Source organism: Bidens hawaiensis, unplaced genomic scaffold (genome assembly GCF_021521415.1).
Source record: "Bidens hawaiensis isolate Kalapana, Puna unplaced genomic scaffold, B.hawaiensis_p1.1 tig00002343_1, whole genome shotgun sequence".
Lineage (NCBI taxonomy): Eukaryota > Viridiplantae > Streptophyta > Magnoliopsida > Asterales > Asteraceae > Bidens > Bidens hawaiensis.
This window is the reverse complement of record NW_027491127.1, coordinates 2,721,736-2,793,824: the sequence shown is the minus strand read 5'-3', so window position 1 is coordinate 2,793,824 and position 72,089 is coordinate 2,721,736. Positions and strand designations below refer to the sequence as shown.

The 72,089-nt window shown below is 36.8% G+C and overlaps 4 protein-coding genes across 4 annotated transcripts; 3 read left to right on the top strand and 1 right to left on the bottom strand.

Moving 5' to 3' along the window:
- Positions 1 to 2,315: 2,315 nt before the first annotated feature.
- Positions 2,316 to 5,165, bottom strand: LOC143618963 (phenylalanine ammonia-lyase-like). The gene is made up of 2 exons (XM_077091020.1): positions 4,692 to 5,165; positions 2,316 to 4,149 (listed from the first exon to the last, which is right to left on the bottom strand). The coding sequence occupies exons 1-2, from the start codon at positions 5,078 to 5,080 to the stop codon at positions 2,400 to 2,402; spliced, it is 2,139 nt and encodes a 712-aa protein (XP_076947135.1). The 5' UTR covers positions 5,081 to 5,165; the 3' UTR covers positions 2,316 to 2,399.
- Positions 5,166 to 30,901: 25,736 nt separating this feature from the next.
- LOC143618962 (phenylalanine ammonia-lyase-like) lies at positions 30,902 to 33,679 on the top strand. The gene is made up of 2 exons (XM_077091019.1): positions 30,902 to 31,296; positions 31,839 to 33,679. The coding sequence occupies exons 1-2, from the start codon at positions 30,911 to 30,913 to the stop codon at positions 33,586 to 33,588; spliced, it is 2,136 nt and encodes a 711-aa protein (XP_076947134.1). The 5' UTR covers positions 30,902 to 30,910; the 3' UTR covers positions 33,589 to 33,679.
- Positions 33,680 to 52,211: 18,532 nt separating this feature from the next.
- On the top strand, positions 52,212 to 55,050 carry LOC143618961 (phenylalanine ammonia-lyase-like). The gene is made up of 2 exons (XM_077091018.1): positions 52,212 to 52,683; positions 53,214 to 55,050. The coding sequence occupies exons 1-2, from the start codon at positions 52,295 to 52,297 to the stop codon at positions 54,961 to 54,963; spliced, it is 2,139 nt and encodes a 712-aa protein (XP_076947133.1). The 5' UTR covers positions 52,212 to 52,294; the 3' UTR covers positions 54,964 to 55,050.
- A 9,539-nt stretch (positions 55,051 to 64,589) lies between these two features.
- On the top strand, positions 64,590 to 67,440 carry LOC143618960 (phenylalanine ammonia-lyase-like). Its single transcript, XM_077091017.1, has 2 exons — positions 64,590 to 65,062; positions 65,586 to 67,440. The coding sequence occupies exons 1-2, from the start codon at positions 64,674 to 64,676 to the stop codon at positions 67,333 to 67,335; spliced, it is 2,139 nt and encodes a 712-aa protein (XP_076947132.1). The 5' UTR covers positions 64,590 to 64,673; the 3' UTR covers positions 67,336 to 67,440.
- The last annotated feature ends 4,649 nt before the right edge of the window (positions 67,441 to 72,089 follow it).

The window sequence follows — 72,089 nt, the reverse complement described above, 5'->3', positions numbered from 1 at the left end:
ACTACACACACCATTTTTAATATATCAAATGGAGGGTTCTAAGAAACGTGGGTCGGGTTCAAAGAAAACCCAAACCCGACCAAAGGTTCGATAAAATCTTGGCGAACCGACGAGATTTCACTTACAAGACGAACCCGACACAAACCAACCTTCCCAACAACAACCTTATTATCCACAACCTTTTCAACCGTCCGAAAACTATCAACAACCTTCCCAACAACAACGTTATTATCAACCGTCCCAAAAACCAATCGTATCAAAACCAACCTTTTATTCCACCTTTTTCTACCCAAAATTATCCACATAATGCTTTTCAAATGTTTGGATCTCAACCGTCTCAACCGTCTCAAATGTCCGCCGATCCTCTAGACGATAACGAGGTTATACATCAATTTGCAAGTGCTTTTCGTCACGAAGTGCAAACTTTGGATGAAGATGAATCCGCGGATGAGGAGCCGCATCAAAGAGGTAATCGGCGTTGGTTGGCCGATGAGGAGGTCGCCTTGACCAAGGCTTATTTACATTGCTTCGAATCAAAAAAACACTCAAACCAACAAAGAAAAGAAGTATTATGGAAACGTATTAAAGACCATTTCTCGCAACTTCCCGGCGCAACCGAACAAAACAGGGATCAAATGATTGGCAAGTGGGGAGATTTTAATCGAAAAATGTCAAAATTTAATGCTTGTTACATCCAAGAGGTAACTATTTTAGTTTATTTATTTTATAATCTAGTACTTTATTTTTACAATTTGATATATATATATTTTCTAAATGTTTTGTAGTCCCGAACTCCACAAAGCAAATCAAGAGAGGCGACTATCATAAAAAACGCTTTGCGCGAATATGTCCTAGTTTACAAATGTAAGGATTTTCCCCACTTGGATGCATGGGAGATTGCGAGACGTCACGCGAAGTGGGTACCGATTCCGTTGGTCGATTTGAACGGACCAACGGCTCCAAGGAAGAAAGGATCTTGTTCAAAAAGATCAAAAACTTCCGAGTTCGGGGACTACACGACGTCTACCGGCGGCTTGTCATGCAACATGTCGAACATGAACTTGAACGAGGAACCCGAAGACAATCCCGCCGAAGACATACCCACACCCACACGGCCGAATCACAAGAAAAGTGGGGAACCGTCAAGACTTGGAAAGGAAGTGGTGGCCGAAAACTTCATCGAATACAAGTCGGCTAAGATAGCGGAAATGGTCGAGACGAATGAGCGAAAGAAACAGGCTCGTATTTTAAAAATGAAACGTGAGGAGACGTACATCACCCATTTGAATGAAAACCAAAAAAACGCCGATCTAACTTTCATCCTACAACCGCACGATCATCTTGAGGAACCCCTTAAATCGATCCAAATTCAACGCAAATGCGAGATATGCGACAAGTGGGGATGGGAAGGGCCATAGGTTTTTTTTTGTCGTTTAATTTAGTTGTTTTTATTTAATGTATTCTCGTTTTATTTTTTATTCAATGTAATATTGTTTTATTTTTATTTTTATTTTTTATTTATTAAAAAAAATCCCATCAAAGCACACCACCACCCCTAGTAAAAAAAAACCATCACATGTGATAGATTTAGGGTTGGTGATGTGGCACCATTTGATTTGGTGGGGTGTGATGAGAAACTTCATCACATCCACCACCCCTCCCCCCTTATCACGAGACGAGTGGGCTACTCGTTTTTCAATTTCGGGAAAACCCTCACTAAAGGGTTGGCACGTGAATACTCGCCCAAAGGTACGACAGTACGGTGAGGTAAGATCCGTTCAGTTCAAGAATCCAATTAATGAACGTCACATTCTCGCCTAGTATCCAATCATCACCTGGTGCCGCCAAAACTAAATGATGAGAACTAAAATCAAACATGAGTCGTATGAAATACCAAATCTTTTCTTTATCAGTACACCAGCAGCTGGCTATTGATATGTATGTAATGACCACTATATTCTATATTATGCCTATTGTAGTTATATACTTATTAATTGTTTATCAATCAAACTTCTTAAAAATTCATATATTACACGAGCTGAATAATAAAACATTAAAATTTTTATATAAAATGATATTTTAAGATAGAATATGATTGAAATTACATGTAAGCGATACCTATATTCATATTAAACTTTTTAAAAGATATGGGCTGTAGCACTTTGTAACAGGATTCTAACATTCTAGCATTTTAGATGTATTGATAAACTCTATAGTCAAAGTCAACACATAGAAATCTCTATTCTTTCTTGTGCAAATATATTTATTTAAACTTTAACAAGCTTAAGAAGAGTTCTATTAAAAGGTTTTGTTTTAAATAAACTTCATTGAAATGTCGCCAGTTACACATTGTTACAAATTTAAATCTTAATAAAAAAAACAAATCACAAATCAAACACTTAACAAATTGGCAATGGGGATCCATTCCAGCCTTGAACACATTCCAACAATGGATCAATAATCTGACCCTTTGATATGGCTGTGAACACCTTCTCGAACTCCTCGCCCGGCGAACTCACCTTCTCGCCCGTCAAGTACACCCCCGCGAGCCCTTCCCTCACAAACCTATACAACGGGTACGACCTACACGCCTTTATCCTGTTCGGTATAGCCAATGTACCATTATCAAACGCAGCCCGCACACTTTCCACTTCTTTAGGCAAAATGGCCTTCAACTCGTCTTCAAAAGCCGCAATCTTTTGGAAGATCGACGTGTTTAGGTTCTTCTCGGTTTCACCATTGCTTAAAGCGTGATCAACGAGCACTTGGCGGAGTTTTTGCATCAACGGGTACGTGGCGAGGCACGGGTCGTCAATGTAGGCGAAAACATACTCGCGGTCAACCACACGAAGCAAGTCCTTTTCGCAGAATCTTGACGGGTGGAGCTCGCCGTTGACCCCCATGGTTAGGACCTTTTTCGCCACTTGGCTCACGGTGTTCTTGACCGTTGACTTCATGTTCTCTTCCAAATGCCTCAAGTCGATCGATTGGCATAACGCGACCAAGTATGTCGATGACATGAGCTTCAACATCTCGACCGCTTCCGCGGTCTTTCGCGCCGAAATCAAACCCAAAGAGTTCACATCCTGGTTGTGTTGCTCCGCGCTTTGAACATGGTTCGTGACCGGGTTAGCTAAAAACTGAAGCTCGGAGCAGTACGAAGCCATCGCGATCTCTCCGCCTTTAAACCCGTAATCCAAACTCGGGTTACGCCCACCCGAAAGATTCGAAGGCAACCCGTTGTTGTAGAAATCATTCACAAGCTCGGAAAACTGCGCAAACATGAGTTTCCCAATCGCCGCAATCGCCAAACGCGTGTTATCCATCGAAACACCAATCGGGGTTCCTTGAAAGTTACCACCGTGCAAGGCTTTGTTCCTCGAAACATCGATCAACGGGTTGTCGTTAACCGAGTTAATCTCCCTTTCGATCATTTTCGTGGCGGAGCGAATGACTTCGATTTGCGGACCGAGCCATTGTGGCGAGGTTCGGAGCGCGTATCGGTCCTGTTTTGGTTTTTGCAACGGGTCCATCTCGTGAACCTTTTGCGCGGCTTTAACGTAATCGCTTCCGTCAAGAATGTATTCCATGATGGCCGCAGCCTCGATTTGACCCGGGTGATGCTTCAGTTTATGCGTCAAGTGGTCGGTGAACTCGGGCTTCCCCTGCATAACTTCCGCGAAAATAGCGGACAACACTTCGGACAACAACGCGAGAACATTCGCTTCGAACAAAACCATGGAAGCCATTCCCGAGCCAACCGCTGTCCCGTTAACAAGCGCTAACCCTTCTTTAGGCTGTAACTGAAAGAACCCGCCTTCCACACCCGCATGAGCAAACGCTTGTTCCGCATTGAGGGTTTCTCCATTGGGGCCGACCGCTTTGGAGTTGGGGCGACCCGTGAGGAGGCCCGCGATGTAGGATAATGGGACCAGGTCGCCCGAAGCGGTGATGGTCCCACGAAGGGGTAAACAAGGGGTGATGTTGGTGTTGAGGAACTTGGTGATGGCTTCGAGGATTTCAAAGCGGATGCCAGAGTAACCCTGGAGGAGGGTGTTGATCCGCACCAGCATTGCGGCCCTTGTGGCCGAGTGCGGGAGTATGTGGCTTGATTCCAAACCGTTGCCGAATATTCCAGCGTTCAAGAATCTGTAATCCAATAACATTTTGTTAGTTAGATTTGGTATTAACACCATTTTTCATTAAAATTAATTGATATTAATTTAGAATATAATTTATAATATACTTTTGATTTTTTTAACTTTATATAAAAGTTACATCAGATTAAGTATATAATTTTAATAGCAAAAGTCACTTTAACGGCAAAACTGATTTTGTACTTAAAACAACTATATTAAATATATAAAAAAAATTATATTTGTAGTTTACTGGTCAAAATTTTGTAACAAAATATGATACATGTTTTGATTTACAATTGACCAATAAAATATGCAACATATTTCTAACAGAAATTCAAATTTAACGTGCTTCACGCTAACTAGATTTAAAATTTGATTTGTTAGGTACATAATTTAAAAAAGTTAAATCATTTTTACTGTATAATTGTTTTTTTCATCAAATAAATTAGTCAACTAGTGATTAGCATTTTATAAAAATATTCAATTTAATATTATAAATTAATAAAAAACTTCAAAATATTATTCAATGAAGAAAAAGTAAAAAATGATTACCTAATGAGTTCCTTTTGTAGAGCACCACCTTCCTTAGTCCTACGATGAGACGTGGCACCAAACCCGGTCGTGACACCATAACTATCCGTCCCTTTATTCATACTCTCCATCACCCAATCACTACTCGCCTTTACTCCAGCTCTCGCGGCTTCTGACAGCTCCACTTTCACAATGGAGCTGTTATTAGAACCCGCGATCCCAGCCACCTGGGACACAGTTAGTGTCTCTCCACCAAGCTTCACCACCGGTTTCCTAAACTCCGCCACCATTTTTTTAACTTCATCTAAATGACTCCCAGTCAATGCCTCGGCCGCCACTCCCCAGTTCAACGGGTCCTTCTTGATGCAAAACTCGTTGTTAATATTAATATTAATATTACCGTTCTCCATTGTGGTAATTAATTAAATTAAATTATATCAACAATCAAGCAGATTAAGACACAAAGAAAGAAACCAAAGACACAAACAAAAGACAATCTAGTGGATGCAAACTCTAAATGTGTGAAATTGCTGAATGGGTTGGGTGGTATAGGGTGTGTTATATATAGGAAGAGGTAGTTATGTGTGAATAATAATATTATTGGAAGGGGTAGGTGTGGGAATGTGACAAGGAACAAGGATGGAAGGTGGTAGGTTGGTTTTTTTTTTAAGATTTTATTTCAGTCGTTTGATTATATGAACATATCAACGGTGGATATTTTGTCACAGCCGTCTGCTTGACCATCTTAATTTAATCATTTTTTGTTAGTGTTTTTTAACTTTTATATATACACAGCCACATAGTTATACATACAACAAATAGTACTTTGGAATACATGGTGTCATGGTCAATCTAGTATTGCATGATTTAAGAATTTTGGCCTTGTTTTTGTGCGGGTCAATTTTATATATACCTTTACAAATATTGAATATATATCTTTATAATATAATATATGTACTATTCATTGTTAATGGTGTAATAAATAACCATTTTATCGTTATTTTTTTATAAAACCTTATTTAAAATGGGTATTGATTCGGTCAAACTTGCTCCATCGCTCCCGTTCTTTGCAATTGCTTGCATCTGTTTGTTCTTGATACAAAGTTTGGATAGATTGGTGCTTTGTTTGGGTTGTTTTTGGATCCATCTCTAGAAATAAAAACCTGTACCTGAGAATCCTATCCGGTCTTGAATTCGGTCACAATAATGCGCAATCAAAAAGAAGACTTTGTCATAGTTCTTGAATTTTTCACATATCCATTTCCAATTTTGTCTTATTTGTTTAAAAGTATCTAATTGATTTGATTAAAATTGTGAATATTGAGTTGGCAAATTATGAAGAAATTTTAGGTATTTGTCATCGAGATTCTTGATCTTCCCATATACCCATTCCAGTTTTGAATTTTCACTCAATTGTTGTCAATCTTAAATTTGCTATGAATTGTAGTTATATAAAAGATCGATCTGGTGTAGATGTGACCCTTGCATTCAACAAACAATCAGATCATAACTGTCTCCGAGAATTTAAATACCTCGTTCAAGCCGAAATAAAAAGGCCTGTATACTTTAACGAATAACAAATTATATAAGCTAATTTTTACAAATGACGATTAATGTTATAACAATAAATATAACAAAAATATAATATGAATGTAATACCCAAATTTTCGAAAACCTAAAACTTAATGCTTTTACGAGTTATTAATACAAAATTTATTAAAATTAATATATTTATTTTAATATAAACTCAATTTTTAAAAATTGTTTAAATGAAGATCCAAGTAAAGTCATATGCATAAAACAAAATAATTATTAAATAATATGCGTATCACAAAGAATCATCAGCAATGTATAATATGAAGTTAAGTATGTAATTATATAAAAAAATCAGCAATTATTGGCTTATTGCACAAAGACTTGTGAAAAGATACTTAAAAAAAGTTTATTCTAAACCTCATTTCCATTGCATGTACTGTAATTGTATAACTAATTAAATAAAGATCAAATTATAGTATATAAAATGGCCAGGTTATCTTACACTGTTTCTTAAATTTAAAAATGGTACAAATAAATAATGAATCGTAAAATATAACATAATGTTAAACAAAATAACACAATGATTAATAATATAACATAATTATGAGAGAGAGAAAAAAAAGATACGGTAACGAAAATAAACAAAAATACACAATGATTTTAACAAAATTTCAAAAATCTACAAGCTAAAGGTCGGAAAGCTAAAACTTATAATATAATATCGTAGAGTTCGACGGGACGGTTCCAATACCGCATGTTTGAGTATAATCAGAGTATGTTCGATACATTTCATACGAGTTCCTATTTTTAAAAGACTTTATTTTTAACCCATCCCATATAGAATTTGATCAAATTATGGTAAGTGGAGAAATGTATCACTTGTTAGATTCATCGCACTTCTATGAATCATACATACTTGATTAAATACATAACCTATTTAAAACTGAACTAACAATTACGTCAAACGTACAGGAATTTATACGTTGAAGATAATATCATATAGTGGGATGCATAGAAAGATATATATATATAAAAAAAAAATAGTCCGGTATGACCTGTTTACATCTATAGATGTAACTAGCTATGCCATTAACACCTTCTTTACGTAAAATTGGTAATATATTTAAGTTTGTTGCGAATCAAATACAAAGCGTTATTTACCTAACAAGTGTAGCAACATTGAAGGTCTTTAAGCAAAATAATTTAATGGATAATATTAACTTGTATAACTTATTAATGGGATGAACAAAATAGGGAATTTGTCATTGTGCTAATTTTCTATATTAAATTCTTTAACTATGAAATTGAGATTTTTATTATATTATTATTTAGGGTTATTATTTAATATGATTATAATAATATCACTATATGTAAGATGAAAAAACTTAATGTTTTTTCCCTTTCTAAAATATGCTATTTATTAAATATCCGAGTTTCAAATATTAGTCAGAATCATCATATTTATGGAAATAAACATAGTGTATTTTACTTGAGCCGATCGCAAATTAACTAGATTTAGAAATAAACAAAGTTTATGAACCTTCTTTTAGCTTTGTGTTCAATTTATAATTTATTTTTCCTGCTGATGTTATATAAATAATTTTTTTATCGTAAACTATACCAAATCTAAATTTTGCTATAGCAAAGTTTGGTACTATAATTAAAAATCGCATACGTGTATGATGAAACCATCAACTTCATAACTACTAAAACATGCAACATTAACGAAAACTTTAGCACTTATAACCAACAGTAGTGTGGCTCTATTTCACACCTGCTTCGAAGCACGACTTCCGGTTACCAAATATATGAACACACCTTTACCATCCTTCTAAGAAATTAACCACTCTTAAACTCATATTAATTATAATAACTCATCAATTTATATTCGTATTCAATAAATGAAACCCAATCTCCATCAAGTCACCAATTAACACTTATCGTTGTGTGCATTCAATGACAATTTGATTTTCACCAAGAATATTGAATTTTAATAATCCTAACTTTTACCATATTGGCATCTATCAAGTTTTTTTCCTAACAGACACTAACTCAGTTAGTTTTGGAGCAAAATGTGACTTTTCTCCAAGTTGATGGAGTAAAATAAAGTTTTTGTTGTTATTAGGGATGGCAAAAAAGCATGTGCCCGACGGGTATACCCGAAATAAATGGGACGGGTATACTCGAAACCTGATGGGTATGGGCTGGGTATGGGATTAGGATTTAAAATTTTTCACGGGTACGGCCCGGGTATGGGATTAGATGATACTCGGCCCGATTACCCGAAAACACATACCCGTTTACCCGAACCATATACCCAAAAAATTCTTTGTATTTCATAGGTTGTGAAGCATATATATAAAAAATTATATACAAATTATAATGATATTATTTATTTATTGTCATGCTTATATATATGGAGTGAATTATATTTAAATTTGTAATAATTGTTGTATGAATAAGATGTATAAAATAATTATAATGAGTAAAAAAATGTACTTGAAAGTCCCAACGGGTATACCCGATACCCGTGGGTATGTCCGATACCCGACGGGTAATTACCCGACAAATACCCGACGGGTAATCGGCCGGGTATAGGACACGGTTTTACAAACGGGTATGGGCATGGGATTACCGATACCCGGCCCGTTGCCATCCCTAGTTATTATTAATATTATTGTTGTTGTTATTATTATTATTATTATTATAAACCAAAAATATTTTTAATAATGGTGTTGTGGTGGCTCCTCTCCTGTTGGACGCAAATAAAAGATATAAAAAAAATTAATCACATCTCCACCACCATTACCAACATCCAGCTGACCACCACTGTCCACCGCAAAATCACCAAAATCCAATGTTTAATCATGGTGGTATGGTGGTGGTGCTAATGTGCTATGGAGGTAGAGTGGGGAGATCTGTGGTGGTGTTGTTCCAGTTGGGTGGGGAGACGATGGTGGTGTGATGGTGAGGGGATGAAGATGAGTTCTTAAGTTTAGTTGCTTTATTCATTGTTCCCCTCAACTTGGAGAAATAACATGTTTTGTCACACTTTACTGTTTTTACAATTCGTTGACTGACAACTTTATGGCTTTAATTTGAGCATTTCTTTCATCTTCTGATTAAATTTCAACTCTAACTACTTACCAATTAACACACATTCAATCCTTGATGTTGATTAAAAATCACAAAACTCATAAACCTACTTTATTAACAAATATTTCATACACACGATGTATCCAATATATATGTATACAAAACATCCAACAAACAACATGCACATGATGTAATAATCCTGCATTGATAACTCATTACACACCACACCAAACACGACAAACCAATATGAGGGGTGATTTACGCGACCCGCAGCAACACACGAGCACTTCTGCTAGTATAACTAATACTTTAAAGTAAAAGTATACATCAAAATCAAATTCAAACCAAACATGTAGACCACACACAAACTCATGGTGGACATGTACATTTGATTTCATACCTAATTATTTCTAAATCTAATTTGATATGGTTTTTGGTATGATTACACAAAACGGTCATCAATTTACGATGCTAATCATTAGATCCTAGTAAGAGCATTTTCTCAAACAAACAAAATACCGCCCGAAAAGTAAGAAAAAAATAGGAATCAACGAAACTAACAAACCAAAACAATATATAAAATCAAGAATGTGAAAAACATCTCACATCAATAGAGAACAGATTAATCAACAAATAATTATATAACTAATACATTAATGTAAACACATACATCAAAATCAAATTCAAACCGAACATGCACACCACACACAAACACATAGTAGACATGTACATTTGATTTCAAACCTAATTCTTTAGAAATTCAAAATTGATATGGTTTTTGCTACGATACACAATACAATCATCAATTTACGATGCTAATTATAAGATCCTGGTAACTGCATTTTCTCAAACAAACAAAATCCAACATGAAAAGTAAAAAAAAAAATAGGAATCTACGAAACTAACAAAAACCAAAACAATATATAAAATCTAGAATGTAGAGAAATCTCACATCAATATGGAACATATTAATCAAAGGATAAAAGATCATCGATCAACTCTAATAAAGCCCTAGAACCATAGGGTGCTGGCGGCAACATGATAAACACAAAGGAAGAAACAAACTTGGTCGGAGTATAACCGGTCGAAGAACAAAATGCGGGTTAGGATCCGGGTCATCCGCATGCTTTATATATGGGTTAATGGGTTTTAGGTGAAAAAAAATCATGAGAAGGGCTAGAAATTAACATGTCATGTGAACAAATAAGAGAGAGATTCCATTTATGAAAAGTGCATATTGTTGGGTCACATTTTACATCAAGACAAGAGCTACGGAACGATTGAAATGTGACTAAAGAAATATTAATAAAGTATTTCAGTCATTAAATACACGACTCGAATTGACGAACACTTAATATCAATATTAGTATAAATCTAGTGTTTTATCTGATGCAAAGGTCGGTATAACCCAAACTTCTAAATTATACTAATTAAATAATGTCCAATAAAATTACCGTTTTAATGTTATAAGGTAATGTTAATAATGCTTTTCAGATTTGGACCAAGTCTTATTGTGATTATATCTATAATGTATGTAAAATAGACAAATTTAATACCAATAGTATTGTAAAATACCAAACCTAACCCCAATCTTCATCTTAGACCCAGAACTCATATCAACCAGAAGTAGCAATTCTCAACTGCACCCTACAAAGTAAAAGTATACATCACAATCAAATTCAAACCGAACATACACCACAAACAAACACATGGTGGACAATTGATATGGTTTTTGGTACGATTACACAAAACAATCATTAGTTTACGATGCAAATTATATAATCCTGGTCATTGCATTTTCTCAAACAAACAAAGTAGGAATCTACGAAACTAACAAACCAAAATAATATATAAAACATGAATGTAGAGCACATCTCGCATCAAAAGATAATTCTATAACTAATACATTAAAGTAAATGCATACATCAAAATCAAATTCAAACCAAACATGTAGACCACACACAAACACATGGTGGACATGTACATTTGATTTCAAACCTAATTCTTCGAAGTTTAATTTTGATATGGTTTTTGGTACGATTACACAAAACAATCATCAATTTGCGATACTAATTATAAGATCAAGGTAATTGTATTTCTCAAACAAACTAATCCAACCCAAAAAGTAAAATAAAATAAAAATTGGAATCTACGAAACTAACAACTCAAAACAATATAAAAAATCAAGAATGTAGAGAACATCTCACATCAATAGAGAACATATTAATCAAAGGATAAAAGATCATCGATCAACTATAATAAAGCCCTAGAACCATAGGGTGGGCGGCAACATGAGAAACACAAAGGAAGAAACAAACTTGGTCGGAGTATAACTGGTCGAAGAACACAATGCGGGTTAGGATCCGGGTTATCCGCATGCTTTATATATGGGTTGATGGGTTTTAGGGGGAAAAAACATGAGAATGGTTAGAAATTAACAAGTAACGTGACAAAATAATTTACCACTTAACCAACAGATAATAGATAGATTCCTTCGTTTTATGAAAAGTACATATTGTTGGGTCACGTTTTACATCAAGACAAGAGTTACGGAACGATGAAAATGTGACTAAAATAATATTAATAAATTATATGTTGGCTTCTTACATGTCATAAATATTCTAAAAAATGCATTTATATTTTGCCACATGACAAACATGTTTACTTCATATTTTTATATCAATTTACATCAAAATACATAAATGGCAATAATGCGATACCCGGTAGGAAGGTACCCACAAATTATTGATATGTTTGTTTTTCTGTGTTTGTTTTTTTAGGATAAATAAATCATTCAAATAAGATACTAGTTAAATTTAGAGGACCCGGAGCACCGCGTGATGGAGCACCCATCACGCGTGATGGGTTTATCAATACCGCCGCCACTCCCTTATCAAGCTTGATGGAGGAGCTTTTCGTGATGGCCATCACGCGTGCGATGGGGTGAAAACCAAGAATCTAGCCGTTGGGAGATGACCGTTTGGATGAGGAGGACTTGGGAAATAATTAATAAAAACCATATTTTACCTATATAAATATGTTGAAAAATTACTTTACCGAGTTATGAACCTAATCAGTTTGATACAACGTTATCAAAACTAATTAAAGAAAGGTAGAAGAAGACTGTCCCGTTTTCTCACGTATTAAACGACAAGTAAAATTAAAACCAACCTGGTGATCTTGAAACTTCAAAGACGATTTGAACTGCACGGATGACTCCTGTCCTTAAAGGATTTTACGCGCTTGTATTGCTGTAAGCGACAGCGTAAACTCCCAGGATTTAATGCAGAACTGATCTGGTATTCTAACAGCAATAGAAACCAGAAAACGCGAAGCTGGAAAGAAGAACGAATTGAAGGCAGAAAGCAGAGAGAATTCGTATGTGTTGGTGTGTGTTGAATGAGAAACAGAAACCTATATTTATAGCCTTTGATTCAAGATTTAAAACGAGATAAACTGATATAGAGATATTCCTCTAATTCGAACTGAAACTGATCTTGTTATCTGTAACGAGTTTGAATGAGAAGATAACAGATAATCTGATAACCCCCACCAGTTTCGAATTCAGACTCACATTTATCTCATTTGATCTTTATCTGATACACAAGTTTAACACACTTGACCAGACCCTGGCTAAAAAGAAAAGCTCCTTAGCTCCTAGCGACGATGCGTACGTGCGAAGTGCAAAGTGCGCCTCAAACGCGCCCATTCGCGCCTCAAACGCGCCCATTCGCGAGCTCGCGGCTCGGCTCGGCGCGCGTGTGGACTTAGCCCATTTCTCAACTCACACAACACTTTGTGAACCCATGAAGGTTAATTCCTTATAAACCACTCAACTTTCTTTTACACCACCAATGTGGGACAATGAAAACATACCAACTTGTATGTTAACACTTCAAATTTTCCAACAATCCCCCACCAAGTTGGAATGTTTTCTTTCACTCGGACAGAAGATGTTACTAGGTATCACGGAGATTAAACCCAGTTTAAGTTGATAAACAAGAAGAGACAGATTAGATGGTGTCCTATGGAATTAAACCATTAACCTGATGACCCCCTTCGGTTTACCCCCACACATCACCCGCCAACTTTGCGTTCTCACTGAGCGCGAATATGGCCGTGCGCTATAAATCCTTTTCATGACCCTCTAGAAGATAAACCACTAATCTTCATTTGAAGCGGCACCACCCTTAGATCATATAGGCAAAGTTTTACATCATCCACGTTGCTTGGATGCCTCTAATACTTTGTTAAGAGCTTTAGCTCACCCTAGTTCTCGGCAACGTCGTACTATCATACCTCACATGGATCTATCAAAATCGATAGTACCTTCTATCGTTAAATGATTTCGTTATTACCCATTAAACTTGAGAAATAGGAGCACTAAGTTCAAGTTGGGTTTCCATCACTAACGATTCTATTGTGGTTTTAGACCCATGTTTCTCGCGGTATTCACAACCAAATCTCTCGTCAGAGGTTTGGTGAACGGATCAGCCAAGTTCCTACTTGTCTTGACATAGACAACCTTGATGGTACCATTTTCAATCAGTTGTCTCACATAATTGTGCCGAAGACCTATGTGTCTTGACTTCCCATTATACACTGCGTTGTATACTTTAGATAGTGTGGCCTCACTATCACAATACATGGGAATAGACGGCATTGGAACATCCCACAGATGGATGTCACTAAGCAGATCAATAATCCATTCTGCTTCCTTACCAGCAGCAGCTAGAGCTATGAACTCAGCTTCCATAGTTGAGTGAGCAATACACGTTTGTTTCTTGCTTCCCCAAGAAATTGCTCCTCCTGCTAGAGTATAAATCCACCCACTTGTAGATTTAGAATCATCGGTTTGATCAATCCAGCTAGCATCAGAATAACCTTCGAGTATTCTGGAAGAAACAGAGTATGTTAGTTCTAAGTTACTGGTCCTTTTAAGGTATCCAAGTACTCTAACTACTGCCTTCCAGTGTTCTGTTCCTGGATTGTGGGTATACTGACTTAGTTTGCTTACAGCATAAGCAATGTCAGGTCGAGTGCAATGCGTTGCATACATCATACTTCCAATGGCACTCGCATACTCTAATTGAGCCATTGCTCTCCCAGAGTTTACCTTAAGTTTCACACTTGGATCAAAAGGGGTGTTAGACTCTTTGATGTTCAAGTGTTGAAACTTAGTCAGAATTTTCTCTATGTAATGAGATTGACTTAGAGAAATCTGACCTTCAGTTCTCTTCACCTTGATCCCAAGAATAGTATCAACTTCTCCTAGATCTTTCATCTTAAAGTTCGAGGATAAATATTTCTTAGTTTCAGTGATACCTTCAAGGTGAGTGCTAATGATCAACATATCATCAACATAAAGACAAATCACGATTGTATAACAGGATTCACATTTAGTGTAAATGCATCTATCAGCACTATTATGTCGAAACCCGAAAGTCGTCACAGTGGTATCAAATCTCTCATGCCACTGTTTAGGAGCCTGTTTCAAACCATACAAAGATTTAATAAGTCTACAAACTTTGTTCTCTTGTCCAGGAATCACAAATCCCTCTGGTTGCTCCAAATAAATTTCCTCATTTAGATACCCATTTAGAAATGCTGTCTTCACATCCATTTGATGGATGTACAGTCCTTTCAAAGCAGACACCGCTATTAGAGTTCTAATAGAACTGATTCTAGCCACAGGTGCATAGGTATCAAAATAATCGATTCCTTCTCTCTGCCTATACCCTTTAGCGACTAATCTCGCTTTATAGGCAGAGATGGATCCATCTGGATGATATTTCCTCTTGAAAATCCATTTGGATCCAATAGGTTTCTTTCCCTTGGGTAAATCAGCTAACTCCCAAGTTCCATTCCCCATTATGGAATCCATTTCATCATTAACAGCTTCCTTCCACAAAGGAGCATCTCTTGATGACATTGCTTCGCTGAAAGTTTTAGGATCATCATTCAAATTTACAGTGAAAATGACCTCTCTAGTCACTTTCTTTTGAGTTCCCTCAACCAGGTAAGAAAAGAAATCATCTCCATAACTTTTCTCTTTTCTAGCTCTAGTACTTCTTCTAGGTTCTTCAACTATCGGTGAAGGTTGAACGATTTTTCTAGAAGTACTAGAAGCTGTGGTGGGGTTAGAGTTTTCATCATCTCTAGAAAACTTGTCCTCAAAAAATTCCACATCTCTAGATTCTACAGCAGTACCTGATTCGTCATCCAAAAGTCGGTATGACTTGCTATGCGGAGCATATCCAATGAATATACTCTTGAAAGCTCGCTCTCCTAGTTTCATTGTCTTAGGATCAGGTACGCGATAATACGCCAAACACCCCCAAACCCTCAGATGCTCTAGGTTAGGTTTTCTTCCTTTCCACAACTCATATGGACTAGTGGGTATCACACGACTAGTGATCCTATTGTGAACATAACATGCGGTTAACAAAGCTTCCCCCCACATATTTAGTGGTAGACCCGATTGATTTAACATACAGTTAACCATTTCTACCAAGGTTCGGTTCTTTCTCTCAGCCAAACCATTCTGTTGGGGGGTATATGGTGCAGTTCTCTCATGTATGATGCCTTCCTCTTCACAGAATGCATCGAATTTTCGGTTAAAGTATTCTCCGCCTCTGTCCGAGCGAAGAATTTTAATGCGTTTCTCTCGTTGGTTTTCAACCTCGGCTTTATATATTTTAAATGCATCAAAAGCTTCGTCTTTTGTATGCAATAAATAAACATATAAGTATCGGCTATAGTCATCGCAGAAAGTGATAAAGTATCTCTTACCCCCACGGGTAAGAACTCCATTCAGTTCACAAATATCTGAATGAATTAGTTCTAGTAGTGATGTATTGCGTTTATGGACACTTGGAAAAGGTTTCTTTGTAAATTTTGATTTCACACAAGTTTCGCATTTTTCAAAATCTTTATCTTTTAATTTGAGTAAACCTTTAGTTTGCATTTTTCCAATGTTTTTAACATTTGTATGAGCTAAGCGTTTATGCCATAAAGAAATTGAACAAGCGATATAATCAGAAGACATAATTTCATTCAATTCAAAACCAATTACATTGCATTGACCAACACTAGTACTATCACTACCATAGTCACTACTGTCACTATTTCCACTATCACTATCAATTTCATTCCCAAAGCCATCAATCGCAGAAATGTCACTTTCATCCGAATCTTCTTCAGTAATTCCATCTCCAGTTAGGTCAAGACGATACATTCCACTCGTGTTCCTTGCTTGACCCACATAGATGTTATTCAGAGAAAAATTCACACGAAGATTTTGGAGAACCAGCTTGTAACCATTTCGATCAAACTTATCAGCAGAAACAAGACCTTTGGTAACACCCGGAACATGCAACACGTCCTGAAGAGTAACCGATTGACCATCTCTAAAGTTTAGTCGCACCGTGCCTCTACCAAGAACCTTCACATGATGACCATCAGCACACACCACCACTGTTCCTTCAGGAACAGGACCATACGTGAGAAACGAGTGTCGATTCCCACAAACATGAACAGTGGCTCCAGAATCCAGAAACCACCCTCTACATGCAATCACGCGAGTACGTCGAGAAAGCATGTTAACGTTTCCAATACCCACATTGGCTATTAGATTGGTGATTTTCTCAACCTCAACATTGCTTGTAGAACCAATCGTCTGCCCAGATTTCCTCTGAGAGCACTCTCGTGCATAATGCCCGGTTTCTCCACAAACATGACATTTTCCAGACCTCTTTGGTTGATGGTTATTATTCTGATTAGGCTTCTTGAATTCTCTTTTCTTTGGTGCAACAAACTTCTTATTTTTTGATGCCCACTTTCCCTTTTGCCCAGATCCTCCTGCCACATGATTCACACTCGATCCGACTTTACTTCTTTTGTCCCTGTTGCGTGTCTCCTCCTCAATTCGGAGGTGCTTTAACAGTTCATCCAAAGAGTAGTCCTCAGATTTGTGCATCATTCTCTTTGAGAAATCTTTCCAGTTAGGTGGCAGTTTAGCAATAATCACCCCTACTTGGAAGATTTCTGGTAGCAGGATAGAAAGCGCAGTCAATTTGTTAACAAGAACTTGGAGCTCATGCACTTGCTCCAAGATTGACTTGTCATCGACCATTTGGAAATCTAAGTACTTGGAAATAAGGTATTTGTTAGTACCTTCCTCATGTGCCTTGTACTTATCTTCCAAAGCTTTCCACAGTTCTCTAGCATTTGTTACCGGCGCGTACAAATCATAGAGACGATCAGAAAGGGAATTCTTGATGTGACCAAGACAAAGATCTTCAGCTTCCTTACGGATAATTCTTTGCTTAGCCAGATCTTGATTCGGTACCTCTCCAGCCTCAAGAGGAGGGTCTTCAGGAATTTCAGGCAAGTTAGGATCAAGGATATAGTAGAGTTTCAGCACAACGAGCATGAACTTAACCTTGTCCGCCCACCGGGTATAGTTCTGTCCATCGAATCTGTCCAGCTTGACAAACTCTTGGTTCATGAATCTCAGATTAGCTGTTGGTAGTTCAGCGTCCATATTTCTGGTGATTAAAACACAGAATAAAATCCTTTAAGAATGTTGAAAAATTACTTTACCGAGTTATGAACCTAATCAGTTTGATACAACGTTATCAAAACTAATTAAAGAAAGGTAGAAGAAGACTGTCCCGTTTTCTCACGTATTAAACGACAAGTAAAATTAAAACCAACCTGGTGATCTTGAAACTTCAAAGACGATTTGAACTGCACGGATGACTCCTGTCCTTAAAGGATTTTACGCGCTTGTATTGCTGTAAGCGACAGCGTAAACTCCCAGGATTTAATGCAGAACTGATCTGGTATTCTAACAGCAATAGAAACCAGAAAACGCGAAGCTGGAAAGAAGAACGAATTGAAGGCAGAAAGCAGAGAGAATTCGTATGTGTTGGTGTGTGTTGAATGAGAAACAGAAACCTATATTTATAGCCTTTGATTCAAGATTTAAAACGAGATAAACTGATATAGAGATATTCCTCTAATTCGAACTGAAACTGATCTTGTTATCTGTAACGAGTTTGAATGAGAAGATAACAGATAATCTGATAACCCCCACCAGTTTCGAATTCAGACTCACATTTATCTCATTTGATCTTTATCTGATACACAAGTTTAACACACTTGACCAGACCCTGGCTAAAAAGAAAAGCTCCTTAGCTCCTAGCGACGATGCGTACGTGCGAAGTGCAAAGTGCGCCTCAAACGCGCCCATTCGCGCCTCAAACGCGCCCATTCGCGAGCTCGCGGCTCGGCTCGGCGCGCGTGTGGACTTAGCCCATTTCTCAACTCACACAACACTTTGTGAACCCATGAAGGTTAATTCCTTATAAACCACTCAACTTTCTTTTACACCACCAATGTGGGACAATGAAAACATACCAACTTGTATGTTAACACTTCAAATTTTCCAACAAAATATATCTTCAAAACATACACAAATCCAACACAAAATCTTCTACTACACACACCATTTTTAATATATCAAATGGAGGGTTCTAAGAAACGTGGGTCGGGTTCAAAGATGTCAAACCCTCAAAATCCACTAACGGAGTTTTACCGTCAGAGGGTGTGAATTAACAGGATCGGAATCATCAGTTATAATCAAACCATAAAACAAAGTTTCAAAACCATGAAAACGTTTACGAGTAATTAAATGCGGAAGCGTAAAAACCATAAGTTAAATGTTGCGTCACGCAGGACGACTTAAACCCAATGATAACCGTTTTAAAATAGTTTGCATAATAAAAGCGTTTTCAAGCAATGCATGATCCTATACCGCGCGCCCGCCTCGGCTACTTGAGAATAACATACTAAAAGTGTCAACACGGGGTTGGTGAGTTCACAAGTTTAAATAAAAATAAAGCGATTAGCGTTTCGTTCAGCGTGTTGCGTTAAGCGTTTTGCGTTACAGCGTTTTGCGTTACAGCGTTTTGCGTTACCAGATAGTGTTATGTCAATTATATATCTATAGGTAGCTAGCCTATAAAACAAGTATCACTAAGTGTTCGACACCGAAGCTGACTGTTTATCATTTGCCTTGCCACCAGGTCATCCAGACCATGGTATGTGTTTAGCCAAGATTACACCCGCTCAACATCCAGTCGAGTTTAGCGTTGGGTGGGGTTTGTCAAACCCAGTAGTACTACTCAACAGTGACTCGCTATTATCCAAATATTAACCGGTTCGATGTTATGAAGGACTTTAGTTTTTGCGTTTGCCACTTAGTTTTTACAAGTGATATATAATCTATATTAACAAAATCTTAAATGCGTTTCGGAGTATGTTATCTCCCCCAAGTGAAAAGCGTTTAAAAACAGTTTAAAAGGGGAAAGTGAAACTCACTATTTGCGAAGAAATTCCCAAATTAAATCACCAAGATGCGCGTCACAGAAAAACTCTCTCTAACGTTCTAAAACAACAAAGAGATTTTTCTAAGTGTCGGAATATTATCGAGTCTCTAGACTCGGCACATAAAGAGATTTTTCTAAGTGTCGGAATATTATCGAGTCTCTAGACTCGGCACATAATACCTATGCACATAACATGTTTCGTGTTTCGTTTGTGAATCGTGTGTGACTTTAACAAATGTATTTGTGATACGTTACATGTGTAAGCAATTATATACGTGTCATGTATTCATAAAGTACATCACTAGCAATCACTCCCCGTAAGGGCATTTTGGTCAACAAATAACAATTAACTAGTCATTATTCCTCACGAGGGCAATTTGATCAAATCATGACAATCAATTAGCAATTATTCCCCGCAAGGGTATTTTGGTCAAAACATAACAATTATATAGCAAGTATCATGTTTCATGCATTTTTACAAAACTCAGCAGCTAGTTTCACCGAGGCAGAAATTCTACTTGAAAGATTGTACTATCTCACCGACCATAGCATCTCAATTAATTTACCAAAAATCATCACAGAAGCACATATGTCTTAGGTTTCCAGAACATATTTTATTATATTTTTATTCCACATAGGTTTCTCACAATCATCAAATCATTACAGCAAACTCATAACAGTCAAATTCATGCGCAACAGAATGTTATTTGAAATTCCCGTTAAACGAAAAATCCAATAAATGCAAGACCACTTGGGTTAGGTTCCTAACTCAATGAGTCAACTTCCAGAAGTGGAACCAACCCAATTGGTCTTGTAGTTCATGAGATATAACATTTACAAAACAACCTAACAGCAGGTCTAACAGCTCAGCTTTGCACAACGTTTTTGTAAAATCATAAAAGTTAACCTTTACTTGTCCAAAAATTACAAATTTATAGTCTTTAGAAACTAGACTCAACCTAGTTTACTGTAGTATCAATAATCTTAACCAATTTTCACATTTACACTTCGTTACAGTCACTTAAACATCAACAACACATTCTGTCCAGAAACTGTTTGCATCCAAACTCAACATATTAACTATCTATGAACTATCATGCATTCATATAACACTCTAGGCTCCATAAACACCATCCATGCACATCAATTACACATTACATACATGATTAGGGTTTTTGTTTGAACTCAAATCAAAGACACAACAATTAACGTGTAACAATAACAATACTAGTTATCATATCATTATCAAATCAACAACAATCATATTAACTATACACACACAAAATCGGCTCATTAGGGTTTTCAATTAACCCATTAAACATCAAAATCAAGTAATAAGGATGTATAGGATAATCGATTATACCTTCCTAGCACCTAATTCTTCAATCAAAAGCTTGAATTGATGGTGTATATGTGTGTATAAGTCGACGGCAGCCAAGGGAGGGGGTTTGGGGTTTCCGATCGGGACTTGTGGGGAAAGAAAATAAGTTAGGGTTTAGTTTTTAGTATTATTTATAAACATAATATGTTACATTCAAGTCCCTCCACTTTCAATTGTTGTTTTTCTAACTCAAATAACTAGTTTACATCTTGAGTTAACGTTTATAACCATGTTATCACATAACACATAAGTCTAACACATAATTATCACATAATTACTGTTTTGACGTTTTTCGTTTATTCATCAATCGTTTGCGTCAACTCGTTTGCGTTTCGGTGCAATTACCGAAAGACTACACATGTAGTAAGTGTTAAGCGTCATTTAAACCCTAGTTTAAATGTAATGAAGTGTGCGTTATAGATTCAGTGATCTTAAGTTTGAATTGACGGAGTTGAGTTAACGGAGTTAACCTGAAATTGACGATTGTCACAAAAGAAAACCCAAACCCGACCAAAGGTTCGACAAAATCTTGGCGAACCGACGAGATTTCACTTACAAGACGAACCCGACACAAACCAACCTTCCCAACAACAACCTTATTATCCACAACCTTTTCAACCGTCCGAAAACTATCAACAACCTTCCCAACAACAACGTTATTATCAACTGTCCCAAAACCAATCGTATCAAAACCAACCTTTTATTCCACCTTTTTCTACCCAAAATTATCCACATAATGCTTTTCAAATGTTTGGATCTCAACCGTCTCAATCGTCTCAAATGTCCGCCGATCCTCTAGACGATAACGAGGTTATACATCAATTTGCGAGTGTTTTTCGTCACGAAGTGCAAACTTTGGATGAAGATGAATCCGCGGATGAGGAGCCGCATCAAAGAGGTAATCGGCGTTGGTTGGCCGATGAGGAGGTCGCTTTGACCAAGGCTTATTTACATTGCTCCGAATCAAAAAAACACTCAAACCAACAAAGAAAAGAAGTGTTATGGAAACGTATTAAAGACCATTTCTCGCAACTTCCCGGCGCAACCGAACGAAACAAGGATCAAATGATTGGCAAGTGGGGAGATTTGAATCGAAAAATGTCAAAATTTAATGCTTCTTACATCCAAGAGGTAACTATTTTAGTTTATTTATTTTATAATCTAGTACTTTATTTTTACAATTTGATATATATATATTTTCTAAATGTTTTGTAGTCCCGAACTCCACAAAGCGAATCAAGAGAGGCGACTATCATGTGCACTTGTTTTTTATTTTGTCATTCATGAAAAGGAAATTGTAAAAATGAAAACATGTGCACTTGGCAACCTATGTGGATGGTCAAATTTAATGACATGTGAAATTGTTTTGCTTTAATAGCATAGTTAGATGCTTATGTTCTTGTTTATTAGTGTATTTAGAGGTGCACAAACCAGTTTTTTTAAAAAAACCGGTTCGGTTATTAACCGGACCGGTTTTTTTTTGCCCGGAAAAAAACCGGCTCGGTTAATAACCGGACCGGTTAATAACCGGTTTTTTTCTGTCAAAACCCTAACCGGTCTAACCGGTTAGGACCGGTTTAGAAACCGGTTAGAACCGGTTAATAAACCGGTTTTTTTATTAACCGGTTTTTTTTATTAACCGGTTTTTTTTTTTTTTTTTTTTTTTAATTTCGCGGTTTTAAATACAAATATTTGTTTTTTATATTTTGTACTTAATGAAGACCATTATTTTTTCACAGTATAAACAAACCGGTAACTACAAGGCAAACCGGTAACTACAAGGCAAAACGGACTGACCGAAGCCATTCTTTGCTTTCGTTGTTAGGGTTCTTTGCTTGGAAGATGAGTATGAGTGTGTGTGTTGGTGAATGTGTTTTCAACAAACCAAAGATTAAAAACACATAACTTTCATTTATAGTTTTTACATTAAAAATACAAACATTAAATCGTTATCGCATATTCGTAACTCAAAAATACAAACATTAAATCATTAACACTGAAGAAATCTCTGCCAAGAACTGTTGTTCATGATTTAACTCAAAAATACAAACATTAAATCGTGAACTAGCAGATGCTCCTGTTGTTCCCAATCGCAATTTGTTCATGATTTGCCTCCATGTTTGCTGTTTCTTTAACTAAATTAGAAAAATCCAAATCAACAAGTAAATAAGAGCACATATTAGGAAAAAGAATGCTTAGACACGATTACATGAACAACTTGCTGTTTCTTACTCATGATTTGCCTCCATGTTTGCTGTTTCTTTAACTAATTTTCTTCGCTACCCGATCCCGAGCTATTTCTTAGGTAATCGTCATACGCGGCTTCTTCATCGGTCATTGGTTGAGTGTGTCATTCATTGACCTCGTCTTCATACAAGCCCGCTTCATACTCCATTTCCCCCTCGAGTGAGCGTTGATGTTGTGCCCTATCTAAAGAGTCCAAGTAATCCTTGTAGCAAATCGACATCTCTATAGCTGGTGCAGTGAGTCGAGTCCTCCTAATCGATATAACCCTGCCAGAAACAGAAAAAGCAGACTCCGAAGCTACCGTGGAAGCTTGGACCGTTAGTAAATCTTTGGCCATGGCGGCGAGGATCGGAAACTCATCCTCCTTACCTCTCCACCAAGCCAGCAAATCAAGACTTCTAAATTCATCCGGAGTCATGTGTTTCACAAAGTTGGTACCACCATACCTTCCAAGTTCACTGCTTGGGGTGTTTACCCTTTGACGTTTACCGGCGTCTTCCCAAATCATGTAGTACATCCCCATTTCAAGGTCGGTTTGGGATTGGGATTGGGCAACAGCTCTTAACGAGTCATGAATTTGGGAAGACGACCCGTATTTTGTAAGGTAGACATCATACATGTTTGACAAGGTGGTGTTGAAAGCATTCTTTAAAGTTTGGCTATAATAGGGGTTTTGATCGTCGTTTAACCCAAGCTCATCACAAATTTTTTCTATTAAAGCTTCAACACCACCAACATTGATGCAAGGGTTTAACGCAGCAGCACATGTCAAAACAGCGGGTAATTGTTGAAAATATTTTCTAAATTTTTCTTTCATTTTTACACCCATATCAAAATAAGGTGCACCCCTACAACCAAGTTCACTCAACTTTGTGCACATGACAGCAATTTTTTGTAAAGCAATGGGGCTTGTTGGATAGTAAACCCCGGATAAACTAGTTGTGCAAGATTTAAAAATTTGAAGGACCTCCGTAACGATCTCAATCAATAACCAGTTTCTAGGATCATATGGTGCACATTTACCCCTACTTGACAAAATTTGATGAAACGCAATTAATGATTCTTTTTGTTGGATGGCTTTCTCAAACATATTACAAGTCGAGTTCCATCTTGTTGGACAATCCCAATTTGGCCCCAACCATTGACAATTAGCTTCTACACAAAATTTTTTGTATCTTGAAAATGTTTTATTGTTGCTAAAAACATCTCGTAACATTATTTTAAAACTGTTTCTTTGCATTTCGATCACGTTTAACCCATCTTGCACGGCCAAGTTGATAATATGTGCAATGCATCGGCTATGAAAAAACGCTCCATCACAAATAGGTTTATACTTTAATTTTAAATGGCCAACCGCGGCCGTATTGTTGGACGCGTTATCAAACGAAATTGAAAAGATTTTATCTTCAATTTTGTATTGTCGAATGACTTTATCCAAGATTTGAAAAATATTTCTACCCGTGTGCGGGTAATCAAACAATTGAAACGCAACGGTTCGTTTCATCATTTGCCACGACTCGGGGTCAACCCAATGAGCCGTCACACAAATGTATGAGTCGGGCGAACCATGAGGTACCGACCAAACATCCGTTGTTAAGTTTACACCAGTTTGTAAGTTTGAAAAGTATGAAATTAGTTCGGATTTAGCGTTTTTCCATGCTTTAAGACAATCTCTTCTAAGGGTCGAACGACTTACGTGTTGGTAGCGTGGTTGAACATAGTTTTGCATCATCTCCGTGAATTGAGGGTTGTCGAAGTGGTTGAAAGGAAGTGTTTGTTGAATCACAAAGTTTGAAAACTGTTGACGTACCGCTTCAACGTCGTACGTAAACACCCCTCCTTGATTCGTCATCTCCGGCTGCGAACTACTTCCCGCTTCGTCCTTCAAGGCCTTGCAAAAGCGCTGTTGTATATGCGCTTTTAAAGTGGAGTTTGCATCTTTGGCATAGAACTTCAAACAGTGCTTGCATCGAGCTTTTTGGCGACCGTTAGACAGTTCGCATAGGTCGAAATGTTGCCACACATCTTGGTTTCGTTTCGTGGGGATGATCCGAACGACCGTTATGTCTGTGTTCGAGGCACCCATGTTGACGGATGAAGCATCACTTTGGGAGGCCATGATAATAAGAGCGTATAATCGAGTATGAAATAAACGAGTACGAGTATGAAATAAACGACTACGAAATAAGAGCGTATGGAGTGGTAACGTGGTATAATTGAGTGTGAGATAACAAAATAATCGCGTATGAAATAAACGTTTAGAGCTAGTAGAGTTGTATAATCGAGTGTGAGCTAACCTACCCAACCTAAACTATATATAGTTGTTTGTGGGGGTAAAATGTTAAAAAAAACGGCTAGAAATCAAGAAAAAACGGGCAAAAAAGGACCCAAACGGTCATATGGCCGTTTTATAACGGTCAAAAACCGGTTAACCTAAAAACCGGTTAGGTTAACCGGTTTTTGACCGTTAACCGGTTAACCGGTTTTTAGGTTAACCGGATTTTTAATAACCGGTTTTTAAATTTAACCGGTTTTTTTACTAACCGGTTCAATAACCGGTTTTTGTCCACGAATGAGTAACCGAAGTACTAACCGGCGGTTCAATAACCGGTTAAACCGGTTTTTAAAAAACCGGTTTTCGTAAAAACCGGTTTCCGGTTTAAACCGGTAAACCGGTTCCCCAACCGGTTTTTTTGGCCATCTCTAAGTGTATTACATAAGAAATGAGTTATTCACAATTGATTTTTTTCATATAAAATATTTTATATGGATTTTATAAAGTAATTTACTTTTGTGAAAAAGAATGATATATGAGATAAAATATCTAGTTTTTATAGAAATGATTTCAAAATCAAATAAGTTATTTATAACCCTAAATCCCTATAATTAAATAATCAAACTTGAATTCTATATAAAAAAATGAAAATAATCAATTAACGACATTGACCATCAGTCATGGTGAGTTGTAATAGTTTTTCCAAAACAATGGGGTTCCGTTAAAAGCAAATTTTGCCGAAAAAGTGTAAAATATTGAAGTAACACACGATGATTAACGACAATGATCATCAGTCATTGATGACTTATGTTGAGTTGTCTTAGTTTTTCCAAAAACCATGGTGATACGTAAAATAAGATTTTACCCCAAAAGTATAAAAATTAATTAACACACGATGTCTTCATTTTTAGGCATCGTGTAAGATTTGCTTTTAGTAATTATCGCACAAGATTTTATTTTATTTTCAGATGGTGTTGGCCTATAATAGTATGCTTAATAGTTTATATAAAATATGTCAAGTTCTTTTTTATACTTTTTAATTGCTTTAGTTTTTATTAATTCCATAAATAGTCCATTGAAAGAATTATTTACACGAATGGTCCTTAAGGTAAAATAGTCAAAGGTTGGTTTGGTCGTTTCACACAAAGTCACCAAAAAAGCAACGAAAGTTATTTTAAAATAATTAATAATCTTAGTTAGCAATTAGCATAGAGCTTGCATATAGTCCATACATTCACACCTACTCAAAACCTAATTCAAGAAAGATTATTTTAGTACATATATTCTTCTAAAAATGATTATTTTAACATATTAAAATCTCTATTTTTTTAAGGCTATGTAGTGAAGATGCTATAAATTGGGGCGTTTTGCATCATGTGACGCCCATTCAGTAAGGATGGGTTTTGTTTTTCGGGTGTAATGGTATAGGGGCTACAAATAGTAATATATATATATATATATATATATATATATATATATATATATATATATATATCTTACACACACATATATATAATAATATAAATAAACAAAACACACAGACATGCTGGACGACTTCTTCTCCTCGCCCCGCCCCATTTCGCCAAGAAATCGTCCAGGGAGGCGATGTGCCCCCCTTTGTCGCCCCATTCTCGCCCTTTTAATCGGCCTTTACGCTTTGTCTAAGTATTGATTTGAGATCTACCTCGTGCCTAATTATTTAGAGAGTAAGGCAATTTCAGGAAACAACCAATCAAACTCTTGTAAGTCTTTGACTTGACTTGAATTGAATTGAATCACACGCTTGCCAAAAGTCAAAACTTATCGCTGGCCACATTAGAAATGGAGCACACATCAATTGATTAGTAATCTAGTATACAACATATAACTACAATATAGGGGTCATCACACATGTATGAAAAGTTTTGTGTGAGTAGCAAAATTTATACTTCTTTTATATAAAAGTCTGATATAGCATGTTTGTCATATTTAGAAAAAAAACTATTAGATGTAAGAAGCCAGGACTTTATAACATATAGTGACGTTTGTCAATTGTGAGTTAACTCTTTGTTTTTATGTAAATCTTGACTTAGCAAAATGCTTTTTTTAATTACTAAATCAACATTACACGTTGTTAAAACCCTTTACCTCTTATTTCATACCTTAACTAAATGTGTTTTTAAGAAAAATAATTGAAATAGTAAAGACGCTTTTAAAAGAATACAAAAATAAATAGTTATGGCATTGCATAATTTTTTTTTAGTTTTCTAGTTTTGCATTTAGTATTTACATTGAATGGGTTAGCAACATTCATAGTCCATTCTCTACCATATTCATATAATTACACTAAAAAGCACTATATATTTTTATCTTATTATAAATTACAATACTTTTTTATACATTTTATCATTATCTTTTATCTTTCATCCACTCACAACTACTTTTAGCCGATATTAAAAAGTCTTATGGTGTGAATAGTAAAACCTCAAATTTAACTTTCTCATATAACAAATTCTCTTTCTTCTACTCATAACCATAATATATAATTTACAAAACTCACTCACATATATATATAAACATATATATAAGAAACAAGCCAAGAATGCTTACTACCATATTTTCCCCACATTATCTTTCTCAAAAACACATTATCAAAAAATCAACAATAAAATCTCTCGACAAGGGTTGGGGGACATTCTCACCTCCGCCATAGGCCCATAGCTATCACTAACTTGCTTACCGACTATCATTCATTGCGTTTGTTGAAATTTTTTTTGTGTTAACAATAAACAAACAAGGGAACCCAATAGCAAAACAACAGGTCTGTAAAACCACTTTTGAGGGTTAAAACTTAAAACAACATTCAGGGCAGTCAAATTACCCTCAAATGGAATGGTACACGACACCCCAAATTGTTGTTACCATTCGACCCTCCGGCCTATTAAAACATAATGTAAACTCCAAAGGTAAACTATTCATTCACTCTCTGCTTAAACTTTCATTTTTGTAAATAACTTATCACCAGATAAAACCCACAATAATTCTCAAGTCAGAGGCTAGTCATATGAGGCTCCTTCATGCGGTGAAACTAACGGTTATTTTTGTTCTTAGCATGTAGCAGATCTACTGTAATCCGAAATCAAGGCTCTTCTAAGTGTCATAATCGGAATCTGTCTCCCTTGTAGCAACAATTTGTATAGGTGATAATCATAATCCAATATCAATCTGACTCATTTATAAACAACTTGTTTTAGCCTGATATTAATTTAACCGGGACTTGTTTAACCAGACCAGATTAATAATTGTTAAAGAGGCCCGTTTGACCCTAACTATTTACTCATAACCCATATTAGCCTAAAACTATTTTTACATGTCACCTAAACCCATCATCCCGTCCACTCTACCACATTGTTTGTATCTTTAGAAAATTGAACTCTCTGTGCATCAAGAAAGCCGTTTCATACAAGAAATAAATATTTAATCATACATTTGAAAAGGTAAAAGTTTTTCATATTGACAACTTCTATGAACCCATGAAGACCTTGTATATGATCTTTTTTTTTAATTTTTAACAAGCATAACATGTCAAAAGAGTTCATGAAAAAATAAAATAAAATAATGGTGGTGGCAGGGGTACGAGGAGTTCAAACAATTGTGTTTAGTAAAATATTTTGCCGAAGAAGAATTCAAACGTTTTTTTTTATATTCATATTTGCATGTTTTAAATAAAATGTTCTCATATAGATCCAAATATAATCTTTAGATATTGAAAGAAAAATCATTTCTTTATCCGTTCGTCTTAACCAAGTTTTAAAAAACATGTAATCCAAATTTTGATTCCTTTTGCCATGATTTATAAAGGTTTTGTTCCTATTCGAGTGTATTCATTTGAACCTTTTTTAAACGTCTATAAATTTATCAAAGGAAACCATGACTGGTAATAAACCGGTTTGATTATTATAAAGAAAACAAATTTAACACCCAAAATCAAATAAAATGACTACCACACAAAAACCAAAAGTAACCTCACATAAAAACATTCTTCAAATTTCAAACACACGAAAGAAAAAAACCACATGAAATAAGACAGAACATCAGGGCTAAATCAAATTAAACCAACTTCCACGAAACGACCCGAATATCCATTGATACTTGGTTGCAACCAACATGGATGTTGTTTAGTCGTCAAAACAATGGTTGGTGTTTCAACACAGTTGTTCCTGTTGAATGATAAGGTGCGGTAAAGAGTAGAACTATCATTACCTAAAATAACTAGTTGAATCAAGTATATATTTGATATTTTCACACTTGGTTAGGTAATTTAATATTAACATTTTAAAAAAGAAAAATCCTCAATTGTCCTCATTTTCTTTCCATTTATTTTAACCCATAATCATTTAATTACAATCCTGTCATGTAGCAAAAATACCAAGTTACTGAAAATAGTAACTAAAATGCAGCCTAAATTTAATATTCTTCTTATTATAAATGCATTAAATGCTTGTGTTCATACTTCATACCTATAGTCCTATACATATCATCATCATCGTACTCAGTATATCCCATCAATAGCAATGCTATGGTAGGATCTGAGGAGGGTAAGATGTAGACAGCCTTACCTCTATCCCATAGGGATAGAGAGACTGCTTCCGGTGAGACCCCCGGCTCGATAGTAGTTTTGCATCAAGCCTTGGACATAAGGCACATAGCACACAATTATCGGGACACCGGCTGATCGGTGCATGTGCCATTGTCTTTCGGCTATCAACGCCACCACATGATGCCTGATTAACCTTCCGCCACTTTTAACGTTATTTTCACGAGATTAGTAAAATAACGTCAAAATTAGTGCAATTTTACTTTTGCCCACCCGAGGGTTCACACATATATACATTATATGCGCGCACCGCAAGCAGGGCGTAGTCCTATACATATATAACAACCAATTATTTGTCACACACAAAAATAAAAAAAAAATGAATCACTTACTACCACCACAAGTGTGTTTGGTCCAGTCTGCCAACCAAATCTCCACCATTAATAATCCTTCAACAAAATCCAACGGCTGAGATTTAATCTTTTAACCAACCTACCCCCTATGGTTTTTCCTTGTCTTTCCCACCTACCAAACACACCCACCACCCTCTCTATATAAACACTACCCATGCCACATAATCATTCAGCAATCTCAAATATATTCCACACACACATTTGAGTTTGCAACATTACAGCTAGTGTCAGAATAACTAGATTTCATTTGTTGTTTTGTGTCTTAATCTGCTTGATTGTTGATATAATTTAATTTAATTTAATTTAATTAATAATTACCACAATGGAGAACGGAAATATTAATATTAATATTAACGAGTTTTGCATCAAGAAGGACCCGTTGAACTGGGGAGTGGCGGCCGAGGCGTTGACTGGGAGTCATTTAGATGAGGTGAAAAAAATGGTGGCGGAGTTTAGGAAGCCGGTGGCAAAGCTTGGTGGAGAGACACTAACTGTGTCCCAGGTGGCTGGGATCGCGGGTTCTAATAACAGCTCCATTGTGAAAGTGGAGCTGTCAGAAGCCGCGAGAGCTGGAGTAAAGGCGAGTAGTGATTGGGTGATGGAGAGTATGAATAAAGGGACGGATAGTTATGGTGTCACGACCGGGTTTGGTGCCACGTCTCATCGTAGGACTAAGGAAGGTGGTGCTCTACAAAAGGAACTCATTAGGTAATCATTTTTTACTTTTTCTTCATTGAATAATATTTTGAAGTTTTTTATTAATTTATAATATTAAATTGAATATTTTTATAAAATGCTAATCACTAGTTGACTAATTTATTTGATGAAAAAAACAATTATACAGTAAAAATGATTTAACTTTTTTAAATTATGTACCTAACAAATCAAATTTTAAATCTAGTTAGCGTGAAGCACGTTAAATTTGAATTTCTGTTAGAAATATGTTGCATATTTTATTGGTCAATTGTAAATCAAAACATGTATCATATTTTGTTACAAAATTTTGACCAGTAAACTACAAATATAATTTTTTTTATATATTTAATATAGTTGTTTTAAGTACAAAATCAGTTTTGCCGTTAAAGTGACTTTTGCTATTAAAATTATATACTTAATCTGATGTAACTTTTATATAAAGTTAAAAAAATCAAAAGTATATTATAAATTATATTCTAAATTAATATCAATTAATTTTAATGAAAAATGGTGTTAATACCAAATCTAACTAACAAAATGTTATTGGATTACAGATTCTTGAACGCTGGAATATTCGGCAACGGTTTGGAATCAAGCCACATACTCCCGCACTCGGCCACAAGGGCCGCAATGCTGGTGCGGATCAACACCCTCCTCCAGGGTTACTCTGGCATCCGCTTTGAAATCCTCGAAGCCATCACCAAGTTCCTCAACACCAACATCACCCCTTGTTTACCCCTTCGTGGGACCATCACCGCTTCGGGCGACCTGGTCCCATTATCCTACATCGCGGGCCTCCTCACGGGTCGCCCCAACTCCAAAGCGGTCGGCCCCAATGGAGAAACCCTCAATGCGGAACAAGCGTTTGCTCATGCGGGTGTGGAAGGCGGGTTCTTTCAGTTACAGCCTAAAGAAGGGTTAGCGCTTGTTAACGGGACAGCGGTTGGCTCGGGAATGGCTTCCATGGTTTTGTTCGAAGCGAATGTTCTCGCGTTGTTGTCCGAAGTGTTGTCCGCTATTTTCGCGGAAGTTATGCAGGGGAAGCCCGAGTTCACCGACCACTTGACGCATAAACTGAAGCATCACCCGGGTCAAATCGAGGCTGCGGCCATCATGGAATACATTCTCGACGGAAGCGATTACGTTAAAGCCGCGCAAAAGGTTCACGAGATGGACCCGTTGCAAAAACCAAAACAGGACCGATACGCGCTCCGAACCTCGCCACAATGGCTCGGTCCGCAAATCGAAGTCATTCGCTCCGCCACGAAAATGATCGAAAGGGAGATTAACTCGGTTAACGACAACCCGTTGATCGATGTTTCGAGGAACAAAGCCTTGCACGGTGGTAACTTTCAAGGAACCCCGATTGGTGTTTCGATGGATAACACGCGTTTGGCGATTGCGGCGATTGGGAAACTCATGTTTGCGCAGTTTTCCGAGCTTGTGAATGATTTCTACAACAACGGGTTGCCTTCGAATCTTTCAGGTGGGCGTAACCCGAGTTTGGATTACGGGTTTAAAGGCGGAGAGATCGCGATGGCTTCGTACTGCTCCGAGCTTCAGTTTTTAGCTAACCCGGTCACGAACCATGTTCAAAGCGCGGAGCAACACAACCAGGATGTGAACTCTTTGGGATTGATTTCGGCGCGAAAGACCGCGGAAGCGGTCGAGATGTTGAAGCTCATGTCATCGACATACTTGGTCGCGTTATGCCAATCGATCGACTTGAGGCATTTGGAAGAGAACATGAAGTCAACGGTCAAGAACACCGTGAGCCAAGTGGCGAAAAAGGTCCTAACCATGGGGGTCAACGGCGAGCTCCACCCGTCAAGATTCTGCGAAAAGGACTTGCTTCGTGTGGTTGACCGCGAGTATGTTTTCGCCTACATTGACGACCCGTGCCTCGCCACGTACCCGTTGATGCAAAAACTCCGCCAAGTGCTCGTTGATCACGCTTTAAGCAATGGTGAAACCGAGAAGAACCTAAACACGTCGATCTTCCAAAAGATTGCGGCTTTTGAAGACGAGTTGAAGGCCATTTTGCCTAAAGAAGTGGAAAGTGTGCGGGCTGCGTTTGATAATGGTACATTGGCTATACCGAACAGGATAAAGGCGTGTAGGTCGTACCCGTTGTATAGGTTTGTGAGGGAAGGGCTCGCGGGGGTGTACTTGACGGGCGAGAAGGTGAGTTCGCCGGGCGAGGAGTTCGAGAAGGTGTTCACAGCCATATCAAAGGGTCAGATTATTGATCCATTGTTGGAATGTGTTCAAGGCTGGAATGGATCCCCATTGCCAATTTGTTAAGTGTTTGATTTGTGATTTGTTTTTTTTATTAAGATTTAAATTTGTAACAATGTGTAACTGGCGACATTTCAATGAAGTTTATTTAAAACAAAACCTTTTAATAGAACTCTTCTTAAGCTTGTTAAAGTTTAAATAAATATATTTGCACAAGAAAGAATAGAGATTTCTATGTGTTGACTTTGACTATAGAGTTTATCAATACATCTAAAATGCTAGAATGTTAGAATCCTGTTACAAAGTGCTACAGCCCATATCTTTTAAAAAGTTTAATATGAATATAGGTATCGCTTACATGTAATTTCAATCATATTCTATCTTAAAATATCATTTTATATAAAAATTTTAATGTTTTATTATTCAGCTCGTGTAATATATGAATTTTTAAGAAGTTTGATTGATAAACAATTAATAAGTATATAACTACAATAGGCATAATATAGAATATAGTGGTCATTACATACATATCAATAGCCAGTGAGCTGCTGGTGTACTGATAAAGAAAAGATTTGGTATTTCATACGACTCATGTTTGATTTTAGCTCTCATCATTTAGTTTTGGCGGCACCAGGTGATGATTGGATACTAGGCGAGAATGTGACGTTCATTAATTGGATTCTTGAACTGAACGGATCTTACCTCACCGTACTGTCGTACCTTTGGGCGAGTATTCACGTGCCAACCCTTTAGTGAGGGTTTTCCCGAAATTGAAAAACGAGTAGCCCACTCGTCTCGTGATAAGGGGGGAGGGGTGGTGGATGTGATGAAGTTTCTCATCACACCCCACCCAATCAAATGGTGCCACATCACCAACCCTAAATCCATCACATGTGATGGTTTTTTTTACTAGGGGTGGTGGTTTGCTTTGATGGAATTTTTTTTAATAAATAAAAATAAAACAATATTACATTAAATAAAAAATAAAACGAGAATACATTAAATAAAAACAACTAAATTAAACGACAAAAAAAAACCTATGGCCCTTCCCATCCCCACTTGTCGCATATCTCGCGTTTGCGTTGAATTTGGATCGATTTAAGGGGTTCCTCAAGATGATCGTGCGGTTGTAGGATGAAAGTTAGATCGGCGTTTTTTTGGTTTTCATTCAAATGGGTGATGTACGTCTCCTCACGTTTCATTTTTAAAATACGAGCCTGTTTCTTTCACTCCTTCGTCTCGACCATTTCCGCCATCTTAGCCGACTTGTATTCGATGAAGTTTTCGGCCACCACTTCCTTTCCAAGTCTTGACGGTTCCCCACTTTTCTTGTGATTCGGCCGTGTGGGTGTGGGTATGTCTTCGGCGGGATTGTCTTCGGGTTCCTCGTTCAAGTTCATGTTCGACATGTTGCATGACAAGCCGCCGGTAGACGTCGTGTAGTCCCCGAACCCGGAAGTTTTTGATCTTTTTGAACAAGATCCTTTCTTCCTTGGAGCCGTTGGTCCGTTCAAATCGACCAACGGAATCGGTACCCACTTCGCGTGACGTCTCGCAATCTCCCACGCATCCAAGTGGGGAAAATCCTTACATTTGTAAACTAGGACATATTCGCGCAAAGCGTTTTTTATGATAGTCGCCTCTCTTGATTCGCTTTGTGGAGTTCGGGACTACAAAACATTTAGAAAATATATATATATCAAATTGTAAAAATAAAGTACTAGATTATAAAATAAATAAACTAAAATAGTTACCTCTTGGATGTAACAAGCATTAAATTTTGACATTTTTCGATTAAAATCTCCCCACTTGCCAATCATTTGATCCTTGTTTTGTTCGGTTGCGCCGGGAAGTTGCGAGAAATGGTCTTTAATACGTTTCCATAACACTTCTTTTCTTTGTTGGGTTGAGTGTTTTTTTGATTCGGAGCAATGTAAATAAGCCTTGGTCAAGGCGACCTCCTCATCGGCCAATCAACGCCGATTACCTTTTTGATGCGGCTCCTCATCCGCGGATTCATCTTCATCCAAAGTTTGCACTTCGTGACGAAAAGCACTTGCAAATTGATGTATAACCTCGTTATCGTCTAGAGGATCGGCGGACATTTGAGACGGTTGAGATCCAAACATTTGAAAAGCATTATGTGGATAATTTTGGGTAGAAAAAGGTGGAATAAAAGGTTGGTTTTGATACGATTGGTTTTGGGACGGTTGATAATAACGTTGTTGTTGGGAAGGTTGTTGATAGTTTTCGGACGGTTGAAAAGGTTGTGGATAATAAGGTTGTTGTTGGGAAGGTTGGTTTGTGTCGGGTTCGTCTTGTAAGTGAAATCTCGTCGGTTCGCCAAGATTTTGTCGAACCTTTGGTCGGGTTTGGGTTTTCTTTGAACCCGACCCACGTTTCTTAGAACCCTCCATTTGATATATTAAAAATGGTGTGTGTAGTAGAAGATTTTGAGTTGGATTTGTGTATGTTTTGAAGATATATTTATATAGGTAAAATATGGTTTTTTTTTAATTATTTCCCAAGTCCTCCTCATCCAAACGGTCATCTCCCAACGGCTAGATTCTTGGTTTTCACCCCATCGCACGCGTGATGGCCATCACGAAAAGCTCCTCCATCAAGCTTGATAAGGGAGTGGCGGCGGTATTGATGAACCCATCACGCGTGATGGGTGCTCCATCACGCGGTGCTCCGGGTCCTCTAAATTTAACTAGTATCTTATTTGAATGATTCATTGATCTTAAAAAAAAACAAACACAGAAAAACAAACATATCAATAATTTGTGGGTACCTTCCTACCGGGTATCGCATTATTGCCATTTATGTATTTTGATGTAAATTGATATAAAAATATGAAGTAAACATGTTTGTCATGTGGCAAAATATAAATGCATTTTTTAGAATATTTATGACATGTAAGAAGCCAACATATAATTTATTAATATTATTTTAGTCACATTTTCATCGTTCCGTAACTCTTGTCTTGATGTAAAACGTGACCCAACAATATGTACTTTTCATAAAACGAAGGAATCTATCTATTATCTGTTGGTTAAGTGGTAAATTATTTTGTCACGTGACTTGTTAATTTATAGCCATTCTCATGTTTTTTCCCCCTAAAACCCATCAACCCATATATAAAGCATGCGGATAACCCGGATCCTAACCCGCATTGTGTTCTTCGACCAGTTATACTCCGACCAAGTTTGTTTCTTCCTTTGTGTTTCTCATGTTGCCACCCACCCTATGGTTCTAGGGCTTTATTATAGTTGATCGATGATCTTTTATCCTTTGATTAATATGTTCTCTATTGATGTGAGATGTTCTCTACATTCTTGATTTTTTATATTGTTTTGAGTTGTTAGTTTCGTAGATTCCAATTTTTATTTTATTTTACTTTTTGGGTTGGATTAGTTTGTTTGAGAAATACAATTACCTTGATCTTATAATTAGTATCGCAAATTGATGATTGTTTTGTGTAATCGTACCAAAAACCATATCAAAATTAAACTTCGAAGAATTAGGTTTGAAATCAAATGTACATGTCCACCATGTGTTTGTGTGTGGTCTACATGTTTGGTTTGAATTTGATTTTGATGTATGCATTTACTTTAATGTATTAGTTATATAATTATCTTTTGATGCGAGATGTGCTCTACATTCATGTTTTATATATTATTTTGGTTTGTTAGTTTCGTAGATTCCTACTTTGTTTGTTTGAGAAAATGCAATGACCAGGATTATATAATTAGCATCGTAAACTAATGATTGTTTTGTGTAATCGTACCAAAAACCGTATCAATTGTCCACCATGTGTTTGTTTGTGGTGTATGTTCGGTTTGAATTTGATTGTGATGTATACTTTACTTTGTAGGGTGCAGTTGAGAATTGCTACTTCTGGTTGATATGAGTTCTGGGTCTAAGATGAAGAATGGGGTTAGGTTTGGTATTTTACAATACTATTGGTATTAAATTTGTCTATTTTACATACATTATAGATATAATCACAATAAGACTTGGTCCAAATCTTAAAAGCATTATTAACATTACCTTATAACAATAAAACGGTAATTTTATTGGACATTATTTAATTAGTATAATTTAGAAGTTTGGGTTATACCGACCTTTGCATCAGATAAAACACTAGATTTATACTAATATTGATATTAAGTGTTCGTCAATTCGAGTCGTGTATTTAATGACTGAAATACTTTATTAATATTTCTTTAGTCACATTTCAATCGTTCCGTAACTCTTGTCTTGATGTAAAATGTGACCCAACAATCTGCACTTTTCATAAATGGAATCTCTCTCTTATTTGTTCACATGACATGTTAATTTCTAGCCCTTCTCATGATTTTTTTTCACCTAAACCCATTAACCCATATATAAAGCATGCGGATGACCCGGATCCTAACCCGCATTTTGTTCTTCGACCGGTTATACTCCGACCAAGTTTGTTTCTTCCTTTGTGTTTCTCATGTTCCCGCCAGCACCCTATGGTTCTAGGGCTTTATTAGAGTTGATCGATGATCTTTTATCCTTTGATTAATATGTTCCATATTGATGTGAGATTTCTCTACATTCTAGATTTTATATATTGTTTTGGTTTTTGTTAGTTTCGTAGATTCCTATTTTTTTTTTTACTTTTCATGTTGGATTTTGTTTGTTTGAGAAAATGCAGTTACCAGGAACTTATAATTAGCATCGTAAATTGATGATTGTATTGTGTATCGTAGCAAAAACCATATCAATTTTGAATTTCAAAAGAATTAGGTTTGAAATCAAATGTACATGTCTACTATGTGTTTGTGTGTGGTGTGCATGTTCGGTTTGAATTTGATTTTGATGTATGTGTTTACATTAATGTATTAGTTATATAATTATTTGTTGATTAATCTGTTCTCTATTGATGTGAGATGTTCTTCACATTCTTGATTTTATATATTGTTTTGGTTTGTTAGTTTCGTTGATTCCTATTTTTTTCTTACTTTTCGGGCGGTATTTTGTTTGTTTGAGAAAATGCTCTTACTAGGATCTAATGATTAGCATCGTAAATTGATGACCGTTTTGTGTAATCATACCAAAAACCATATCAAATTAGATTTAGAAATAATTAGGTATGAAATCAAATGTACATGTCCACCATGAGTTTGTGTGTGGTCTACATGTTTGGTTTGAATTTGATTTTGATGTATACTTTTACTTTAAAGTATTAGTTATACTAGCAGAAGTGCTCGTGCGTTGCTGCGGGTCGCGTAAATCACCCCTCATATTAGTTTGTCGTGTTTGGTGTGGTGTGTAATGAGTTATCAATGCAGGATTATTACATCATGTGCATGTTGTTTGTTGGATGTTTTGTATACATATATATTGGATACATCGTGTGTATGAAATATTTGTTAATAAAGAAGGTTTATGAGTTTTGTGATTTTTAATCAACATCAAGGATTGAATGTGTGTTAATTGGTAAGTAGTTAGTGTAACACCCCGACCAAAGGCGGATTATACATCGGGGCGCCACATATTGTTTCATTACTCGTGACACTATTGGGTGTCAATATTTAATAAATATATTCATTCACGCATGCGCAACGTATACATAAGATATAAATAAACCAACATAAATCAATATATTATAAATCAAAATATTCGAACAGCAATAACTTGTCTTGATACATTTTAATCTAGGTCCAAAAGTAAAAACGTCCTATGTGTCCACAATCTCCAAAACAGCTACTGCAAACCTGAACATGTGTTAAAATAAACGTCAAACACTTGCGTGTTGGTGAGAAATCAAGTTTAATACAATACATAGATAACAATAAATCTGCGCGCAACATGTGTATGTCTGGGTTTCAACAAGGGTGTAATCAGATCGGGACCAACTCTAAGAGACAAGACTGCCAGTGCTCACAATTGAGCTCACAAACAAGACTAACTGTGCAAGTGTAACAAAAGAGAAAATCATAAACGATAGTTCTCCCGTGTTCATCTAATGGTACCATGAAAACTGCGGAATAGACCGACAAGACGGTTAATGATCCACACATACAAATAACAGCCAAGTCTACGTCCTCAACACATGGGATACTGCGCGACTAAAGTTCATAAACAGGTTTAAGACTCTAAGTTTGTATGAACACATGAACATCCCAAAACATTAAAAGCAAAAAGGGATTAGGTACGAGATTACTCACTTGATAAACGATGCGGTGTAAGATAAAGCAAGAACCAACTTTAAACAAGCACAAGTTAACCTATAAATAAGATTATTGTTTTAACGATCGGTTTTAAGTCTTGATTACAAGTTAGCATAATTAATAAGTTATTATATATAATATATTACCGGAAAACAGGGCAGAGGAGAGGAGAAAACGGAGGCAGAGAGGGAGGCGGCAGAGAGAGCAAGGAGGAGGTCAGGAGAGAGTAAGTGTTTTGTGTGTGTAGTGTTAGGAAAAATAATACTATTATTTATAGAGAAACCCTAGGAGACATAAATCCAGAAAAAAAGGGAAAAGATTCCAAGACAAACAGAACAAGACAAAACAAAAGATAACAAAAGATATCAAAAGATATGGCAGCTGCAGGGGGCAAGATAAAGCTGACAGGGAACAGTAAAAAGGCATGGGCGGTTCAGATAAAGGTACTGGTCAAGCATGGCAAAAGCAGATCTCAAAAGATAATGTCAGTCACTTTTTCTACCAACCAATGGGGTTGGTACGCATGCTGCGCCGAAAGTAACTATTCAGACATTAGATAGGTTAGGTCAACAGCTCAGAAGAAAAGACATTACAAAAGCAAACGGCTAGAATAAACAGAAGACTAGACTAAAGGGTCAAGCGCGAGAAGGCTGAGTGCGCGAGCGCGAAGGCTGGCACAACAAACCTTAGCGTGCTGCGGGAAGAATCACAAATCCTTAGCGCGCTGCGTGAAGAACCTGGAATTCTAAGCGCATCGCGGGAAGAACATACATTCTTAGCGCATTGCGGGAAGAACATGCATTCTTAGCGCGCTGCGAGAAGAGTTCTCTTCACGCATCGCAGGAACAAGATGTCTTCACGCAGGCTTCCATGTAAGGAGTCTGGCGCGTGGAGCTGCAGACATCCTTATGCGGGAAGAACCAAAGGACAAGCAAAGAGTTGAAAGAGGGAAACAAGGCGTAAGGGCGGGACGGCGACAAGAGGGAAAAGAAGGCGGAAAGAGAGAAGGAAGAGGCGGGAAGGAAATATATATTATTATTAAAAATAAGTAAAATATACTTATAAATAAATACTAAATCACAAAAGAAAGAGATCGGATAAGAGAAACGGGTACCTGGGTCGGGTCGGATCGGGGCAGATGTCACAGTCTCCCCTACTTTAAGAAATTTCGTCCCGAAATTTATCTCGAAGTAGGTTGCGCAGAGAACAGGTGCGGGTACTTAATCTTCATTTGATCTTCCCTTTCCCATGTAAACTCGGCTCCGCGCTTGGACTCCCAACGAACTTTCACGATAGGGATACGACTGCGCTTGGTTTGCTTTACCTCGCGATCCATAATCTCAACAGGCTTCTCAACGAAATGCATAGTTTCATCAACTTGAACTTCATCAAGTGGAATGTGAAGGTTCTCGTCAGCTAAACACTTCTTGAGATTGGATACATGGAACGTTGGATGCACATTACTGAGCGCGGGCGGCAGGTCAAGTCTGTAGGCTACTTTTCCCACACGCGCGAGAATCTTAAATGGACCAACATAACGAGGAGCAAGCTTACCTTTCTTCCCAAAGCGGACAACACCTTTCCAAGGCAACACTTTGAGGAGAACAAGATCACCAACTTGAAATTCGAGAGGCTTTCGCCTACGATCTGCGTAACTCTTCTGTCGGCTCCTGGCAGTCAGCAGATGATCACGGATCTTGGCGATTTTATCAGTTGTCTCTTGAACAAGTTCGGGTCCTGTGATTTGAGTTTCACCCACTTCGCTCCAACAAATCGGGGAGCGGCACTTACGACCGTAAAGTGCTTCAAATGGGGCCATACCAATACTGGAATGATAGCTGTTATTATAAGAGAACTCGATCAAAGGCAGGTGCGAATCCCAATTACCTCCAAAATCAAGAACACAAGATCGGAGCATATCCTCAAGAGTTTGAATAGTTCGCTCAGACTGACCGTCAGTCTGAGGATGATATGCCGTACTCATGTCCAAGCGAGTTCCTAGCGCAAATTGGAGAGATTTCCAAAAGCGAGATATAAAACGGCCATCGCGATCGGATATGATGCTCAAAGGAGTACCATGGCGGCAGACAATTTCCTTGACATAAAGCTGCGCGAGTTGCTCAACACGGTAGTTTTCACGAATGGGCAGGAAGTGAGCAGACTTAGTCAATCGATCCACTATTACCCAAATGCTATCATGTTTGCTTGCTGTCAAAGGTAACTTGGTAATAAAGTCCATCGCTACACATTCCCATTTCCACGTAGGAATTTCTGGTTGTTCGAGCAAACCAGATGGGCGTTGGTGTTCAGCTTTCACTTTAGAACAAGTCAGACATCTAGCTACGAACACAGCAATATCCTTTTTCATACCGGGCCACCAATAAGTAATGCGCAAATCCTTGTACATCTTATCAGCGCCAGGATGAATAGAATACCGAGATTTGTGCGCTTCACTCAGGATATCTGCGCGAAGATTCTCATCAAAGGGAATCCAGATGCGATTAAGATAACAGAGAATTCCACTCAGATTAGGGACAAAGTGCGCTTCCGCGCCACACGCTAACTCGGCGCGAAGGTTACCATTACTGATGGATGCGCGCTGCGCGTCACGAATACGCGATTCAAGGTTGCTTTGAATCGGCGCGAAGTGAAGCTGGGTGCGCGGCAAGATACAGTTAAGCTGACAGGGTTTTCGGCTGAGCGCATCGGCTACCACATTAGCCTTACCAGGATGATACCGGATCTCACAATCGTAATCGCTGATGAGTTCGTTCCATCGGCGTTGCCTCATGTTAAGTTCCTTTTGATCAAAGATATGCTGAAGGCTTTTATGGTCAGTGTAGAGGATACACTTAGTACCATAAAGGTAGTGTCTCCAGATCTTCAAGGCAAAAACAACTGCACCTAGTTCGAGGTCGTGAGTTGTATAATTCTTTTCATGAACCTTGAGTTGCCTTGATGCGTAAGCGATAACCTTGCCTCGTTGCATAAGAACACAACCGAGACCTTGGTTGGATGCATCGCAATACACGACAAAATCATCATTACCCTCAGGTAGCGCAAGAACAGGAGCTTCACACAACAAACGCTTGAGCGTTAGAAAGGCTTCTTCTTGCTTCGAGCCCCAAATATACGGTTTACCTTTGTGCGTTAGAGCTGTTAAAGGCAAAGCGATCTTCGAGAAGTTCGAAATGAATCGCCGGTAGTAACCAGCTAAGCCCAGAAAGGAACGGATCTCAGAAGGAGAGGATGGCGTAATCCAGTTCTTGATTGCTTCAATCTTGGATGGGTCGACATGAATACCCATCTTGTTTACAACGTGGCCAAGAAACTGTACTTCATCAGACCAGAATTCACACTTGGAAAGCTTAGCATAGAGCTGCTCGGTTCGGAGCTTTTGCAATACCAATCGGAGATGTTGCTCATGCTCGGCCTTGGTCTTAGAATACACCAGAACATCATCGATAAACACAATCACGAATTTATCCAAGAAAGGCCTACACACCCGATTCATTAGATCCATGAAAACGGCGGGTGCGTTGGTTAAACCGAAGGACATGACCAAGAATTCAAAATGGCCATAACGAGTTCGAAAAGCAGTCTTCGGAACATCTTCATCGCGGATGCGCAACTGGTGATAGCCAGAGCGGAGATCAATCTTCGAGAAACAAGAGGCACCTTGGAGTTGATCAAAGAGGTCGTCAATACGCGGTAAGGGATACCGGTTTTTAATGGTGAGTTTGTTCAACTCGCGGTAATCAATACACATGCGAAACGATCCATCTTTCTTTTTAACGAACAACACCGGAGCACCCCAGGGCGAAGAGCTAGGGCGAATGAATCCTTTAGCAGTCAACTCTTGAAGTTGGCTTGCCAATTCTTGCATCTCAGCGGGTGCAAGACGGTAAGGAGATTTAGCAACGGGGGAAGCACCAGGGACAAGATCAATACGGAACTCGACTTCACGAGCGGGAGGGATACCAGGAAGATCATCAGGAAAAACTTCAGGAAAATCACGCACAACAGGGATATCGCGAAGCTTCTTTTCTTCAGCAGGTTTAACCACATGGGCTAGAAATGCAATACACTTCTTCCGCATGAGTCTTTGGGCTTCGGCGCAAGACATAAGTTTAAGACCGCGGGAGGGTTTTTCGCCGTAAATGTGAAGATCACCATTTTCTCGAGGAATGCGAATCAACTTCTTGGCGCAAATAACTTCGGCGCGATTCTTTGAGAGCCAGTCCATACCAATAATAACATCAAAGCTTCCAAGAGGCATGGGGATGAGGTCAATCAGAAAATCGTTTTCGTTAAGGTTAAGCGTGCAATCTTTAATCACCGAGTTAATTAAAACAGTTTCACCGTTAGCCAATTCAACTGAAAAATCTTCTTTTAAATCGTTGCGCGGTCGCGCAAGCTTCTGCTCGAAGGCGCGAGAGATAAAACTTCGATCGGCGCCAGTATCAAAAAGTACAGAAGCATAAAATCCGTTAAGTAAAAATGTACCATTAACTACGTCATTATTCGCTTGCGCTTGGTGCGCGGTTATGTTAAAAGCTCGTCCACGCGTCACTTGGTTTGAAATCTGGTTCACCGGATTCGCTTGTGTGATTTGCACTTGTAGTCTCGGGCACGCGTTCCGGAAATGACTGGGATCACCGCAGTTAAAGCACGATCTGGGTCGTGGGTTTTGGTAGATTGATTGTGGGTTCTGCGGGTAGACTGGTGGTGTTGGCGCAATTGGATTGGCGGGAAGGACTCTACAGTTCTCAGCAGTGTGACCAGTACGGCCACATCGGTTACAAAGTCGACACGGGGTTTGGGTTGGGTGGTGAAATCTACAGGTTGGGCAAAACGGATGGTTTCCTGTGTAAGGTTTCTTAGTTGGCGGGGCAGGGAGTGCTGGATTGGTTAGGGCATAGTTGTGAACTACAGGGGGAGTTGGGTAAGCTGACAGAGGGTTAGGCGCGTAAACTGGGGGTTGGTATGCGGGTTGCTGGACAATGGGCGGGTTGGTAAGCGCATAGGCCTTGCGCCTGCGCTTGAGGTTGTTACGGTTTGAGGGTTCAGGTTTGGTTTCTGTTGGTTCAGGGACAGTCTTGGTGAGTTTGGTCTTTTCTGTTCCCCGCAGGAACAGGGTTCCTGCTCTGACATGGTTGTCGCTGAGCACAGCGGCCAATTCGATGGCGTCAGAGAGGGTAACTGGGTTTCTGGCCCACACAGAATCTTGAATTTCCATGGGGAGACCCCCAAGGAATTTCTCGATTGCTCGGCGTGAAGGGGTAACAAGGTGAGGGACAAGCAGGCTTAGTTCATGGAAGCGCGTCGCGTACTCGCGCGCTTCACCGCTGTATTGCTTAAGACTCCAAAATTCTTCCTCCAGGCGCTTAACTTCGTTGGGAGGGCAGAATTCTCGCGTCAGAATTTCCTTGAATTCCTCCCATGTCATGCTAGAAGCAGCTTCTGCGCCACGCGCATGAGCTACTCCATTCCACCATGTAAGCGCTCTAGATTCCAGGACACTGGAAGCATACAGGGTTCGTCTGTCTGAGGGGCATTGGGTATGAAGGAAAGTGTTTTCTATTTTCTCAAGCCACTGGAGCATCACGGTGGCTCCTTCAAGACCTGTGAACTTTGGAGGGTTACCCGCGTTAAAGGACTTAATGTTATAACTCGAGGTGTTGTTTTGGCTCAAGGCTTGGGCTATCGCGGCGGCCATTTCCTGGGAACGTTGCTGTCTACGCATGCGCGAGGCTTCTCTTCTCTGAAATCGGCGAGATAGCGGAGGCATTCTATAAAAGTTTTAATTTTGGTTAATGTCTTAGCGCAAAGTATAATCTTATAAAGCTTGGTTTCACGGAGTCAGTTACAGTCAAGAGTTAAAGTAAAATAAATGATCCTAAATGCAGACTTAATAAAGGTAACAAATTCGAATCAAGAATCGACAATTCATGTATCACCATGACTTTCCGAATTCCCAATTTAAAATATACGAGCAAACGAGTATTGGAGATTGACGATTCATGTATCACCATGACTTTTCAATCCTCAATATAAAACATACAAGAAAATGAGTATTGGAGGTTGACAATTCATGTATCACCATGACTTTTCAAGTCTCCAACCTCAGAACATAATCGTAAATGGAAATTGAAAATCAACTATTCATGTATCACCATGACTTTTCGGATCTTCAAATCCCAACAAACGAATAGGCAAGAAAAATCAATAAAAATCGAAATTCAGCAAAAATCGAAATATCGCGAAATAAAACATAAAATCATATACCGCGCAAGCGCGAGCATATTCATAAATAACGAGTAATTAACAATAAGCGCGCAAACATGAGATTTCTCTCATGCGCGAGAATGGACTCTTAGGTATTCTAGGCCGTTACGTCTAACCACCTATCCTAAAGTCAACGAGCTCTGATACCAATCTCTGTAACACCCCGACCAAAGGCGGATTATACATCGGGGCGCCACATATTGTTTCATTACTCGTGACACTATTGGGTGTCAATATTTAATAAATATATTCATTCACGCATGCGCAACGTATACATAAGATATAAATAAACCAACATAAATCAATATATTATAAATCAAAATATTCGAACAGCAATAACTTGTCTTGATACATTTTAATCTAGGTCCAAAAGTAAAAACGTCCTATGTGTCCACAATCTCCAAAACAGCTACTGCAAACCTGAACATGTGTTAAAATAAACGTCAAACACTTGCGTGTTGGTGAGAAATCAAGTTTAATACAATACATAGATAACAATAAATCTGCGCGCAACATGTGTATGTCTGGGTTTCAACAAGGGTGTAATCAGATCGGGACCAACTCTAAGAGACAAGACTGCCAGTGCTCACAATTGAGCTCACAAACAAGACTAACTGTGCAAGTGTAACAAAAGAGAAAATCATAAACGATAGTTCTCCCGTGTTCATCTAATGGTACCATGAAAACTGCGGAATAGACCGACAAGACGGTTAATGATCCACACATACAAATAACAGCCAAGTCTACGTCCTCAACACATGGGATACTGCGCGACTAAAGTTCATAAACAGGTTTAAGACTCTAAGTTTGTATGAACACATGAACATCCCAAAACATTAAAAGCAAAAAGGGATTAGGTACGAGATTACTCACTTGATAAACGATGCGGTGTAAGATAAAGCAAGAACCAACTTTAAACAAGCACAAGTTAACCTATAAATAAGATTATTGTTTTAACGATCGGTTTTAAGTCTTGATTACAAGTTAGCATAATTAATAAGTTATTATATATAATATATTACCGGAAAACAGGGCAGAGGAGAGGAGAAAACGGAGGCAGAGAGGGAGGCGGCAGAGAGAGCAAGGAGGAGGTCAGGAGAGAGTAAGTGTTTTGTGTGTGTAGTGTTAGGAAAAATAATACTATTATTTATAGAGAAACCCTAGGAGACATAAATCCAGAAAAAAAGGGAAAAGATTCCAAGACAAACAGAACAAGACAAAACAAAAGATATCAAAAGATATGGCAGCTGCAGGGGGCAAGATAAAGCTGACAGGGAACAGTAAAAAGGCATGGGCGGTTCAGATAAAGGTACTGGTCAAGCATGGCAAAAGCAGATCTCAAAAGATAATGTCAGTCACTTTTTCTACCAACCAATGGGGTTGGTACGCATGCTGCGCCGAAAGTAACTATTCAGACATTAGATAGGTTAGGTCAACAGCTCAGAAGAAAAGACATTACAAAAGCAAACGGCTAGAATAAACAGAAGACTAGACTAAAGGGTCAAGCGCGAGAAGGCTGAGTGCGCGAGCGCGAAGGCTGGCACAACAAACCTTAGCGTGCTGCGGGAAGAATCACAAATCCTTAGCGCGCTGCGTGAAGAACCTGGAATTCTAAGCGCATCGCGGGAAGAACATACATTCTTAGCGCATTGCGGGAAGAACATGCATTCTTAGCGCGCTGCGAGAAGAGTTCTCTTCACGCATCGCAGGAACAAGATGTCTTCACGCAGGCTTCCATGTAAGGAGTCTGGCGCGTGGAGCTGCAGACATCCTTATGCGGGAAGAACCAAAGGACAAGCAAAGAGTTGAAAGAGGGAAACAAGGCGTAAGGGCGGGACGGCGACAAGAGGGAAAAGAAGGCGGAAAGAGAGAAGGAAGAGGCGGGAAGGAAATATATATTATTATTAAAAATAAGTAAAATATACTTATAAATAAATACTAAATCACAAAAGAAAGAGATCGGATAAGAGAAACGGGTACCTGGGTCGGGTCGGATCGGGGCAGATGTCACAGTTAGAGTTGAAATTTAATCAGAAGATGAAAGAAATGCTCAAATTAAAGCCATAAAGTTGTCAGTCAACGAATTGTAGAAACAGTAAAGTGTGACGAAACATGTTATTTCTCCAAGTTGAGGGGAACAATGAATAAAGCAAGTAAACTTAAGAACTCATCTTCATCCCCTCACCATCACACCACCATCGTCTCCCCACCCAACTGGAACAACACCACCACAGATCTCCCCACCCTACCTCCATAGCACATTAGCACCACCACCATACCACCATGATTAAACATTGGATTTTGGTGATTTTGCGGTGGACAGTGGTGGTCAGCTGGATGTTGGTAATGGTGGTGGAGATGTGATTAATTTTTTTTATATCTTTTATTTGCGTCCAACAGGAGAGGAGCCACCACAACACCATTATTAAAAATATTTTTGGTTTATAATAACAATAATAATAATAATAATAATAACAATAATAATAATAATAACTAGGGATGGCAACGGGCCGGGTATCGGTAATCCCATGCCCATACCCGTTTGTAAAACCGTGTCCTATACCCGGCCGATTACCCGTCGGGTATTTGTCGGGTAATTACCCGTCGGGTATCGGACATACCCACGGGTATCGGGTATACCCGTTGGGACTTTCAAGTACATTTTTTTACTCATTATAATTATTTTATACATCTTATTCATACAACAATTATTACAAATTTAAATATAATTCACTCCATATATATAAGCATGACAATAAATAAATAATATCATTATAATTTGTATATAATTTTTTATATATATGCTTCACAACCTATGAAATACAAAGAATTTTTTGGGTATATGGTTCGGGTAAACGGGTATGTGTTTTCGGGTAATCGGGCCGAGTATCATCTAATCCCATACCCGGGCCGTACCCGTGAAAAATTTTAAATCCTAATCCCATACCCAGCCCATACCCATCAGGTTTCGGGTATACCCGTCCCATTTATTTCGGGTATACCCGTCGGGCACATGCTTTTTTGCCATCCCTAATAACAACAAAAACTTCATTTTACTCCATCAACTTGGAGAAAAGTCACATTTTGCTCCAAAACTAAGTTAGTGTCTATTAGGAAAAAAACTTGATAGAGGCCAATATAGTAAAAGTTAGGATTATTAAAATTCAATATTCTTGGTGAAAATGAAATTGTCATTGAATGCACACAACGATAAGTGTTAATTGGTGACTTGATGGAGATTGGGTTTCATTTATTGAATACGAATATAAATTGATGAGTTATTATAATTAATATGAGTTTAAGAGTGGTTAATTTCTTAGAAGGATGGTAAAGGTGTGTTCATATATTTGGTAACCGGAAGTCGTGCTTTGAAGCAGGTGTGAAATAGAGCTACACTACTGTTGGTTATAAGTGCTAAAGTTTTCGTTAATGTTGCATGTTTTAGTAGTTATGAAGTTGATGGTTTCATCATACACGTATGCGATTTTTAATTATAGTACCAAACTTTGCTATAGCAAAATTTAGATTTGGTATAGTTTACGATAAAAAAATTATTTATATAACATCAGCAGGAAAAATAAATTATAAATTGAACACAAAGCTAAAAGAAGGTTCATAAACTTTGTTTATTTCTAAATCTAGTTAATTTGCGATCGGCTCAAGTAAAATACACTATGTTTATTTCCATAAATATGATGATTCTGACTAATATTTGAAACTCGGATATTTAATAAATAGCATATTTTAGAAAGGGAAAAAACATTAAGTTTTTTCATCTTACATATAGTGATATTATTATAATCATATTAAATAATAACCCTAAATAATAATATAATAAAAATCTCAATTTCATAGTTAAAGAATTTAATATAGAAAATTAGCACAATGACAAATTCCCTATTTTGTTCATCCCATTAATAAGTTATACAAGTTAATATTATCCATTAAATTATTTTGCTTAAAGACCTTCAATGTTGCTACACTTGTTAGGTAAATAACACTTTGTATTTGATTCGCAACAAACTTAAATATATTACCAATTTTACGTAAAGAAGGTGATAATGGCATAGCTAGTTACATCTATTAATGTAAACAGGTCATACCGGACTATTTTTATATATATATATATATATCTTTCTATGCATCCCACTATATGATACTATCTTCAACGTATAAATTCCTGTACGGTTGACGTAATTGTTAGTTCAGTTTTAAATAGGTTATGTATTTAATCAAGTATGTATGATTCATAGAAGTGCGATGAATCTAACAAGTGATACAATTCTCCACTTACCATAATTTGATCAAATTCTATATGGGATGGGTTAAAAATAAAGTCTTTTAAAAATAGGAACTCGTATGAAATGTATCGAACATACTCTGATTATACTCAAACATGCGGTATTGGAACCGTCCCGTCGAACTCTACGATATTATATTATAACTGTTTGCATTCCGACCTTTAGCTTGTAGATTTTTGAAATTTTGTTAAAATCATTGTGTATTTTTGTTTATTTTCGTTACCGTATCTTTTTTTTCTCTCTCTCATAATTATGTTATATTATTAATCATTTTGTTATTTTGTTTAACATTATGTTATATTTTACGATTCATTATTTCTTTGTACCATTTTTAAATTTAAGAGACAGTGTAAGATAACCTGGCCATTTTATATACTATAATTTGATCTTTATTTAATTAGTTATACAATTACAGTACATGCAATGGAAATGAGGTTTAGAATAAACTTTTTTTAAGTATCTTTTCACAAGGCTTTGTGCAATAAGCCAATAATTGCTGATTTTTTTATATAATTACATACTTAACTTCATATTATACATTGCTGATGATTCTTTGTGATACGCATATTATTTAATAATTATTTTGTTTTATGCATATGACTTTACTTGGATCTTCATTTAAACAATTTTTAAAAATTGAGTTTATATTAAAATAAATATATTAATTTTAATAAATTTTGTATTAATAACTCGTAAAAGCATTAAGTTTTAGGTTTTCGAAAATTTGGGTATTACATTCATATTATATTTTTGTTATATTTATTGTTATAACATTAATCGTCATTTGTAAAAATTAGCTTATATAATTTGTTATTCGTTAAAGTATACAGGCCTTTTTATTTCGGCTTGAACGAGGTATTTAAATTCTCGGAGACAGTCCTAATCTGATTGTTTGTTGAATGCAAGGGTCACATCTACACCAGATCGATCTTTTATATAACTACAATTCATAGCAAATTTAAGATTGACAACAATTGAGTGAAAATTCAAAACTGGAATGGGTATATGGGAAGATCAAGAATCTCGATGACAAATACCTAAAATTTCTTCATAATTTGCCAACTCAATATTCACAATTTTAATCAAATCAATTAGATACTTTTAAACAAATAAGACAAAATTGGAAATGGATATGTGAAAAATTCAAGAACTATGACAAAGTCTTCTTTTTGATTGCGCATTATTGTGACCGAATTCAAGACCGGATAGGATTTTCAGGTACAGGTTTTTATTTCTAGAGATGGATCCAAAAACAACCCAAACAAAGCACCAATCTATCCAAACTTTGTATCAAGAACAAACAGATGCAAGCAATTGCAAAGAACGGGAGCGATGGAGCAAGTTTGACCGAATCAATACCCATTTTAAATAAGGTTTTATAAAAAAATAACGATAAAATGGTTATTTATTACACCATTAACAATGAATAGTACATATATTATATTATAAAGATATATATTCAATATTTGTAAAGGTATATATAAAATTGACCCGCACAAAAACAAGGCCAAAATTCTTAAATCATGCAATACTAGATTGACCATGACACCATGTATTCCAAAGTAATATTTGTTGTATGTATAACTATGTGGCTGTGTATATATAAAAGTTAAAAAACACTAACAAAAAATGATTAAATTAAGATGGTCAAGCAGACGGCTGTGACAAAATATCCACCGTTGATATGTTCATATAATCAAACGACTGAAATAAAATCTTAAAAAAAAAACCAACCTACCACCTTCCATCCTTGTTCCTTGTCACATTCCCACACCTACCCCTTCCAATAATATTATTATTCACACATAACTACCTCTTCCTATATATAACACACCCTATACCACCCAACCCATTCAGCAATTTCACACATTTAGAGTTTGCATCCACTAGATTGTCTTTTGTTTGTGTCTTTGGTTTCTTTCTTTGTGTCTTAATCTGCTTGATTGTTGATATAATTTAATTTAATTAATTACCACAATGGAGAACGGTAATATTAATATTAATATTAACAACGAGTTTTGCATCAAGAAGGACCCGTTGAACTGGGGAGTGGCGGCCGAGGCATTGACTGGGAGTCATTTAGATGAAGTTAAAAAAATGGTGGCGGAGTTTAGGAAACCGGTGGTGAAGCTTGGTGGAGAGACACTAACTGTGTCCCAGGTGGCTGGGATCGCGGGTTCTAATAATAGCTCCATTGTGAAAGTGGAGCTGTCAGAAGCCGCGAGAGCTGGAGTAAAGGCGAGTAGTGATTGGGTGATGGAGAGTATGAATAAAGGGACGGATAGTTATGGTGTCACGACCGGGTTTGGTGCCACGTCTCATCGTAGGACTAAGGAAGGTGGTGCTCTACAAAAGGAACTCATTAGGTAATCATTTTTTACTTTTTCTTCATTGAATAATATTTTGAAGTTTTTTATTAATTTATAATATTAAATTGAATATTTTTATAAAATGCTAATCACTAGTTGACTAATTTATTTGATGAAAAAAACAATTATACAGTAAAAATGATTTAACTTTTTTAAATTATGTACCTAACAAATCAAATTTTAAATCTAGTTAGCGTGAAGCACGTTAAATTTGAATTTCTGTTAGAAATATGTTGCATATTTTATTGGTCAATTGTAAATCAAAACATGTATCATATTTTGTTACAAAATTTTGACCAGTAAACTACAAATATAATTTTTTTTATATATTTAATATAGTTGTTTTAAGTACAAAATCAGTTTTGCCGTTAAAGTGACTTTTGCTATTAAAATTATATACTTAATCTGATGTAACTTTTATATAAAGTTAAAAAAATCAAAAGTATATTCTAAATTAATATCAATTAATTTTAATGAAAAATGGTGTTAATACCAAATCTAACTAACAAAATGTTATTGGATTACAGATTCTTGAACGCTGGAATATTCGGCAACGGTTTGGAATCAAGCCACATACTCCCGCACTCGGCCACAAGGGCCGCAATGCTGGTGCGGATCAACACCCTCCTCCAGGGTTACTCTGGCATCCGCTTTGAAATCCTCGAAGCCATCACCAAGTTCCTCAACACCAACATCACCCCTTGTTTACCCCTTCGTGGGACCATCACCGCTTCGGGCGACCTGGTCCCATTATCCTACATCGCGGGCCTCCTCACGGGCCGCCCCAACTCCAAAGCGGTCGGCCCCAATGGAGAAACCCTCAATGCGGAACAAGCGTTTGCTCATGCGGGTGTGGAAGGCGGGTTCTTTCAGTTACAGCCTAAAGAAGGGTTAGCGCTTGTTAACGGGACAGCGGTTGGCTCGGGAATGGCTTCCATGGTTTTGTTCGAAGCGAATGTTCTCGCGTTGTTGTCCGAAGTGTTGTCCGCTATTTTCGCGGAAGTTATGCAGGGGAAGCCCGAGTTCACCGACCACTTGACGCATAAACTGAAGCATCACCCGGGTCAAATCGAGGCTGCGGCCATCATGGAATACATTCTCGACGGAAGCGATTACGTTAAAGCCGCGCAAAAGGTTCACGAGATGGACCCGTTGCAAAAACCAAAACAGGACCGATACGCGCTCCGAACCTCGCCACAATGGCTCGGTCCGCAAATCGAAGTCATTCGCTCCGCCACGAAAATGATCGAAAGGGAGATTAACTCGGTTAACGACAACCCGTTGATCGATGTTTCGAGGAACAAAGCCTTGCACGGTGGTAACTTTCAAGGAACCCCGATTGGTGTTTCGATGGATAACACGCGTTTGGCGATTGCGGCGATTGGGAAACTCATGTTTGCGCAGTTTTCCGAGCTTGTGAATGATTTCTACAACAACGGGTTGCCTTCGAATCTTTCGGGTGGGCGTAACCCGAGTTTGGATTACGGGTTTAAAGGCGGAGAGATCGCGATGGCTTCGTACTGCTCCGAGCTTCAGTTTTTAGCTAACCCGGTCACGAACCATGTTCAAAGCGCGGAGCAACACAACCAGGATGTGAACTCTTTGGGTTTGATTTCGGCGCGAAAGACCGCGGAAGCGGTCGAGATATTGAAGCTCATGTCATCGACATACTTGGTCGCGTTATGCCAATCGATCGACTTGAGGCATTTGGAAGAGAACATGAAGTCAACGGTCAAGAACACCGTGAGCCAAGTGGCGAAAAAGGTCCTAACCATGGGGGTCAACGGCGAGCTCCACCCGTCAAGATTCTGCGAAAAGGACTTGCTTCGTGTGGTTGACCGCGAGTATGTTTTCGCCTACATTGACGACCCGTGCCTCGCCACGTACCCGTTGATGCAAAAACTCCGCCAAGTGCTCGTTGATCACGCTTTAAGCAATGGTGAAACCGAGAAGAACCTAAACACGTCGATCTTCCAAAAGATTGCGGCTTTTGAAGACGAGTTGAAGGCCATTTTGCCTAAAGAAGTGGAAAGTGTGCGGGCTGCGTTTGATAATGGTACATTGGCTATACCGAACAGGATAAAGGCGTGTAGGTCGTACCCGTTGTATAGGTTTGTGAGGGAAGGGCTCGCGGGGGTGTACTTGACGGGCGAGAAGGTGAGTTCGCCGGGCGAGGAGTTCGAGAAGGTGTTCACAGCCATATCAAAGGGTCAGATTATTGATCCATTGTTGGAATGTGTTCAAGGCTGGAATGGATCCCCATTGCCAATTTGTTAAGTGTTTGATTTGTGATTTGTTTTTTTTATTAAGATTTAAATTTGTAACAATGTGTAACTGGCGACATTTCAATGAAGTTTATTTAAAACAAAACCTTTTAATAGAACTCTTCTTAAGCTTGTTAAAGTTTAAATAAATATATTTGCACAAGAAAGAATAGAGATTTCTATGTGTTGACTTTGACTATAGAGTTTATCAATACATCTAAAATGCTAGAATGTTAGAATCCTGTTACAAAGTGCTACAGCCCATATCTTTTAAAAAGTTTAATATGAATATAGGTATCGCTTACATGTAATTTCAATCATATTCTATCTTAAAATATCATTTTATATAAAAATTTTAATGTTTTATTATTCAGCTCGTGTAATATATGAATTTTTAAGAAGTTTGATTGATAAACAATTAATAAGTATATAACTACAATAGGCATAATATAGAATATAGTGGTCATTACATACATATCAATAGCCAGTGAGCTGCTGGTGTACTGATAAAGAAAAGATTTGGTATTTCATACGACTCATGTTTGATTTTAGCTCTCATCATTTAGTTTTGGCGGCACCAGGTGATGATTGGATACTAGGCGAGAATGTGACGTTCATTAATTGGATTCTTGAACTGAACGGATCTTACCTCACCGTACTGTCGTACCTTTGGGCGAGTATTCACGTGCCAACCCTTTAGTGAGGGTTTTCCCGAAATTGAAAAACGAGTAGCCCACTCGTCTCGTGATAAGGGGGGAGGGGTGGTGGATGTGATGAAGTTTCTCATCACACCCCACCCAATCAAATGGTGCCACATCACCAACCCTAAATCCATCACATGTAATGGTTTTTTTTACTAGGGGTGGTGGTGTGCTTTGATGGAATTTTTTTAATAAATAAAAATAAAAATAAAACAATATTACATTAAATAAAAAATAAAACGAGAATACATTAAATAAAAACAACTAAATTAAACGACAAAAAAAAAACCTATGGCCCTTCCCATCCCCACTTGTCGCATATCTCGCGTTTGCGTTGAATTTGGATCGATTTAAGGGGTTCCTCAAGATGATCGTGCGGTTGTAGGATGAAAGTTAGATCGGCGTTTTTTTGGTTTTCATTCAAATGGGTGATGTACGTCTCCTCACGTTTCATTTTTAAAATACGAGCCTGTTTCTTTCGCTCCTTCGTCTCGACCATTTCCGCCATCTTAGCCGACTTGTATTCGATGAAGTTTTCGGCCACCACTTCCTTTCCAAGTCTTGACGGTTCCCCACTTTTCTTGTGATTCGGCCGTGTGGGTGTGGGTATGTCTTCGGCGGGATTGTCTTCGGGTTCCTTGTTCAAGTTCATGTTCGACATGTTGCATGACAAGCCGCCGGTAGACGTCGTGTAGTCCCCGAACTCGGAAGTTTTTGATCTTTTTGAACAAGATCCTTTCTTCCTTGGAGCCGTTGGTCCGTTCAAATCGACCAACGGAATCGGTACCCACTTCGCGTGACGTCTCGCAATCTCCCACGCATCCAAGTGGGGAAAATCCTTACATTTGTAAACTAGGACATATTCGCGCAAAGCGTTTTTTATGATAGTCGCCTCTCTTGATTCGCTTTGTGGAGTTCGGGACTACAAAATATTTAGAAAATATATATATATCAAATTGTAAAAATAAAGTACTAGATTATAAAATAAATAAACTAAAATAGTTACCTCTTGGATGTAACAAGCATTAAATTTTGACATTTTTCGATTAAAATCTCCCCACTTGCCAATCATTTGATCCTTGTTTTGTTCGGTTGCGCCGGGAAGTTGCGAGAAATGGTCTTTAATACGTTTCCATAACACTTCTTTTCTTTGTTGGTTTGAGTGTTTTTTTGATTCGGAGCAATGTAAATAAGCCTTGGTCAAGGCGACCTCCTCATTGGCCAACCAACGCCGATTACCTCTTTGATGCGGCTCCTCATCCGCGGATTCATCTTCATCCAAAGTTTGCACTTCGTGACGAAAAGCACTTGCAAATTGATGTATAACCTCGTTATCGTCTAGAGGATCGGCGGACATTTGAGACGGTTGAGATCCAAACATTTGAAAAGCATTATGTGGATAATTTTGGGTAGAAAACGGTGGAATAAAAGGTTGGTTTTGATACGATTGATTTAGGGACGGTTGATAATAACGTTGTTGTTGGGAAGGTTGTTGATAGTTTTCGGACAGTTGAAAAGGTTGTGGATAATAAGGTTGTTGTTGGGAAGGTTGGTTTGTGTCGGGTTCGTCTTGTAAGTGAAATCTCGTCGGTTCGCCAAGATTTTGTCGAACCTTTGGTCGGGTTTGGGTTTTCTTTGAACCCCACCCACGTTTCTTAGAACCCTCCATTTGATATATTAAAAATGGTGTGTGTAGTAGAAGATTTTGAGTTGGATTTGTGTATGTTTTGAAGATATATTTATATAGGTAAAATATGGTTTTTTTTTAATTATTTCCCAAGTCCTCCTCATCCAAACGGTCATCTCCCAACGGCTAGATTCTTGGTTTTCACCCCATCGCACGCGTGATGGCCATCACAAAAAGCTCCTCCATCAAGCTTGATAAGGGAGTGGCGGCGGTATTGATAAACCCATCATGCGTGATGGGTGCTCCATCACACGGTGCTCCGGGTCCTCTAAATTTAACTAGTATCTTATTTGAATGATTAATTGATCTTAAAAAAAAACAAACACAGAAAAACAAACATATCAATAATTTGTGGGTACCTTCCTACCGGGTATCGCATTATTGCCATTTATGTATTTTGATGTAAATTGATATAAAAATATGAAGTAAACATGTTTGTCATGTGGCAAAATATAAATGCATTTTTTAGAATATTTATGACATGTAAGAAGCCAACATATAATTTATTAATATTATTTTAGTCACATTTTCATCGTTCCGTAACTCTTGTCTTGATGTAAAACGTGACCCAACAATATGTACTTTTCATAAAACGAAGGAATCTATCTACTATCTGTTGGTTAAGTGGTAAATTATTTTGTCACGTTACTTGTTAATTTCTAGCCATTCTCATGTTTTTTCCCCCTAAAACCCATCAACCCATATATAAAGCATGCGGATAACCCGGATCCTAACCCGCATTGTGTTCTTCGACCAGTTATACTCCGACCAAGTTTGTTTCTTCCTTTGTGTTTCTCATGTTGCCGCCCACCCTATGGTTCTAGGGCTTTATTATAGTTGATCGATGATCTTTTATCCTTTGATTAATATGTTCTCTATTGATGTGAGATGTTCTCTACATTCTTGATTTTTTATATTGTTTTGAGTTGTTAGTTTCGTAGATTCCAATTTTTATTTTATTTTACTTTTTGGGTTGGATTAGTTTGTTTGAGAAATACAATTACCTTGATCTTATAATTAGTATCGCAAATTGATGATTGTTTTGTGTAATCGTACCAAAAACCATATCAAAATTAAACTTCGAAGAATTAGGTTTGAAATCAAATGTACATGTCCACCATGTGTTTGTGTGTGGTCTTCATGTTTGGTTTGAATTTGATTTTGATGTATGCATTTACTTTAATGTATTAGTTATATAATTATCTTTTGATGCGAGATGTGCTCTACATTCATGTTTTATATATTATTTTGGTTTGTTAGTTTCGTAGATTCCTACTTTGTTTGTTTGAGAAAATGCAATGACCAGGATTATATAATTAGCATCGTAAACTAATGATTGTTTTGTGTAATCGTACCAAAAACCATATCAATTGTCCACCATGTGTTTGTTTGCGGTGTATGTTCGGTTTGAATTTGATTGTGATGTATACTTTACTTTGTAGGGTGCAGTTGAGAATTGCTACTTCTGGTTGATATGAGTTCTGGGTCTAAGATGAAGAATGGGGTTAGGTTTGGTATTTTACAATACTATTGGTATTAAATTTGTCTATTTTACATACATTATAGATATAATCACAATAAGACTTGGTCCAAATCTTAAAAGCATTATTAACATTACCTTATAACAATAAAACGGTAATTTTATTGGACATTATTTAATTAGTATAATTTAGAAGTTTGGGTTATACCGACCTTTGCATCAGATAAAACACTAGATTTATACTAATATTGATATTAAGTGTTCGTCAATTCGAGTCGTGTATTTAATGACTGAAATACTTTATTAATATTTCTTTAGTCACATTTCAATCGTTCCGTAACTCTTGTCTTGATGTAAAATGTGACCCAACAATCTGCACTTTTCATAAATGGAATCTCTCTCTTATTTGTTCACATGACATGTTAATTTCTAGCCCTTCTCATGATTTTTTTTCACCTAAAACCCATTAACCCATATATAAAGCATGCGGATGACCCGGATCCTAACCCGCATTTTGTTCTTCGACCGGTTATACTCCGACCAAGTTTGTTTCTTCCTTTGTGTTTATCATGTTGCCGCCAGCACCCTATGGTTCTAGGGCTTTATTAGAGTTGATCGATGATCTTTTATCCTTTGATTAATATGTTCCATATTGATGTGAGATTTCTCTACATTCTAGATTTTATATATTGTTTTGGTTTTTGTTAGTTTCGTAGATTCCTATTTTTTTTTTTTTACTTTTCATGTTGGATTTTGTTTGTTTGAGAAAATGCAGTTACCAGGATCTTATAATTAGCATCGTAAATTGATGATTGTATTGTGTATCGTAGCAAAAACCATATCAATTTTGAATTTCTAAAGAATTAGGTTTGAAATCAAATGTACATGTCTACTATGTGTTTGTGTGTGGTGTGCATGTTCGGTTTGAATTTGATTTTGATGTATGTGTTTACATTAATGTATTAGTTATATAATTATTTGTTGATTAATCTGTTCTCTATTGATGTGAGATGTTTTTCACATTCTTGATTTTATATATTGTTTTGGTTTGTTAGTTTCGTTGATTCCTATTTTTTTCTTACTTTTCGGGCGGTATTTTGTTTGTTTGAGAAAATGCTCTTACTAGGATCTAATGATTAGCATCGTAAATTGATGACCGTTTTGTGTAATCATACCAAAAACCATATCAAACTAGATTTAGAAATAATTAGGTATGAAATCAAATGTACATGTCCACCATGAGTTTGTGTGTGGTCTACATGTTTGGTTTGAATTTGATTTTGATGTATACTTTTACTTTAAAGTATTAGTTATACTAGCAGAAGTGCTCGTGCGTTGCTGCGGGTCGCGTAAATCACCCCTCATATTGGTTTGTCGTGTTTGGTGTGGTGTGTAATGAGTTATCAATGCAGGATTATTACATCATGTGCATGTTGTTTGTTGGATGTTTTGTATACATATATATTGGATACATCGTGTGTATAAAATATTTGTTAATAAAGTAGGTTTATGAGTTTTGTGATTTTTAATCAACATCAAGGATTGAATGTGTGTTAATTGGTAAGTAGTTAGAGTTGAAATTTAATCAGAAGATGAAAGAAATGCTCAAATTAAAGCCATAAAGTTGTCAGTCAACGAATTGTAAAAACAGTAAAGTGTGACAAAACATGTTATTTCTCCAAGTTGAGGGGAACAATGAATAAAGCAAGTAAACTTAAGAACTCATCTTCATCCCCTCACCATCACACCACCATCGTCTCCCCACCCAACTGGAACAACACCACCACAGATCTCCCCACCCTACCTCCATAGCACATTAGCACCACCACCATACCACCATGATTAAACATTGGATTTTGGTGATTTTGCGGTGGACAGTGGTGGTCAGCTGGATGTTGGTAATGGTGGTGTAGATGTGATTAATTTTTTTTATATCTTTTATTTGCGTCCAACAGGAGAGGAGCCACCACAACACCATTATTAAAAATATTTTTGGTTTATAATAATAATAATAATAATAATAACAATAATAATAATAATAATAACTAGGGATGGCAACGGGCCGTGTATCGGTAATCCCATGCCCATACCCGTTTGTAAAACCGTGTCCTATACCCGGCCGATTACCCGTCGGGTATTTGTCGGGTACTTACCCGTCGGGTATCGGACATACCCACGGGTATCGGGTATACCCGTTGGGACTTTCAAGTACATTTTTTTACTCATTATAATTATTTTATACATCTTATTCATACAACAATTATTACAAATTTAAATATAATTCACTCCATATATATAAGCATGACAATAAATAAATAATATCATTATAATTTGTATATAATTTTTTATATATATGCTTCACAACCTATGAAATACAAAGAATTTTTTGGGTATATGGTTCGGGTAAACGGGTATGTGTTTTCGGGTAATCGGGCCGAGTATCATCTAATCCAATACCCGGGCCGTACCCGTGAAAAATTTTAAATCCTAATCCCATACCCAGCCCATACCCATCAGGTTTCGGGTATACCCGTCCCATTTATTTCGGGTATACCCGTCGGGCACATGCTTTTTTGCCATCCCTAATAACAACAAAAACTTTATTTTACTCCATCAACTTGGAGAAAAGTCACATTTTGCTCCAAAACTAACTGAGTTAGTGTCTGTTAGGAAAAAAACTTGATAGAGGCCAATATGGTAAAAGTTAGGATTATTAAAATTCAATATTCTTGGTGAAAATGAAATTGTCATTGAATGCACACAACGATAAGTGTTAATTGGTGACTTGATGGAGATTGGGTTTCATTTATTGAATACGAATATAAATTGATGAGTTATTATAATTAATATGAGTTTAAGAGTGGTTAATTTCTTAGAAGGATGGTAAAGGTGTGTTCATATATTTGGTAACCGGAAGTCGTGCTTCGAAGCAGGTGTGAAATAGAGCCACACTACTGTTGGTTATAAGTGCTAAAGTTTTCGTTAATGTTGCATGTTTTAGTAGTTATGAAGTTGATGGTTTCATCATACACGTATGCGATTTTTAATTATAGTACCAAACTTTGCTATAGCAAAATTTAGATTTGGTATAGTTTACGATAAAAAAATTATTTATATAACATCAGCAGGAAAAATAAATTATAAATTGAACACAAAGCTAAAAGAAGGTTCACAAACTTTGTTTATTTCTAAATCTAGTTAATTTGCGATCGGCTCAAGTAAAATACACTATGTTTATTTCCATAAATATGATGATTCTGACTAATATTTGAAACTCGGATATTTAATAAATAGCATATTTTAGAAAGGGAAAAAACATTAAGTTTTTTCATCTTACATATAGTGATATTATTATAATCATATTAAATAATAACCCTAAATAATAATATAATAAAAATCTCAATTTCATAGTTAAAGAATTTAATATAGAAAATTAGCACAATGACAAATTCCCTATTTTGTTCATCCCATTAATAAGTTATACAAGTTAATATTATCCATTAAATTATTTTGCTTAAAGACCTTCAATGTTGCTACACTTGTTAGGTAAATAACGCTTTGTATTTGATTCGCAACAAACTTAAATATATTACCAATTTTACGTAAAGAAGGTGATAATGGCATAGCTAGTTACATCTATTGATGTAAACAGGTCATACCGGACTATTATATATATATATATATATATATATATATATATATATATATATATATATATGCATCCCACTATATGATATTATCTTCAACGTATAAATTCCTGTACGGTTGACGTAATTGTTAGCTCAGTTTTAAATAGGTTATGTATTTAATCAAGTATGTATGATTCATAGAAGTGCGATGAATCTAACAAGTGATACATTTCTCCACTTACCATAATTTGATCAAATTCTATATGGGATGGGTTAAAAATAAAGTCTTTTAAAAATAGGAACTCGTATGAAATGTATCGAACATACTCTGATTATACTCAAACATGCGGTATTGGAACCGTCCCGTCGAACTCTACGATATTATATTATAAGTTTTAGCTTTCCGACCTTTAGCTTGTAGATTTTTGAAATTTTGTTAAAATCATTGTGTATTTTTGTTTATTTTCGTTACCGTATCTTTTTTTTCTCTCTCTCATAATTATGTTATATTATTCATCATTGTGTTATTTTGTTTAACATTATGTTATATTTTACGATTCATTATTTCTTTGTACCATTTTTAAATTTAAGAGACACTGTAAGGTAACCTGGCCATTTTATATACTATAATTTGATCTTTATTTAATTAGTTATACAATTACAGTACATGCAATGGAAATGAGGTTTAGAATAAACTTTTTTTAAGTATCTTTTCACAAGGCTTTGTGCAATAAGCCAATAATTGCTGATTTTTTTATATAATTACATACTTAACTTCATATTATACATTGCTGATAATTCTTTGTGATACGCATATTATTTAATAATTATTTTGTTTTATGCATATGACTTTACTTGGATCTTCACTTAAACAATTTTTAAAAATTGAGTTTATATTAAAATAAATAAATTAATTTTAATAAATTTTGTATTAATAACTCGTAAAAGCATTAAGTTTTAGGTTTTCGAAAATTTGGGTATTACATTCATATTATATTTTTGTTATATTTATTGTTATAACATTAATCGTCATTTGTAAAAATTAGCTTATATAATTTGTTATTCGTTAAAGTATACAGGCCTTTTTATTTCGGCTTGAACGAGGTATTTAAATTCTCGGAGACAGTCCTAATCTGATTGTTTGTTGAATGCAAGGGTCACATCTACACCAGATCGATCTTTTATATAACTACAATTCATAGCAAATTTAAGATTGACAACAATTGAGTGAAAATTCAAAACTGGAATGGGTATATGGGAAGATCAAGAATCTCGATGACAAATACCTAAAATTTCTTCATAATTTGCCAACTCAATATTCACAATTTTAATCAAATCAATTAGATACTTTTAAACAAATAAGACAAAATTGGAAATGGATATGTGAAAAATTCAAGAACTATGACAAAGTCTTCTTTTTGATTGCGCATTATTGTGACCGAATTCAAGACCGGATAGGATTTTCAGGTACAGGTTTTTATTTCTAGAGATGGATCCAAAAACAACCCAAACAAAGCACCAATCTATCCAAACTTTGTATCAAGAACAAACAGATGCAAGCAATTGCAAAGAACGGGAGCGATGGAGCAAGTTTGACCGAATCAATACCCATTTTAAATAAGGTTTTATAAAAAAATAACGATAAAATGGTTATTTATTACACCATTAACAATGAATAGTACATATATTATATTATAAAGATATATATTCAATATTTGTAAAGGTATATATAAAATTGACCCGCACAAAAACAAGGCCAAAATTCTTAAATCATGCAATACTAGATTGACCATGACACCATGTATTCCAAAGTAATATTTGTTGTATGTATAACTATGTGGCTGTGTATATATAAAAGTTAAAAAACACTAACAAAAAATGATTAAATTAAGATGGTCAAGCAGACGGCTGTGACAAAATATCCACCGTTGATATGTTCATATAATCAAACGACTGAAATAAAATCTTAAAAAAAAAACCAACCTACCACCTTCCATCCTTGTTCCTTGTCACATTCCCACACCTACCCCTTCCAATAATATTATTATTCACACATAACTACCTCTTCCTATATATAACACACCCTATACCACCCAACCCATTCAGCAATTTCACACATTTAGAGTTTGCATCCACTAGATTGTCTTTTGTTTGTGTCTTTGGTTTCTTTCTTTGTGTCTTAATCTGCTTGATTGTTGATATAATTTAATTTAATTAATTACCACAATGGAGAACGGTAATATTAATATTAATATTAACAACGAGTTTTGCATCAAGAAGGACCCGTTGAACTGGGGAGTGGCGGCCGAGGCATTGACTGGGAGTCATTTAGATGAAGTTAAAAAAATGGTGGCGGAGTTTAGGAAACCGGTGGTGAAGCTTGGTGGAGAGACACTAACTGTGTCCCAGGTGGCTGGGATCGCGGGTTCTAATAACAGCTCCATTGTGAAAGTGGAGCTGTCAGAAGCCGCGAGAGCTGGAGTAAAGGCGAGTAGTGATTGGGTGATGGAGAGTATGAATAAAGGGACGGATAGTTATGGTGTCACGACCGGGTTTGGTGCCACGTCTCATCGTAGGACTAAGGAAGGTGGTGCTCTACAAAAGGAACTCATTAGGTAATCATTTTTTACTTTTTCTTCATTGAATAATATTTTGAAGTTTTTTATTAATTTTTAATATTAAATTGAATATTTTTATAAAATGCTAATCACTAGCTGACTAATTTTTTTGATGAAAAAAACAATTATACAGTAAAAATGATTTAACTTTTTTAAATTATGTACCTAACAAATCAAATTTTAAATCTAGTTAGCGTGAAGCACGTTAAATTTGAATTTCTGTTAGAAATATATTGCATATTTTATTGGTCAATTGTAAATCAAAACATGTATCATATTTTGTTACAAAATTTTGACCAGTAAACTACAAATATAATTTTTTTATATATTTAATATAGCTGTTTTAAGTACAAAATCAGTTTTGCTGACTTTTGCTATTAAAATTATATACTTAATCTGATGTAACTTTTATATAAAGTTAAAAAAATCAAAAAATTATATTCTAAATTAATATCAATTAATTTTAATGAAAAATGGTGTTAATACCAAATCTAACTAACAAAATGTTATTGGATTACAGATTCTTGAACGCTGGAATATTCGGCAACGGTTTGGAATCAAGCCACATACTCCCGCACTCGGCCACAAGGGCCGCAATGCTGGTGCGGATCAACACCCTCCTCCAGGGTTACTCTGGCATCCGCTTTGAAATCCTCGAAGCCATCACCAAGTTCCTCAACACCAACATCACCCCTTGTTTACCCCTTCGTGGGACCATCACCGCTTCGGGCGACCTGGTCCCATTATCCTACATCGCGGGCCTCCTCACGGGCCGCCCCAACTCCAAAGCGGTCGGCCCCAATGGAGAAACCCTCAATGCGGAACAAGCGTTTGCTCATGCGGGTGTGGAAGGCGGGTTCTTTCAGTTACAGCCTAAAGAAGGGTTAGCGCTTGTTAACGGGACAGCGGTTGGCTCGGGAATGGCTTCCATGGTTTTGTTCGAAGCGAATGTTCTCGCGTTGTTGTCCGAAGTGTTGTCCGCTATTTTCGCGGAAGTTATGCAGGGGAAGCCCGAGTTCACCGACCACTTGACGCATAAACTGAAGCATCACCCGGGTCAAATCGAGGCTGCGGCCATCATGGAATACATTCTCGACGGAAGCGATTACGTTAAAGCCGCGCAAAAGGTTCACGAGATGGACCCGTTGCAAAAACCAAAACAGGACCGATACGCGCTCCGAACCTCGCCACAATGGCTCGGTCCGCAAATCGAAGTCATTCGCTCCGCCACGAAAATGATCGAAAGGGAGATTAACTCGGTTAACGACAACCCGTTGATCGATGTTTCGAGGAACAAAGCCTTGCACGGTGGTAACTTTCAAGGAACCCCGATTGGTGTTTCGATGGATAACACGCGTTTGGCGATTGCGGCGATTGGGAAACTCATGTTTGCGCAGTTTTCCGAGCTTGTGAATGATTTCTACAACAACGGGTTGCCTTCGAATCTTTCGGGTGGGCGTAACCCGAGTTTGGATTACGGGTTTAAAGGCGGAGAGATCGCGATGGCTTCGTACTGCTCCGAGCTTCAGTTTTTAGCTAACCCGGTCACGAACCATGTTCAAAGCGCGGAGCAACACAACCAGGATGTGAACTCTTTGGGTTTGATTTCGGCGCGAAAGACCGCGGAAGCGGTCGAGATATTGAAGCTCATGTCATCGACATACTTGGTCGCGTTATGCCAATCGATCGACTTGAGGCATTTGGAAGAGAACATGAAGTCAACGGTCAAGAACACCGTGAGCCAAGTGGCGAAAAAGGTCCTAACCATGGGGGTCAACGGCGAGCTCCACCCGTCAAGATTCTGCGAAAAGGACTTGCTTCGTGTGGTTGACCGCGAGTATGTTTTCGCCTACATTGACGACCCGTGCCTCGCCACGTACCCGTTGATGCAAAAACTCCGCCAAGTGCTCGTTGATCACGCTTTAAGCAATGGTGAAACCGAGAAGAACCTAAACACGTCGATCTTCCAAAAGATTGCGGCTTTTGAAGACGAGTTGAAGGCCATTTTGCCTAAAGAAGTGGAAAGTGTGCGGGCTGCGTTTGATAATGGTACATTGGCTATACCGAACAGGATAAAGGCGTGTAGGTCGTACCCGTTGTATAGGTTTGTGAGGGAAGGGCTCGCGGGGGTGTACTTGACGGGCGAGAAGGTGAGTTCGCCGGGCGAGGAGTTCGAGAAGGTGTTCACAGCCATATCAAAGGGTCAGATTATTGATCCATTGTTGGAATGTGTTCAAGGCTGGAATGGATCCCCATTGCCAATTTGTTGAAGTGTAAATTTGTGATTTGTTTTTGTTGCATTGATAATTCACATTTATATTCTTGTTATTAATGAAATCATGGGCTGGGCTGTGCTCATTTGTCTATTAAGAAGTAGTCCAATAATTGGTTGATATTGTAAGAACAAATTGATATAGGTCTGAAGGCCCTGAAATCATGGATTCAGCACAGATTGGGCCATTCATTTTAAATATATTTCTATATAAAGTTGTGTTTTTAATTCCATGTCGGTATTTATTGCAAAAATAAATTTATTGCTTTTGATTATATATCCAAGGAGAAATTTAACGTACAACTGAAATTAACGTGTTAAATGTGAGAATTAAGTAGTCTACTTGATTCTCACACATAATACGTTCATTTCATTTGTATTTAATCCAACTCGTGAAAATTTAATATTATACATACTTTATTTGCTATCTACGATAGAGCGTGTGTTATATATAGGTGGTTAAATAAGTACAATAAAAAAGTTAAATTTAATAATATGCATGATAACATAACTTATAGATTCATTAGATATAATGATTAACAAAATTTTACGATTCATAAATATTTAAAAACGTGTTTGAATGCTATAATAAGAAGTTGAACGTGTCTAAGAAGCGTAAGAAGTAATATGGTGCATTAGATATGTTGATTTGACGGTGGATATGGAAAGTGTATTTTATTTTAGTTGCGTTATGTTTATTATGTGATGTGTTTTATTAGATTTAATGCTGAAAACACACTTTCTATACTTCCTATGAAAAATCTACTTCTTATTATAATGTTGATATATATATATATATATATATATATATATAGGGTTTGGATCCAATACAAATGAAATTAACGTGATAAACGTGAGAATCAAATAGAGTAATTATGTATACACAGTATACAAAGTAGCAACTTTATTTGCTATCTAATATTAAATAAAAACAAGGGTGACTTGAACTTGAACACCCATTCTTAATATCAAGTTAAGATATTTGAAAACAACCACCTATCACATTATATTTGCTATTCTTTCAAAACAATATGCTAAAGCATCTAACAACAATTTTTAAAAAATTTGTCACCAATCACTTGATTTTTATTTATATATATATAATAACATCGACTCAAATATTTAATGATTTTCTAGTATTAGTTACTTGTGAATTAATAAAATATTATTTATAAGTCAAGAAATCTAATAAAATTACAACTTCAATAGAGTTTTTAAGAATAGTTAGTTTGAAACATGAGGTCTTGGGTTCGAGATTAATATCACACAATAATTTTTTGTTAATTTTTGTTTACAAAGCTTTGCTACCATATGAAGATAGATGTATTTGAGGAGAAACCGGTCATCTTCTAGCATGAAAACCGAGTCATGGGTTATAACATACCGGCATTTTTGTTTACTTCCGGCACCGTACCGTACGTAACCGAAACGACCGAATTCACGTCCAAGTCTTACCGACTCACCGTTGCAGCGCCCGGGACCGACAACGCTCGGTTTTTACCAACGTCCGGGTTTACCGACCGAATAAATATGATTTTAAATGTTTTATTTTGTTTATGTGTTATTCTTTTTATATGTTAATTTGAAGAATTTGTTTTTTTACATTTTAACGTTTAGGTTTTACCAGTGTTGCTTATACCATGACGAACGTATCGATATTGACCGCATTCACGTGAATTTTCCGTCGTAACGCCTGGTTATTATCCCTAGGGTTTTACCAACGCCTAAGCCCAGGTTTTACTGACCGAATAAATGTCGTTTAAAATATTTTTTTTTATATCTTAATCAACTGAAACCATGGTACCGCAAACACCGCAACACGATGAGTAAATAACCATATCTGACCTATCTGACACATAATCCAACCTCTCCAACGTAACTCGCCTGAGAAAACACTAAGACCCTCTATAGCAGGGCGCTTTCCACCCTCAAAGCGCCCCAAAGTGCCCAGGAACACCGCCCCCAGGGGCGCTTTGGAAAAGAAGGGGGCTCCTCACACAACACCAGATGGGGATGGGAGGAGGAATATAAAGCCAAGTGTAGTGGGTGACATTCATGGGCGAATTTGGGCGAAATTTTGGAGGAACACCGCCCCCCCTGGCGATATTGGGGCGAAAAATGGCAGGGGCGGGTGGAATTTGTCGCCAGAAATGATGAAAAATATTATTAGTTTAATATGTTGTGTGTGTGTTATATATATATACACACATACACACACACACACACACACATATATATATATATATATATATATATATATATATATATATTACATTTGTAGCCTCTACACCATTACACCCCAAAAACGAAAACCTACCATTTGCTGACTGGGCGCCACATGACGCAAAATGCCCCATTTTGTAGCTCCTTCACTACACATAGCCTAATTGACTTGCTTTATTTTTTTTATAAAAATAATAATAAAATATTAATGAGAAAATGATTTGAATGAGCTCTGTTCCCTACACCCATTTTAACTAAAAACCTATACGCCGACGTGGCGTCACATGTCATACAACGCTCATAAAAAGGCTTCTTCCACTCCACATGGTCTAATTCTTTGTATGCAATCCTTGGTGTGAATAAGACTACCTTTATCAACAACCTCATTACACTATTTGGGAATTAAAAAGAAAAATCAAAATAATCCCTCGACCTAGCCGAGCTCACAACCTAAGCCATGACCTCCCACTCATTTAAATATTCTTTTCCTTCTTCTTTTCTTTTACACAATTTCTTTTCTATACAATTTGATTTTTAAATAATTTATATTATTTAACTTATTTTAAATGTTTAAAAACACAGTTTTATTTAGTTTTTTATGAGCATTTCGATATAAAATTATTAAAAACGGAGCATTTTAAAAAATATGTATTTTTTAATATTATTATATGTAAATTATGTATGTGCAATATTATCTATTTTATGCTTTATCTTTAGTTTATTTTTAATTAGTGTGTAAGATGTATAATTATCAAGTTATGTATGTGTAAAATATTTGATTTTTCAACTTATGTGTTTTATGTATGTGTAAGATAAAAATAATATGATATTATCTGCCCATTCTAACATATATTCACGGACATGTGACTAATACATGGAGTATTATTTGATAATTATTTTTAATTTTAATTGATTTTATATAATAAATTAAAACATAAATAATATATATGTATTATGTGTTAAAATAATTGAGTTTAGTTGAGTTGTGAATAAAAGTGAAAATTTGGGTTAGGTTGGGTTGTGTATGTGAAAGAGAGAGAAATTAGTTTTTTCTATTAAAAAGTTGGGTTGGGTTGGGTTGGGTTGGGTTGGGTTGGGTTGTTGATAAACTTAGGGGCTGTTTGATTCATTCAGATCTGAATGAGTCAGATCTAAATGAGCCTCTGTCCCATTCAGTAACAACAAGTCTGAATGATTCGGAACTAATTTTAAACATATAGATGTTTTTCTGTTTGAAACCAAGTAGTCTGAATGAATCAGATGTAAACATCTGAATGGTTCTATTTAGATAGGGTTGTTCAAAGGGTAAGACCCTACCCTTTTACATAATACCCTACCCGGACCCTTTACCCTTTTAGGAAGAAACGTGGACCCTAGACCCTACCCTCTAAACAAAAAAAGGGTCGGGTATAAATAAAGGTTTTAAGGGTCCAACCCTTTATCCTTTAAGGCAGTAATCACATCTCTGTTTCTGCATTTACTAGTTGCATATCTTATATATGACTTTAAAATATGAATTCTAGAACAATTATACTTTCATTTAATAACATAGTAAAGTCTAACTTTGAAAGTTACTCATCCATTTAAACTGAAATATTCACATTTACAAATTTCATGTAGAGAATAATTCAGTGATTCCCATATATATGTTTCTAATTAGCAGGTATGGCCCTTTATTTTTATTTTTCTTAGTAATTGATAAATTTCGAATAAACCTCATATGAAATATATATCTCTCATAAATTTCAGATTAATCGCGAATCTCATACATATCTATCTAGAAACTAGTAAAACGGGTAAAGGGTTTGAAAAAGGGTCGGACCCTTGAAACCCTTTTACCCTTTAAGGTGAATTTTAAATACCCTTTACCTGACCCATATTATATATTCGGGTCTAATTAAGGGTTTTGCGAGTCGGGTAACCGGGTTTCAATGGTCCGACCCTTATCTTACTCACCCCTATATTTAGATGTAAACAGACAGCCCCTTAGTCTAATGAGATATTGATATAATCAAAATATTCCAATATATTCCAATATTTCTTTCAGTTTAGCCTAATAATACTTGAAAACATGCTTGAAGTTTGAACCATCTTGAAGAAGCCAAAATCTTATTTCATTTTTCGGTGGTAAAAAGTACAAAAAGCCTAGTCACACCTTTTTAGGTGGTCACACACACGTGTCTTGGATCAAAACTACCAACATTAAAAAGCTGCTTCATAGCCACACTACCGCTTCAGATCTCACCGCCACAGGGCTCAATCTAATTTAAGTATTTTAACTCTAAAAAGGAAATTATGAAAATAGTTAAAACTTTTGAAAAATAAAGCCTTAATCACACAAATAGTTGAAGTACTTTGGCAAACATTAAACTTTTAATATTTTTTTGAACGGTAAATTTCAACCTAGGCATCTACTCTTCTTCTTATATAGTCTTGCAAATAAGATCTTTCATGTCCTTGAGATTCATTCCTAAGTCACGAGTCAACCTAATCATAGTTCGAGTTGTCACTTGTCATATAACAATCCTT

Excerpts from the sequence above, each read along its gene's own strand:
- LOC143618963 (XM_077091020.1), bottom strand. The coding sequence starts at position 5,080 with ATGGAGAACGGTAATATTAATATTAATATTAACAACGAGTTTTGCATC. Across the intron at positions 4,150-4,691 it reads CTACAAAAGGAACTCATTAG|ATTCTTGAACGCTGGAATAT; the intron begins GTAATCATTTTT and ends ATTGGATTACAG.
- LOC143618962 (XM_077091019.1), top strand. The coding sequence starts at position 30,911 with ATGGAGAACGGAAATATTAATATTAATATTAACGAGTTTTGCATCAAG. Across the intron at positions 31,297-31,838 it reads CTACAAAAGGAACTCATTAG|ATTCTTGAACGCTGGAATAT; the intron begins GTAATCATTTTT and ends ATTGGATTACAG.
- LOC143618961 (XM_077091018.1), top strand. The coding sequence starts at position 52,295 with ATGGAGAACGGTAATATTAATATTAATATTAACAACGAGTTTTGCATC. Across the intron at positions 52,684-53,213 it reads CTACAAAAGGAACTCATTAG|ATTCTTGAACGCTGGAATAT; the intron begins GTAATCATTTTT and ends ATTGGATTACAG.
- LOC143618960 (XM_077091017.1), top strand. The coding sequence starts at position 64,674 with ATGGAGAACGGTAATATTAATATTAATATTAACAACGAGTTTTGCATC. Across the intron at positions 65,063-65,585 it reads CTACAAAAGGAACTCATTAG|ATTCTTGAACGCTGGAATAT; the intron begins GTAATCATTTTT and ends ATTGGATTACAG.